The 65,547-nt window shown below is 35.2% G+C and overlaps 5 protein-coding genes across 5 annotated transcripts; all 5 read left to right on the plus strand.

The window, feature by feature from the left end:
* Positions 1-5,177: 5,177 nt before the first annotated feature.
* LOC128553744 (uncharacterized) lies at positions 5,178-10,120 on the plus strand. The gene has a single exon (XM_053534919.1). The coding sequence runs from the start codon at positions 5,624-5,626 to the stop codon at positions 7,115-7,117; it is 1,494 nt and encodes a 497-aa protein (XP_053390894.1). The 5' UTR covers positions 5,178-5,623; the 3' UTR covers positions 7,118-10,120.
* An 11,358-nt stretch (positions 10,121-21,478) lies between these two features.
* On the plus strand, positions 21,479-27,097 carry LOC128553742 (uncharacterized). Its single transcript, XM_053534918.1, has one exon. It carries the CDS (start codon positions 21,724-21,726, stop codon positions 23,440-23,442), a length of 1,719 nt encoding a protein of 572 aa, XP_053390893.1. The 5' UTR covers positions 21,479-21,723; the 3' UTR covers positions 23,443-27,097.
* A 10,380-nt stretch (positions 27,098-37,477) lies between these two features.
* On the plus strand, positions 37,478-38,998 carry LOC128553745 (uncharacterized). Its single transcript, XM_053534920.1, has one exon. The coding sequence runs from the start codon at positions 37,478-37,480 to the stop codon at positions 38,996-38,998; it is 1,521 nt and encodes a 506-aa protein (XP_053390895.1).
* A 4,724-nt stretch (positions 38,999-43,722) lies between these two features.
* Positions 43,723-45,033, plus strand: LOC128553746 (uncharacterized). Its single transcript, XM_053534921.1, has one exon. It carries the CDS (start codon positions 43,723-43,725, stop codon positions 45,031-45,033), a length of 1,311 nt encoding a protein of 436 aa, XP_053390896.1.
* An 18,553-nt stretch (positions 45,034-63,586) lies between these two features.
* Positions 63,587-65,541, plus strand: LOC128553741 (uncharacterized). Its single transcript, XM_053534917.1, has one exon. The coding sequence runs from the start codon at positions 63,798-63,800 to the stop codon at positions 65,517-65,519; it is 1,722 nt and encodes a 573-aa protein (XP_053390892.1). The 5' UTR covers positions 63,587-63,797; the 3' UTR covers positions 65,520-65,541.
* The last annotated feature ends 6 nt before the right edge of the window (positions 65,542-65,547 follow it).

Here is a 65,547-nt window from a genome sequence, read left to right on the forward strand (position 1 = left end):
ACTCATTGTATGAGTGAGAAATAAAAAAAGAAGTATGTTTTCGTTGTTCACAAGCTGAACTATTATTCTACATTATAGTCTTACACAGACTGGAATAAAAGTCGTCGAAATGGATGCATACAGTTATATGATTATTCAATTTTAAGTTTATTGAAAACGTAAAGTTAATGCTCTACTAAAGAAACAATTGTCTTCAGGTGTTCTCTATAAAATACTTTAATTTTGAATACTATGTAATGCTGCAAACATTCACGGTTGGTAACTCCTACACGATAGTGTTTTTCAGCTAAAACATAATTTATACATTCAGTTTTTAAAATGTGTATACATGTCACGTATTTCAATGTTTACATTTTACGTTACAAAGCGGGTAGGTACCTTGTGAAACCTGTTTAAGCTTAACAACAACTTTTTAATCAATTTGTGTGCTGTTTCATAATTATTTTATTGAATTTTGAATTATTTCGTTTTCAGGCTTGAAAATTTCTGTAACATTTTCATTTTTGCCGTGTTCATTTTAATTAATCTGTTAAATTTTCACAGTTGATATTCATGTTACATTTAATACATTTACTATAAGAGGTTAACTATACAAATGTCACAATTTTTTAATTTAATCAATATGGTTGTTTAAGGAGACATGCTGAGTAAGGCTTTAAATTATCTTATATTATCTTTGCACAATTCACTAAGTCGTTGCCGCGGAGATAAACAGTATTATGACACGAAATGTAAGGTGTAGTGTCAAATAACCCTGTGCTGTGTCAGATGTGAGGGGCTGGAGGACTATCCAGGCCTAATTTCTCGTGCATCTACTCTATCGAAAACCTTATACTGTCTCGTTCATCTTGGAAAGACTGCGGAATGGCTAATAACTGCAAACCCCGTGTATCACATACTCGAGGCACCAAACGAAACTTTGCAATAGAATTAATTCACACGTTTATTTCATACCCTTAATGTTTAAGGCGAGGAATATTAAAACACCTTGACTGTGCAGTAGTGCAAATACTTAATATTCATAATCTCTTGTTCTCTAATTTTCGAACTTCAATTCATAAGAAAACTCACACAATTACTTAAACGTCTGACACTTACGTAGTTTACGGCGTTTCTGTCTTTTCTTTTTTTCAAACTGCAGTTCCTTTTCGTTTCTTCAAATGTTTGAACTATTGTATATACTTAAATCTTTGATACTTTTTACCTTACTACATTTCTTTCTCTCTCTCTCATCCTTATTTTAAGAAAAACATGCGCAATTACTGAAATATTTTGCTATTTCGCGTTTTATTTCGTCTTCTACATGTAGTTGCCCTTTTAAGACGGACATTCACGAAACTTGTACATTGCTAAGATCCGCCATACTTCTACAGCTGATTGCATCCTTTTTACTATTCTTTTAGTGAACGCCAAGAAGAAGAAGATGAAGAATGTTCTTTTTCAAATTCAATTCATGTAAGTCATGCAGTACCTCTTATCTCTTAACTTTATCATTACTTTTTTCTTTCTTTATCAATAAGCTAAAATTCATGAAAAGATAAGCATTTCTTCTAATCTCTGACAATTTTGCATTTTAACGCGTACCCTTCTCTAAAACAAAATAAACTTTTTATATTTGTATTACTCCAACTTTTCTTCTATCTCATTCATTTATTTTACATTTATTTTCTCCAATCTACTTTTGCAGTTGACTCATATATTTATTCGTGATAATGCCTTTATTTTACTGTATCTGCTTCTTCCCTCATTTCTTGAAACTTGCAATTCATTGAATCGCATGAATTTACCTAAATCCCATACAGTTTTGAATTTTTCCTCCTTACTTCTTGCGAAAAGTTTTCTTTGGATGCACTAGATATGCTTCAAAAAGATCTTTTTAAGACTTTTAGAGTTAATATATGATTCACAACATCTGTAATAGGAATTTTTGTAAATTTTACAGAAAATCATCTAAAAGGGCATTTCATAGATGTCATTCGCATGCATTATTAAGTTCTTACCCGAAAGGCCTCCGTGGCCGAGTAGTAAAGGTCGCTGACTTCGAATCACTTGCCGCTCCCAACCGTGTGCTTTAAATTCGCTTTTGTTGTAGAATTCTGTCATGTGAGAAAGCCGTCCAATTGGCTTGCAGAAGGTCGTTTGCGCTACTCAGGTGCGCGTCCGTACATAAAATAATGTTCAGTGGGGTACCTAGGGTCTTCCGTCACCATGAAAAGCTGAAAAGTCACCTTATGATTTATAATTGAGTTGGAGTGATGTTAAACCAAACACAAATTTACCAAGCGGCCACATTATAGAGCTAATATGTGAGCACGTAATGTACGCAATAGTAAGCCAGTAATCAACATTGCATGGATAATCCAGATCGTGAAGCATTACTCCTTCAATGTACAGAACTGTGCACTTAAATTAGCTATTTTGTACATATGCTTTTGTTATCATGTGCATGGTTATTACTCATTTCGTCCGCATGTAATTTATTACGTGTGAATATATTTGCAAGTACGTGTATAAGCTTTTACTTGCTCACTTTATGTTGCTTGATTGGGCTCTATGCTGCCAAAGGATCTTTTCACATATTTTCATTATAATTAAGACGTACGCATGCATAAGTCAACTTTGTGCCACTGTACGTGTTGCTGTTGTTTTGGTATTATCATCAACTTACGGCGAACATGTGTAATAGAAAAACAAGATCAAAATAAACTATTACACATCTTGAACAGAACCTGAATTTTCAGCATAATTCTTTCCAATCACATTTAGACTTGCTGGTATGTTAAACTCAAATATAAATAACTTGTTTAGCCGCAGTGATCCGATGAGAGTTTGTATGCTTACCTGTGTCTTCGTACAGAGTTTGTAACATCATCGGTCAGAGTGTGGAACATAATATGGAAATATTGAGTGTTCTTTTGAGAAAGCAGTTGTAAGAACACATTTCTGAGGTTAGAACTGGCAATGCATTTAATTTATCATGACTGTCTATGCATATTGTTTTTGAAAAGTTGTTATGTATACTTTTAATTTGGAAAAATAGCAAAATGCTTCTGTTTGCTCAATAACAGATGAATACTTTTTTAAAATATTTATGATTTAACTAATTTGTACGGTTACTTTTAGAATCTGAATACATGTTAATGCAAAGATATAAATAAATGTAATTAATGTAATTATTATATATGTAACTTATCTCAGCTGAATCATACTGAGCGATAGGTAACCAGTTGTCGTCGAGATGTTGTAACATGTTGTCATTGAGACATGACGTACGTCTCCAGCAGTGGTAGTAGTACAACTTTACTGGCGTTGATAGTCATCATGTTGCACATTCACTTTGAGTGAAAAAGTAGATAAAAGAAGAATAAAAATAAAATAAAATAAAAATGAATAAACTGATAAAATCATAATAATACTATGCATTTATTATATTTAAATCGTTTTCGAATATAGCAGCACTGTAGGTATTTATTTATGTTTTGAACGAGTTAATTCAATTCCACATTGGCGGGGTTGCATCGCGAAAAACAAATCATAACATTCGTTCAGAATTTTTTGGGGATAAATATTTGCAATTTATTGTGGCAGGGAAACATTCTGCCGATCGGAGGGTGACCAGAAGAATTATAATTTAGTGACGACATCAGGCCCCAATTTCACAAAAAAAAAACTTAAGTAATTGCTTAGCTAAGCCTGTTATTTTAAATGCTTGTATTCGGCCTTTATGCGTCTTCAGTGTTGACTTTTTCTTCCATAACCGAACCGTATACGTCTATTTCATAGATCAAAACACAATACTTTTGAATTTTATAGAAAACGCAGTATTGAAATAAGAAAAATACATAAGCAAATACTTAAGTTCGTTATATCGTGCTTAAAGTAAAATGTCAAATTTGAGTGACAGAAATAAGTACTGCAGACAAATACTACTAACCAGAGTGTATTTTAGCTATAAATGCATTGTTATAGAAAAAATCAACTTTACATAACAATTACTTAAGTAATAACACGATTTTAAAATAACAGACTTAACTAAGTAATTACTTAAGTTTATTTTTTTTTTTTCGTGAAATTTGGGCTATTGTAATTTTCAAGCTAGTCAGTATATATATATAAATCTTGTTCTGGTTTCCGGCTCATGCGAGTTATCAGCATTGATTCGTTTTAGCTTAGACCAGTTAGATATATGGCATCTGCTAGTAATCAAGACTTGTTATGAATGTATTGCCCAAGTACTTTAGACATATCTTCATAGCTTTGCGTCAATTAGACATAGCTTTGAGTCAGTTATACATAGCTTTGCTTCAGTTACACATAGCTTTGCATCAGTTAGACATAGCTTTGCGTCAGTTAGACATAGCTTTGCGTCAGTTAGACATAGCTTTGCGTCACTTAAACATTGCTTTGCGTCAGTTTTACATAGCTTTTCGTCAGTTATACATAGTTTTGCGTCAGTTAGTCAAAGCTTTGAGTCAGATATACATAACTTATTACGATAAGCGCATAGAGAATGCCGAAAAATCATCCGAATGTAGTTGCGGGATCACTATATTGAAGCATAATAACCTATTAATATTTATTGCATTTGTACATATGCATCCTATCTTGCTTTGACTGGTCGAATGATGAACTTTTTACTCTAAATGGCGATCAAATTACATTTTATATCCACGATTTAAGCTATCAATTAACATTCATTTTTTTTTTTGCTTTACTGAGACAAAACGTTTGTTTTCACAGTTCAGTTTTTCTAAACAGATCGTATTTTCTAAATCATTACTTTACGATAAACACACGAGTCAAACAGGACACCAGGGCCTTCCAGAATAATTAAAAATTTGTTTCATGTATTTCAATGAGCATAAATTAACCACAAATTGGACAATAACTTTTTTTTAAAAGAAATCTGTGTAGTAAGGCTACTCTCACAGGTTGTGTTGCAAAGTCAAATAAATACACTACATGTAGTCTGTCGGACCACTATGTTGCTGGATTAAAAACTTTCAGAGTAATAAAAAGAAATTTGATTGTTTTTTTCCGATTGATGATTGCAACAAAATACAGAAGGGAGATAACTTATTAAAGTTTTTGGGTAGACATGTGTTTTATTTGCCCTTGACTACTGTAACAATAAAGTTCAATTTATTTGGGACATGATATTTATAGACTCGTTCTTGGGAAGGAAGTAAAATTAGTTTAATGCTTACCGCAGCTACAGAAATAGTTGTTTTAATATTTCTTTTCATTTTACACACATTTATTTTCGGTGTTTCTTTCAACGGGAAATTATTTGTCGTGTTGCGGACTACTTAGCAACAATTATTTGAGCAAAATAAACAGAGACATTTTTCAATCTGAAATTCAACACTAGGTCAGTTTGACCTTTAAATATCAGCTAAATATGGCAGTATCAGGTAGAAAGGTTGCCGATTTTCAAAGTTCCATATCCAAAGGCTCAGCAGAGGACTTTGATCATAGATGTGAACCATGTTTGGCGATTGGTCAGCAAATAGAAGCTCATGGATTTTGTGTGGACTGTCAAGAATAGCTGTGTAAGAACTGCTTTGCTTATCATCAAAGGTTAAAGGCGAACAAATATCACCACCTTGTAAACAAAGATAAAATGGATAAACATGCTGTTAGCAAGGAGTCAGACGAATGCACTGAGAAGTGTCAAATGCACAAAAAGGAAGTAATTAAATTTTTCTGCCCAAAACACGAAGCTCTCGGCTGCAACGATTGTATCGTCTTGAATCACAGAGCATGTGATATTGACTATATACCTGATAAATGTGCAAGTATTGGGGACAGTGCAGAGTTCAGAGAGTTACTAAGCGAGCTTGATCAAAAAGTAAATGAGGCTGATAATATTATAAAGCAGGCTTCAGATAGAGAAAAAGAATTATATTCTTGCTATGATAAGCTACTCAAAGAAATTACAATGTTTCGCAAAGAGATAAATGATCGCTTAGACCAACTACAGAAGCAAATCCAGACAGATGCTGACAAAATGAAGTTCACAGATAAACAAGCAGTAAAGAAAATGCTTGAAACATGTACAAACATTTCTTCAGATACCAAACAACTACAGTCAAGACTACAAGATTACAAAGCCTCAAAGCAGAATGGACAACTTTACATTACAATGAAACAAGCTAAATCCAAACTAAAGTCAGACGAAATTAAGGAGGCAGACAGAAGCTTAGAAAAGACAAACATGCAATACACATTTGTGCAAAACCAAGACCTGACAAACGTGCTTTCAAGACAAGATGCATTTGGAGAGCTCATTCTCTCTTCTTCTGTTGTACCTTTAAAGGAGAGGAAACCAATTAACAAATTAACCCACAAAGAACATATAAATATAAAGACAAAATCAAATCAGACTCATTGTTGGACCACAGGATGTGTTGTCCTGTCCTCTAACAAAATTGTGCCTGCTGACTATAACAATGAGAAACTGAAAGTTGTTGACATAAAAGATAAAACTGTAATAAAAGAGACAACTCTTTCTTCAAGCCCACGGGACATTGCAGTAATGCCCCAGGACCATATTGCTGTGACGATGCCAATCAAGAAAAAAATCCTTATAATGACAACAGCTGGTAAACTGTCAACTGTCCGTAGGTGTCCAGTCAAAGGAGACTGTAGAGGAATAGCTTTTCATGAGGGTCATCTCTATCTTGTTTGCCGTGATCCGGAGTGTTTATTTATTACAGATACACAAGGTAACGTCCAAAGCACAATTAAACTGGATAAGAAGATATTTTTTGATCCATACTACTTACTGCTGGGTAAGGATCTGAGACATATCTTCATCAGTGACGAGTATAACCACAGTGTCGTCAGTATAACATTACAAGGTGATATATCAGCTGAATACAAAACCAAAGACATTAGATACCCTTGGGGAATGGTGATGCTAGACGATGGATCCTTGCTGGTGAGCTGCAGTGCAAGAAATGGCAGCATACATCGTATCTCAGGGGATTTGAAGCAAGGTCAGACAATGATAGATAATCTGTGTTTACCACAGTCTATGTGCTATAATTGTGATCAACATGAGGTCTATGTCGGATGTTCGGGTGATCAGATAATTGTGTTGAGTGCAAAATAATAAGGGGGTTTTTTGGACACAGAAAACATTTTGGATAATGCAAAAGTATAATATTGTGTCAAACAGTAGTGATAAACAAAAACAATTTATAAATGACATTTTAAGCGGTTGAACCCTGACTGAAATATTAATAATTCTGGTCTGCATTAAAATATTCTAACCTCTTTTAATACAACCGTTAATTATCAATGTTGTACATATATTACAAATAATTGTTTTCAGGGGTCAACCCAGGATTTGGTTTGGGTGCGTGAAGGTTTTAGGGTGTCCGAGGGTATCTACCTTGGTAATTTTCTGTCAAGTAAACCTCAGATGGTGCAATTTGAGATATACTTGACATAGTTTGAGTATGAATAGTTTACTCCTTTTATTGAGATTTTATTCAACAAAATTATTAAAAGGGGTAATTTGTCCGCCTTTGTGTGGTCTGCAATAGGGACTTTATCCGTAGTGATTTTGTCCTACCTACCTTAATTTTAGGTTGTCTAAAACGTATGCTCGTCGGATTTTCGGGTCGCACTTCAGTTGATCCAGCCTTTTCTATTACAGTCAAGCTTAGGTTTAGCCTTTGACGGCTTATTTAATGATATATTCATCTTTAAAGTTTTCACCATTTAAACAGATAATTTCATTGAGTTATTGACATTCCTCCTACTATCAATTTGTACAGGATTTCACACATCAAAGGTCAAGTTTAAATATTTACACTTAGAGACATTTTCTTAATTTGCTGTCATTTTAAGGAAAAAGTATTATTGATCAAATATCATTTATAACTTCTCTAAAAAACTGTATTTGTTGGCTTTGTAAAACACATTTGCAACACTTATATGTAGATTTTCAAGATTTTTATACTCACTAATGCGGCTAGTTATAAAGATAAAGTTTACTTATCAATCATCCTGTTTATATACTGTATTTCATTAGCTGAAGGGTCATAATAACTTATAAAGTAAAATAATCGTTCGAAATTTTCATAATAACACGTTGCTGTGATGTATGTTGTAAATATTTGACTGAGTATAATATAGTGTAATGTCCATTTTCAGACAAGTCCTTGTTAATATCTAATTTATCAAGATTGATAAGTTAAGTATATTTAATCATAAAAGTACACAATTAAATCTCTAACATAAATTGGCGTTAATTGCATGGTTGTAAAATGGGATCTATTTCAAAATTACAGAAGCACATGACCATTTAACGCTTCAAGTTATTTGATCCACTCTTGAGTTCGCTTACTGGGAAAAAAAAACAGTACTGTTGTCAATGAAGGTGTGTTTATGAAGCCAGTGGTGCTCGAAATCACGACACGTAGGTTGAGTTGACGGCACATTAACCGCTAGATGGCCGCTCCCGTTTAATATGTCATATGGAAACTTTTCAATTTTTCACGGTAGAAGAAGACCACAGGTGCCTCTCCGTGCATTAATTTAGGCAAGGTGGCCTTCTAAGTAGAAGCCAACTGGGTGAAAGAAAGAATTCTACACCCTACCACCATAGCGGTGAGGAATGGCCGTAATAAACACCTTATCATTATAGCGAAGTACGCTGAAAATTTAAGCAGATTTATAGTCCTTGATTAATAAATGTTTTACTTGTCTGAAGATTTTTAATAGGACTGGTCGAATTCGACAGCCAATTTTGCAATGAATAATTGCTGATAAAATATTGAATGACCGGAATAGTTTAAACAATAATGAGCATTTAACACAAAAGCTATTTTTTTTTAATTTACAATTTGAGAGAACACTATAAAGGAAGTTTATGGCTCTTTAACTAACAGAACAAACCTCTCAAACAATAAGAAGGGAATTTCTCATTGAAGGTTAATTAAAGTGCTGAATGATATTCGTAAGAAATTCGTATAATGGTTTACATGATATTTGTGTACATTGATAAAAAAGACAATGGAGACTTAAAAGCTTCTAAATTGCTTAATATACTAACAACTGAATACAAAACACTATGATCAACCACCGATTTTTGATAATAGGTCAATATTTTTTCAATTGTTCTTTTTGTAAAACTATACCCGTGTATGTGACAAATCTAGGATTGAATAACGTTATACATTATATTGTTAAACATGATTTATTTATAGACTTGCATGTGTTCTAAAAAAAGTAGGTGAATCCCCTATCGGAAATATATTTCGTCTATAATGACATGCATATGGACGGTGATATTCGTCGTAATATTGCTAAATTGTATAATTATTTGCTATAAAAGATTTAATTCACCGAGTTTTAAAGCACTTTCATTCTATCTCGGTTATTACTTAATTGATTTCATCTAAACTTCTATCAGTTGCCCCATACCATCACCCGTATCATATTATGCAAAATTAATAACCCTGGTTAACTTCAGGTTAAAGTTTTGATTCATTTTAAATCTACTGAAAACTGAATTATTTGATTAAACGCCTATTTTTATACGATGGTATATGCAATGGCATTGTACATAATAATAATAATAATTATTATTATCATAACTATATTAATAATGAAAATAATACTAACAGCATTATTGTAACAAACAGTCATGACCGCACCATTGAGGTCATTTAAAACCCCATTTTGCGAATACCAGTGCTTATAGCATCACATGGTACGCCCAGACGAGTTTCATATAGAGGTTCAAACTCCCCGGTTAATGGTGCCATCATATACTATTTAAGAAAGATATACAAACTACCCTACCCATAGAGCCTTACCAATAAGTGTGTTTAATTAATCAAACCTTGGAAATATAAATGCTGAAATGTAAATTCTTTTACGAAAATTTTAATTTAAAATAAACAGTTATCAAAAAAATTAAAACAATGCCGCGAAATCTCTGAAATACAGTGTTTTAAGATTTTTCTGAAGGGGTCAAGTGATTTACTTTGGCGTAGTTCTAACGGCAGTTCATTCCAAAGTGTTCGACCAATAGTACAGAAACTTTTATTATTGAATGTTTTTCACTTGTTGTATGGAACAGTATAACGACATTCAAAATCTATTTTATTATTATATATTATATTATTAGTTTCAAACTGACACTAGCTGCTCCACATCAGATGACAAGACCCATGAAGTGTACATGTGCATGACATTTTTCCTGGAATCATGGGAATGAATACGTCTGACCGCTCTTGTTATTTGTCATGTCAAATTTTTAATACATTTCCGCAAAATTAAATAACAGTGAAAATATAATTTCCCATTTCTATGCATGAATCTATATTCCTTGGAAATTCGTGAAAGTCAATTATTATTTTCCTTATGTATGTATTATATTTCATTTCGACAAGGCTTGAATTGAAGGGTCATGATAATCTCTTGCAAAATAGGAATTATCTTCGGAATTTCGCATTATTGCATATGTTGTAAATGTTATGCCCCCTGCAATCAATAAAGGCATTTTAAAATAACTTGGCATAAATGTTCACCATAATGAGACAACGTGTCATGCGAGTGACCCAGACCTCTAGCTCTAAGGTCAAGGTCACATTTAGAAGTCAAACGACTACATGGTCTGTTTCTTGTCCGGTCCATAACTCTGCCATTTATCTATGGATTTTAAAATTGCTTGGCATAAATGTAAACCGTATTGGGAAGGTGTGTCGCGCTTATGACGTTGATAGGTCAAGGTAACAAAATGATTCATACCTTAACTTTTCTGGCATTTTTTTGCGTAGACATCTGTAGCATTCTTGGGCACGGTTCTGGGGCATTTGTCACTAATAGTGACAACTCTTGTTTCGTATGAGAAACTGTTTTTATGTAGTTACTGTGTTTTCTCATAATATCCATTTTCATCATCTATACATTTGAAGTCTTGTTGTAAAATGAGTTGGTAATACCTCGTTAATAAGTAATTTCGCAAGAGTATATAAAGTAAAGTATATCCACTCAAAAAAGTGTACACAAAAATTATAAGACAATTGACATTATATTACATAGTTTTAAAAGGAGACTGATTTGTTTAAGAATCACTGAAGAATTTTTCACATCATATTATACAGCTTGAAAAACGTATGTATATATTTAGTGACTTCCTCTCACAAGAAAACAATCACACCCAAAGCGAGGTTTCGAGCCTACAGCGATGAGGGGCGATTGCAATAATACTTCATCACTGGCATCCAAGCAGGTTTACTCTTATTGAACAATACATTTTTACTGGTCTGAAGATTTTTTGAAAATATGACTCGTCAAAATTAAAAGCTTTTTTACAACAAAGAAGTGCTGATAAAAAGTTTAATGACCAGAATAGTTTTAATAGTAATGAGCATTTAATGTAAAATTAATATTCTAACATGGCTCGATTTGACTAACCACGGTTGACCTGTGGATCGTTAAGAGAGCATTTTATCATTTGGTGTTCAATTAATACTCTGTTTACTGTAGCAAGTGTCATTTTGGTACCATTTTCCCCCTGATTTCTCTTGAAGTTTTAAGACTGTTCTTTTTATATTATACATCATTCTTAAGAACTCTGAGGGTGGCGATAGGATTTTTAGGATATTTTTATATGATATACAAAATATCTCGAACAATCTGAATGTTAAGAGTTTTGTGTGCGTGTGGTGGGGTGGGTTGTATTATCCATAGTAAATGTCCCTTTATATCTCCCTTGCATCTGTGATGCGGAATGACACACAAACTGCCTGAAACATATTAACATTATATAAAACAAGGGAAGAATAGTATGTAGTAAGTTCACAAACTGTAACAGAAAACACTAACTTTTCTTACTGTGTGAGATAATCAGAAATTCTTTATTGACAGAGAATGAATGTGACATGATAGGAGTATGTGAGTTTTTTCTATAAAATATATCTGAAATGAATTAATAATCTTATTATAGACACTGGAAGAAAAATACTCATTATTCTGGTAATAGATGTATGTGTAGTTAACTGCATCAAAAGTCACAAGCTGAAAAACAAATGACCTTTTTGAAAAGAGATATTTAAGCCGAAAAAATGATTCTTGGAAAAATATTTGGGAAACAATTGAGACTACTCCGCTAAAATTTTATTGCAGGCTAAGGTGATTAGGTACATTTTATTTTGTGCACTATGTAGCTTTATTTGTAGCAACTTCGGATAAATAATTTGTTGTTTACAGTACGAATTATTTCTATCCTAGTTTGCAGGTCACGGTTTAAAATCCGATATTTATACAAGTTTTATCTTCTATTTACAGATAACATGTTCCACATATTTAACCATACGCAAGGGAAATGAGATAAATGTTTGCGATGTTCAATACTTGATTTGTCTCCTTCAAGGCGTCAAATTATTACGATAATGAAATGTTTTTACTTGTTTTATGGAGAGACCCTTTTTAAAAAACAGAAGTCACAAAACAACAATAAATGCATTGCAGTTATTATCGTGATTAATGTTGTAGGTTATGGATCTGCCATATATAATTTTGTCATAGCTGTCTTTGTCTAAGACAGTGGTTGAAATGTGGATTGAGCAGTGTAACATAATTATTTGAGTAAGCGCAACACCGTTATGTGAAATCAATTTGATTCTGAAATACCTTTGAACAAATATGGTAGCATGCTTTCTCGGCACCTGTTTGGTGACGTCAATATTGCCGTGTTTTGACGATACTAATTATGTTTCATACTAGAATATTTGTTATGTTGCTGTATATTACACTGAAAATGTATTCCGAAAATATTGTAATGCTAGATACTTTCCGGGATCAACTTCGAAAGAATATCTTTCTATTTGATTGTTCGTGAAATTAAAGAAAAAGGTCGCGTTTCAATTTAACGATTCTGTTCAGACACTGTTGGTTCGTTGTGTTAATTTATGCGATCACAGTTGTTACATTTAGCGAGAAAAATATTTTGGCCAGAATCGGTCCGTGGTATATATACAAGCTGAACGTGAAACTTGTTATACTTCATGAACTATAATAAATCATTAATGTAGAAAAAAAGACTATGAAAAGTGTGTCTGCTACGCTGGGTACAGTTGTTACAGAAAATATGTAAACAAGTTACTTTAAGCAATTACATAAAGGTAAACAATGAAGGCTTTGTTAGTATATTTGTGGGCAGGAAACACAGCAGTAATATATTCAGTGAATATTTAGGTGATCGTCATACCCAACCTTTGAATGATGTGTCATAACCTGACAGGACAAAGGTAATAAATTACATAATGCCAAATGGCATCTAAATATGACAGTCGTACTGTAACGGATATGCTTATTTTAGAAACAATTACTTACTATTTATTGTTACCATTTTATTAAGGTTTAGGAGTATATCATCAAAACACAGAAATATTTTATAAACGAACAACATCGTTACCAATATTTTACCTGACCATTACATGTTCTGCCGTACTGTCCCGTACTGAAAATATTCTGAAAAAGTTGTCCCCCTTTGAAAATGAATGCCATTTGTAAAGAAATAAAAATAAACAATCGTTGAAAACTGTGTTCCACCTAGTTATGTGAGATTTCAACACTCGCACGCTATTACAAATGCATCAAAACAAACATGTGTAACAGTTCCTTGAAAATGGTGAGTTTTTAAAAGCGCTTGACTGTCTGGAAGTGGGGCCTGTTTAAACAGTTCTTTTTTCGGAATTCAAAGCTTATATCAGTATACTGACACTTGTTTTGTAGAGTAATATAAGTAATATACACGCTATCATTACAAAAACAACAAAACAAGTGTCAGTATACTAATATAAACATTGAATTCCGAAAAAAGGACTGCCTAAATGGGACCCACTTCCGGGCAGTCAAACGCCTTCAAAAACTCACCATTTTCAAAGAACTGTTACACATGTTAGTTTTGATTCATTTGCAATCGCACGCGAGTGTTGAAATTTCACATAATTCAGTGGAACACAGTTTTCAGCAATTGTTTATTTTTATTTCTTTACAAATGGCATTCATTTTCAAAGGGGGACAACTTTTTCAGAATATTTTCAGTACGGGACAGTACGGCAGAACATGTAATAGTTAAGTAAAATATTGGTAACGATGTTATTCGTTTATTGAATATTTCTGTGTTTTGGTGATATACTCCTAAACCTTAAATAATCATATTAGGCAGTTTTAAGGCCTAAAACATAGATATTTTAAGTCTGGCCTAATTCATGTTCAGTCAACTGGGACTTTTCTACCTATTTGGTATTTTTACAGTGAAAAGCGCATGCATTTCTTGTTTTTATCATTTTCTTCATTTTATTTGAATTAGTAAATACAAGAAGGGCAGTTCAATATGCTCTCAAACAGTTATTTTATTCTTTGGCATTTTGAAACTTATGTCATTTTATACGGTATAAAGATATTTTTGTATCATCCCTTTTTCAGATAATTTTATCAGTAGGTTGTATTTCATGCAAAGTATGATTTTTCTAATTTTGGCGGGAATATTTTGCTATATTTACTGAATTTTCTGCATGTACTTTGGCCAGATCTACAGACGCTCAAGGTAACGTTGTCGCCAGGCTGGTCATTTCTTCGTTTATCCTTCTTTCCTCTCACTGAATTTATAACTCAGATTTTATTTTCTGGTGTATTTCAGATAATTAACATTGATAAAATGTTACAATACAGTAGTAAAACCTTAGAAGTAATATAAAGTATTTGTGTACTCTGAACTGGTTTTTCTTTTAGTTACCAAACAAAATAGATTTCAATTTAATACAATAATGAACCTGGGGTAGTTTAAATTAGGAATTGTGACCACTCTTCGTCCGTCTGTCCGTCTAATTAAATCCTGTTCAAGTTGATACGTTGGTCAGTCCTGTTACAGTACTTTAAACGAACAAAGGTATCTCAAGCATAGTGTTAACTCAAGGTAAAACCTCGTTTGTACCAAGTTATGAGGAAAACAACCTGTGAAGATTTAATTATGTTACCTCATAAAAAGTGTGAGATATTTCTTTTATCTATTCTCTTTCATTTGTCATAATTTGCTCGACCCATGTAATTAGGTATGCAAAGAAGATGAAAATGCCATTCTACATCAGTGAATTCCGCCACCTTCAAAAACGCTTTCCGGGTCGCCATTCTCACGGATGATCTTGAAAAGTAATGATTTTCCAAAGTATCTACTAAATGTCGACTGGAAGACAATGTCCTCTCAGCCGTAGGCGCATATTCAGTCGTTTCTACACTTTTCTGTTTATGATACTGGCCGGTGAGTTCCTTCAGCACAGATTTGCGCCATTTATTTTCGCATTTTAGTGTTACATTTCACAAAAATGATCTGTTATTTGCGCATGTTGATGTTACTGGATATATAAACGATGGGAGTGAGACAAGCTATGTGACCGATATTTTATTTGAATTACGCACACAATAATAAATGAATATGACAATTTTGCTAACTTTTTAATGGCAACCTAGCGGCTTCAAAAACATTTGATAGTCTTTTAAATAGCTCTGAAAAATTCCTATGAGGCGGCCTGGCTGTCTAACAGCATTGCTGCCTATTGGTCCTGCAGACTTATGCATTTATTTTAAAACATTCTTATGTACTGTCGTTCACCTCTTTTAGTTATTGTCTGCTAAAATGCACATTCGTGTATCTTATATGACGATGTTAATGCATAGCCATAAAAGCATTGAGCCCTCTGGAATATTCCGCTTTAACAAAGCTTCATAATCATATTGTCGAATTTTCGTGTTCGCGAGTATGAATATGTTATGTGTTTTTCGTTTCTATGCCCGCCGACTTGTTAGCACGACAAATGCCTTACGAGTATTACTATAAATTTATGCATGCAGGTGCCGAAGCAGTTAAATAACATGTTCATGAATGTATGGGGGTCTGTTTTGAATGCATTAATGACCAAGCGAGACTATCTATATCTTGTTCTTTATTCATGTATAGTTACAATAGTTTTGCGCTTAGTCTTTGGTATAACTCCTCATGACAGATGTATCCCGTAGAAAGTACACGTGAAGCCTTCTTAGTATGACTTATCACAACAGATGTTGCAATTAGAAAGTACATGTGATGCCTCCTTGGTATGACTCATTCCAATAGATGTTGCCAATAGAAAGTACACGTGATGCTTCCTTGGTTTGACTCATCAAAACAGATGTTGCCAATAGAAAGTACACGTGATGCCTCCTTGGTTTGACTCATCTAAACGGATGTTGCCAATAGAAAGTACACGTGATGCCTCCTTGGAATTACTCATCACAACAGATGCTGTAATTAGAAAGTACACGGATGCCTCCTTGGTATGACTCATCAAAACAGATGTTGCCAATAGAAAGAACACGTGATGCCTCCTTGGTATGACCCATCACAACAGATGTTGCCAATAGAAAGAACTCGTGATGCCTCCTTTGTAATACTCATTACAACAGATGTTGTCAATAGAAAGTACACGTGATACCCCCTTGATATGACTTATCAAAACAGATGTTGCAATAAAAATGTACACGTGATGCTTCCTTGGTATGACTCATCACAACAGATGTTGCAAATAGAAAGTACACGTGATGCCTCCTTGGTATGATTCATTACAATAGATGTTGCCAATAGAAAGTACACGTGATGCCTCCTTGGTATGATTCATTAAAATAGATGTTGCCAATAGAAAGTACACGTGATGCCTCCTTGGTATGACTCATCACAACTGATGTTGCCAATAGAAAGAACACGTGATGCCTCCTTGGTATGACTCATCATAACAGATGTTGTCAATAGAAAGAACACGCGATGCCTCCTTGGTATGACTCATCAAAACAGATGTTGCCAATAGAAAGGACATATGATGCCTCCTTGGTATGACTCATCAAAACAGATGTTGCCAATAGAAAGAACACGTGATGCCTCCTTGGTATGACTCATCACAACAGATGTTGCCAATAGAAAGAACACGTGATGCATCCTTGGTATGACTCATCACAACAGATGCTGCCAATAGAAAGAACACGTGATGCCTCCTTGGTATGACTCATCAAAACAGATGTTGTCAAAAGAAAGAACACGCGATGCGTCCTTGGTATTACTCATCAAAACAGATGTTGCCAATAGAAAGAACACGCGATGCCTCCTTGGTATGACCCATCACAACAGATGTTGCCAATAGAAAGAACAAGTGATGCCTCCTTTGTAATACTCATTACAACAGATGTTGCAATTGAAAGTACACGCGATGCCTCCTTGGCATGACTCATCACAACAAATGTTGCAAACAGGAAGTACACGTGATGCCTCTTTTGTATGACTCATTACAACAGATGTTGCCAATAGAAAGTACCCGTGATGCCTCCTTGGTATGACCCATCACAACAGATGTTGCCAATAGAAAGAACAAGTGATGCCTCCTTTGTAATACTCATTACAACAGATGTTGCAATTGAAAGTACACGCGATGCCTCCTTGGCATGACTCATCACAACAAATGTTGCAAACAGGAAGTACACGTGATGCCTCTTTTGTATGACTCATTACAACAGATGTTGCCAATAGAAAGTACCCGTGATGCCTCCTTGGTATGACCCATCACAACAGATGTTGCCAATAGAAAGAACAAGTGATGCCTCCTTTGTAATACTCATTACAACAGATGTTGCAATTGAAAGTACACGCGATGCCTCCTTGGCATGACTCATCACAACAAATGTTGCAAACAGGAAGTACACGTGATGCCTCTTTTGTATGACTCATCATAACAGATGTTGCCCATAGAAGGTTCATAAGATGCAGTGTACCGTTCCCTCTGCCTGCACTTAGAAATCTGTCTTTTTTTGTTATGTATACCCAAAAATTGAAAGTTTTAGCTTTCTGTCTTTTATTATAATAGTTTGGAAATGTTTTGTTGTTTTTGGCACATTATTTTAGAATACAAAAGGCATTTTAAAACTTTATTTTTCTTGTTGTTATATGTTTCATGCTTGTGTTAGGATGAATTGTGATAGACTGTCTATGGTCACTTGTGATACAATGTAGATGTATTTTTCTGAAATGTAATAATTAAAATATGACTATAATAAAATCAAAATAAAATAAATATTGTTGTTTCCATAATGGAATTATAAGTGCAATAGCATTGAGATAATACATGTATGTTTCTTGTTGATAAACTTTAACGTAACACATGCCTAGGAGCAGGGGAAAGGCGGGACAAGGTTTCCTCAGTTTTGAGTTTTGAGCTGCGTTCTTGGAGGCTGCGGCGATTCCTATTTGATCTTTGTCACTGTTTATTCCTTATGTTCGCCACTTGGAAAGATAAGGGAAGTATAACATTTCTCGACCCCAACCTCCCAGTGAACACAAAAAGAAGGAGATGTACCCAAACCCCTCAGTCACCAATATCCCCTTAGCACTAGTTCATGATAAATATACCCAGATTCAGTCATGAGAATTAAATTACATTCATCAAATCTTGGTGTTGATTGTGTGTCTGAAGCATTGATCAACGCCTTGTGCGAAATGCTAAGAGGACACTCATTCTTAGGCCATCAAAACAACATTCTTCCTGACTACTTTGAAGCTTTGTACCTTAAAATGTGAAAATTGTAATGAGTACTGCTAGTAAAACTATATGATATAAAATCATACCTGTTCCAAAACAAAAAAAAAAAACCCAAAAAATACAGAATATCAAATACTATAAAATGTCATGTATAGTTCGCTTCTTCGTGCCATATGACCCAACACAACCTAGTCACATAGTTCCCCTCCCCTCGAACCCTCACATTAACTTTGTAAAAACAGGTAAAAAACTAGTACAGCAATTAAGTTGACAGTTCTACAAAATTATAAATTATCTGTTGAAGAAAATCAGCTAAGATCCAAAACAAAACACTTTCGTAATAAACAGTATCAAAACACATTATTAACATTGTCAAACCGTTTTTATGGTGTTTCTTAGTGCGATTCATTAGTGGTCTATTGGAACAATCAAGGAATAAATGCAATGGATCGCTAAATGAACGAGTTGCATTCAGTGGATTGCAATTTTGAAGCGAGAATTTAGCATTCACAGCATATCTTATAGTCTTTTCTTCATGTTCTTTTGAGTTTGATTCAGCATTGACAGTATTCTTCAAGAAAATGTATATTACAGACATTTAAAATGGGTCCTGCATCAATATGTGTTCTGCGGCCATTCGAAATATGTCAGTTTTATACAGAATAAAGAAGAACTGCTATTTAATGTGTTGTAACCTTATATGGAGAATATTGTCAGTGCTGAATAGAAATTAAAAGAAAATTGAGGGTATTGTTTGATGCCAAAAAATCAGTCAAGCACACAAATTGCAAAATCAGCTAAAATGAGACCCCAGATTGTAGTGGTGGTGTATGATCTAAATTTCCATGGCATATTCTGTCATGGTACTATTCCATTATGAAAATACTACCTGCATGTCAAGCATCATCTGAAATATGTCATGTGATTTTAGCAAACAAAATGCAAAAGAGAATAAGAAAAATAGCTCTATTGAACAAAACATCTGAGGAGTATTTGAATTCGCCATTATGCGACTACCATTTTTTCACGCTTTTTTCTATTTAATGTCTGTATGCCTATAAAAAAATCTCTAAGATTGTGGCTTTTCATTTGAAATTAGCCTGGGAAGCCGTTAATAATATTCGTGTTTTTCCAGAAGCAACCATACCTAATATCTATGCATTAAAGATCCCACTTAATTTGCGCTTATTAGTGTTAATTGCATTCATCGAGTTTCTGCTATTATCAATTTCCAATAGAAATGTTCAGGCTGGATTCCCAGTTTAGTTTTGAAATGTACAAGCAACCTAATTGTATGAAACAATGCAACAGTTTCTAAGGCGACGCGTCAGATTTTGCCAAAAATAGCTGTCGCAACATTATTATCAAGCAGTTATCCTAACTGTAGCCTAGTTTTGCACTGTTTTTGGCATTTTCTACTCTGATCTGCTTACAAATTACACATTTAAACTGTCAACTATGTTCAATTTTCCCTCTGATTGCCAAAAATACGCAATCTTTAGACTATAAATGTGCAGGTTTTTAATAAAATACACACAAAACAGTGCAAATGTGATATTTGTACGTTTTATCCTCATTTACAGCAAAATTGCAATAAATTTGTGATTTTGTATCACATTCTAATCAAAGTAGCCCATTTCCACCATAATCCGGCCAGATTTCAATTTTTACTAATGTCTCTTTATATGTGTTCCATGATTAGCGATCCATTAGCTAATTTGCATATAGGCTACGTTGCAAAATTTCAAAGCAACATTCTTTTTTTTCTCTATTGAGTTTCAACTTTTGTGTTTACAGTCTTTTTTATATTTCTCAATAAGTACACGAGTCTGCCAGGCTACCAGGCAAGCTAGACCGCTGGTCTGCCAGGACGCTAATTTCATGACACTAGAATGCTAGGCTGCCAACTTAAGCTATAGTGGACGCAACTTGACCCCGATGGTTGACCTTTGTATTATAATACATAATGAGGCACAACCTATTATTGAAAAGGAGTGTACTATGTAAAACACGAGCTGCACGAGAAAAAGGAAATATAAATTTGCGTAAATATAAATTAGTGTATTGGAAAGTATTAACTGATCAAAGTATATATATGATTTGATACTTCAATATATACAAACTAACTCCGTAGAAATATACACGGCTACGATAAGCACCATTGATTTCTATAATGAAATAATCGATATGAATAATCAGCCTAAGGTCAACCATCGCGGTCAAGTTGCGACTACTACAGTCGACATTGCATTAAGAGACCATCCAAGGGACTGCTAAGAAGTGGTCTCTTAATGGAATGGTCTCTTAATGAATTTCAGTAAGATGAAAAAAGAAAGTTATTTTTAACTGTTAATGTAACTCTATTTATTATGAACGTATGGTTTAAAAATCTGTTTTAACATTGTGAACAATTTTCCAAGTCCACAAACCGTGAAAATTATGGATAGATTGTTTGTCAGTTTGACTGATTCAAAGGTTAATTGCATTCAGTCACGTGCAAAACGTACTCGCTCATTACACAGACGAAGAAATGCCCGGTAGAATTTTGGTACCCGGTCACTTAATAGATAATTTTGTCGAATATTTTATCTGTCGGGATTACATTAATGTGGTCGCTAGTCGTTTAATAAAGAAGTCGTTTAATGGAATGAATTTATATACTGAAAACGTTTGGGAGGGATTTTGACTGGTCGTTTAATACAAAAATCGCTTAATAGAGGTGGTCGCAAGTACGATGTCGACTGTATATATATAGCCGTATCGTTTACGCATATTTACCAAAGTTTGCAACAAAATATAGAGGGGAGGTAACTTATTACAGTTTATTTCGGGCAGACATGTGTTTTATTTTCCCTTGACTACAATAAAGTTCAATTTGGAACATGTTATTTATAGACTCGTTCTCGGAAAGGAAGTAAAACAAGTTTAATATTTACCGTAACTACAGAGTGTTTTTTTTTCTCTAAAATTCTTTATATTTTACACATATTTATCTTTGGTTTTTCTTCCAACGGAAAATTATTTGTCGCGTTGTGGACTACTTAGTAACAGTTATTTGAGAGAGAAAAAAGAAAAAAGAAAAACAAAACAGAATCTGAAATTCAACACTAGTTTGACCTTTAAATATCCTCTAAATATGGCAGTATCGGGTAGAAAGGTTGCTGATTTTCAAAGTTCCATATCCAAAGGTTCGACAGAGGACTTTGATCATAGATGTGAACCATGTTTGGCGATTGGTCAGCAAATAGAAGCTCATGGATTTTGTGTGGACTGTCAAGAATACCTGTGTAAGAACTGCTTTGCTTATCATCAAAGAACGAAGGCTTCAAAACATCATCAGCTGGTGAACAAAGATAGTATGGCTAAACATGCTGTTATCAAGAAGGAGCCAAACGAATGCAAGGAGAAGTGTCAAGTGCACAAAAAGGAAGTGATTAAATTTTTCTGCTCTAAACATGAAGCTCTCGGCTGTAACGATTGTATCGTCTTGAATCACAGAGCATGTGACATTGACTATATACCTGATAAATGTGCAGGTATTGGGGACAGTACAGAGTTCAGAGAGTTACTAAGGGAGCTTGATAAAAAAGTAAATGAGGCTGATATTATTATAAAGCAGGCCTCATGTAGAGAAAAAGAATTAGATTCCTGTTATGATAAGCTACTAAAAGAAATAACAATGTTTCGTAAAGAGATAAATGATCGCTTAGACGAGCTTCAAAAGGAAATCCAAACAGATGCTGACAGAAAGAAGTTCACGGATAAACAAACGGTAAATAAGGTGCTTAAAACGTGTACAAGCATTTCTTCAGATTTCAAACAACTACAGTCGAGACTACAAGACTACAACGCCTCGCAGCAGAATGGACAGCTTTACATTACAATGAAACAAGCAAAGTCCAAAATAAAGTCAAACGAATTAAAAGAGGCAGACAGATGTTTAGGAAAAACAAACTTGAAGTACTCATTTGAGCAAAACCAAAACCTGGAAAATATGCTTTCAAGACAAAATGCGCTTGGAAAACTCACTGTTTCTCTTTCTCATGTAACCTCAGAGAGGAGGAAATCAATTGATGAATTAAAGAACAAAGAAGAAATGGAGATAAAGACAAAATCAGACCAGTATTCAAGCTGTATAACAGGATGTGTTGTTTTGTCTTCTAACAAACTATTGGCGGCTGACTTTAGCAACGAGAAACTGAAAGTTGTTGACATGAAAAATAAAACTGTAATAGAAGAGACAACACTTTCTTCTAAACCGTGGGACATCGCAGTGGTGCCCCAGGACCAAATTGCTGTGACAATGCCCTGGGAGAAAGAGATCCTTATAATGACAACAGCTTGTAAAATGTCAGTTGTCCATAAGTTTCTAGTTAAAGGAGAATGTAGAGGTATAGTTTATCATCAAGGTCAACTTTATACAGTTTGCTTGGATCCGACTTGTGTATTTATTACAGATACCCAAGGTAATGTACAGAACACAATTTTATTGGGTAATAAGAATGTTTATGAACCATACGACTTACTGCTAAGTAAGGATCTGAAACGCATTTTCATCAGTTTCTTAGGTAGCAACAATGTCGTCAGTGTAACATTACAAGGTAATATTTCTGCTAAATACAAAAACAAAGACTTAAAAGAGCCACGTGGAATGATATTGCTAGAAGATGGATCATTGCTGGTATGTTATGGTGGGGTAAATGGCAGCATACATCGTATCTCAGGTGATTTGAAGCAATGTTACACACTGATAGATGCTGTGTCGTCCCCACGTTGTATGTGCTATAATCGTGATCAAAATGAGGTCTATGTCGGATGTTTGAGTGATCAGATGATTGTGCTTAGTGCAAAATAATATGACACTGCAAACATTTTGTATCATGCAAAAGTACAATATTGCGATGTTCCGTTTGGACAATTGAGATTTTTATTTCTGAACCTCATACCTCGAAAGTTGAAACTACATAACTACGATGATGAAAGTCGAAATCGCGGAACAAGATGATGAAAACGCGATATCATTTCGCATTTTCGCCATAGTTGTTTCATTTCTTCATTATCGTAGTTTCGACTTTCACCATCGAACTTTAGACTTTTATCATCGTAGTTTCGACTTTCATCAACGTGATTTTGTCTCTCGATTACGACTATTGAAAGTCGAAACCACGATGAAGAAAGTCGAAACTACGATGATGAAAGCCGAAACTACGATGGAGAAAGTCCAAAGCACGCTGGTGAAGACATGAAACCATAACGGCGTAAATGAAATGCGAAATGATAGCACGTCTTCATCAGCTTGGTCCGTGATTTCGACATTTACCAGGTTTCGACTTTCATAACGATAAACAAGAAAGTTTATGTAGTTTAATCCCTGACCAAGATATTGATAGTATCATCAGGTTCTAGCCTGTTTTATTAAATCCACACTAAATGCTGTACACATATAAAAAATGATCGTTTTCATGGGCGGATCCAGGATTTTGTTAAGCACACGTGGAGGTTTTAGGGCGCCTTGATAATTGCTTCTCAGGTATACCTGAACTGGTGCAATCTGAGGTATATTTGACATAGTTTGAGCATGAATAATTTACACAATACCACCTTTTTAATTTTAGTGTCCCAACACTTCAGAAATTATGAAAACTACCAAATTAAATGACATTTCTTTTAAATAAATTACTGAAGTCTCAATTTTAAAATATAGAAATAATAGCCGGGCAAAATTCACCCTATTCAACTTGACCAAAGCGGATAAAATTCCCTCTTTGTTTTTAGTTATATCCAGATTTTCACTTCATGCCGTTTAAAAACAATTACCCTCTTAATTTTTTAATTTATGTTCTTTTTCAAATTTTACATTTTTCATTCAACAAAATCAAAGTGGGCATTTTGTCTGCCTTGGTCAAGTTGAGCAGGGACTGTTTTGTCCGTTGGGATTTATTTCTACATTCGTCAATTTTAGTCTGTCAAAAAGTATGCACGTCAGATTTTAGTGGAATGGTGCAGCTGTCGGAAACCCCTTAATTGAAATAATATTTTTTTTTAAATGATGTTTTTAAATGACTCCTTTATGTTGATCAAAGCCTTTCCACAATATGATTGTTCTAAAATCTAATTGTTTTTCATACTTAAATTGCAATAACGTTAATGTCACTTGAACTTTCACCTGTAAATAGTTACAATTTTTTTGCGCATGCAGCAACCCTATATTAGGTTACATGCAACTACCAGTTACTTATAAATATACAATTATTGTTATATTTCCATATAATTTCTAGACGGCAATTAAACAAAAAATTGCGATAATTATGTCTGTCTTTGATGGCTTGTTATATTTTCCACGAGTTAAAAAGTTAGTTTTATTGAGTTATTTTTCCTTGACATTTTTTTGTACAAGATCTTCTGCATCCAAACAATCATCAAAGACATTTCTTTGAACAGACATAATAACTGATGTATTTTATGTGTTTGATAAACCGTGTCTGTTGGCTTTGTGACGGTATATGCTGTAACACTACTGTATGGAATCGTTAATATTTTGTGTTATCTATTCAATTTAAGGTACCTATTTATGAATTTTATTTCGTTTCGGTAAGGCATGAATTGAGGGTCATGAAAGCAGGAATAATCGTTTGAATTTCTCATTATTACATATATTTTAAATACTTGACTAAGATACTGTATTTGTATATAGTTACTGTGCTATTTTCAATTTCTGTACATATTAAGTCCTAGTTAATATCTAGTTTAGCAAGACAATATAGATTTAGTATACTTAAGAAATAATAAGTTCCCAAACGTGGTTTATCGTAGAATAACCAGAGTTTTGAGTATCTTATGCGTAAGAATATATGTGGAAGGCGTGAAAATAATGTGGAAGGTGTATGATCTGTTTTTGAATGACTGATAAAGCTGTCAAATAATATACAGCTTGAAAAACAAATGTATATATTAAATGTAAGGTTTGTTCCCTTGTATTTCCCGTTTTCTACCACTGATGCTGTATATATTCGTGGCCCAGTGGTTAAGGTCGCTGACTTGCACGATCAAGCCTCACTAGGGCGTTGGATTCTTCACGAGAGGAAGCTATCCATCTGGCCTACGAAATGTCGGTTGTTCTACCAAGGTGCCCGCTCGTGATTAAACAATGCAAAGAGGGGCACCTTGGGGGTCTTTTAGCTTCATCTACTATCAAAACTGGAAAGTTGCCTTATAACCTATACTTGTATCGTTGCGACGTTAAACCATTGTGTCTTTTTTGTTGTTATCCAAATAAGTCGTTTTTGATTTGTTGAGTTTCCAGGTCTTGAGATAAAAGATGAACAGGTTAGAAATCTGGTACTTTATTTTTGACTTTGACGTCGTTGCATTTGTCCCATTTACTAAGAAGAAAGCATTATGTATAGTCATGGAAAAGAAAAAGTCCATTATATATACACAAAAAATGTAATAGGAAATTTTTGAACTTCTTTGTAACATCGATATGATTTTCATGTGATTTTTGTGATGACATTGATTAATATGCACCTCAAGAGGAGGTTATCTCTGCTGATAATATGATTTACTTGCACTGTATTATTTTTGTCATTTTCATTTGCTATGAGATCTAGATCTCTATTCGTCGTGTTGCGCTCATGTTTGCGTGACTATATCTAATATCTAGTTTCCTAAGTTTTTATATGTATAGAAAGTTATAAGTCTGAATGGTCTGAAAAGATACGAACTGTTTCAAAACTGAGAACTTATGTACAGTTTAAATCTGAGTACATTACTGAAAAGTATCTTGAGAGTAATTTATCGAAAGTTGAAAAGTCACATTTAGCTCAATTTCGTTGTGGAATTTTACCCTTAAAAGTTGAAACTGGTAGATATATTGGTCTTAATCCAAACGATAGAATTTGTCAATTTTGTAACAATGGTTCTATAGAAGATGAAACGCATTTTTTTTACTGAACTGTCCTACTTATACAGATATCAGAGTAAATATGATGAACAGAGCGTTAGAAAGTAATAACATATTTCTAACACTGTCTTGTGAAAACAAGTTGAAATATTTGATAAATACTCATTATGTTCTTGTTGCTAAATTTATTGTAAATGGTATGAGTAGACTCAAATCTCTCTTGTTTAACTAATACTGCAAACTTGAATGCCCGCAAGTGATATTTCGCGTTACACTGGTTATAGAATTTAAAGAGAGTGACCATTCGATCACAGTTAATCACGCTTTGGTATACTTTGTTGAGCATTCGTATGTCGGCAGCATCATTAGTTTTATGTTCAAAACATCTATGTGCTTCTTTTATTCCCCAACAAAATATGTTCAGAATATATACTTTGCCACGCATAAGTTTAATTGTATGAATATTGCGATGATCAGTTGTATAAAAAGTTATATCTTTAGAGTGACTTATAGGCCCAACGTGGCCGGGTGTTGTAAAATGTTTCTATTGATTTTGTACTTTGTACATATGTTATACACAATGTATAATAAAATTTACTTTACTTTACTTTACTTTACTTTACTTTACTTTACTGTACTTTACAGTACTCTACTGTTCTGTACTTTACTTTACTTTACTTTACTTTACTTTACTGTACTGTACTGTACTGTACTGTACTGTACTGTACTGTACTGTACTGTACTATGTGCGAACTGAGAAAATGTTGAATAACTTGTAAAACATTATCCGAAGGAAGCCCCGAAGAATTGATAATACACAACATGTCACTTCTTCCAGACGTTAACATGCCAATAAATCAATAATTTCCGGTATACTTTGACAAAAACTTTAACGGAATATACCATAGCCACCGCAGATAATATTATCAACTAAATGAACAAAGTATCTTAATCTGTTTTATTTTTAAAAAATAGCATCACATCCAACAGAGCTAGTTTACGCGCTACGCATCGCTAGATTCTACTTTTATCTCCTCGATATTAGCATTATCGGTTGCTACGGAATTGACGTTATGCCGACCTGAGAAAGCATATTTGAGTATAACTGAGTTTTGCTTAAACCAAACAAGTATAATATAATTTAAACGTTTTTATCGGTGATATAACTGTAAAAATGGGCGCTTAACTGTAGATATATATCGTCATAAATTAACTGCCTTTATTCATTTGGTACGATGCTACGTAACTTAAACATATTTAGGTCATGCCAAATTGATCTGTAGGTCTTCGGAACGATTTTCATCAAAAATTACATATTTGAGAAAAAATAATGTATGTGTCCTTCGGAGAAAAATAAAAAAATACACTATTAGTTGTATGGCTGATCAATAGCTGCAAACTGATCTGTAAACGGATTTTAATTAAAATGACTCAACCAGTTAAAAAATGATCCTCTACTACGGTTGGGTCAATTTCTATATTATCAGATTTTGAAGCAGTTACCTTAGACTTAAAAAAATTAAGATGCCCTACGTATCTTTAACATACTTAGATCATGCCAAATTAATTTGTAGTTCTTCGGAACGATTTCATCATAAAGTCACTCGAAAAATAGTGGTGTGGCTGATCAATAGCTGCAAATGATCTATAAACGGATATCAAACACTGCTTTAACATAAAATGACCAAACCAGTTAAAAGTTTGATCCTCTACTAGGGTTTGGTCTATCTCTATTCTTCCAAAAGTCAAAATTATCAGATTTTAAAGCAATTATCTTAGACTTAAAAATTAAGATGCCTTTAAAATTTACATTCCTTTTACATTCTTTCAGAACACATTTCTCAGTAGAACAAATAGTTAGATATTGTCATAATATTACAGAAAATGATCACTTTGTTACGTGTCACCTAAGAGGTATAAAATGCATACAGTCTGGAAATATGATTACACTGGAGAATGTCAAGACTTTTTATGTCCAAGTAATTATGAAGTTGACTTTGATTCAGTTGCCTACCCCTTGTTCAAAAAGAAAAGAAACTTTTCAAATTTTGTCAGTCTGAGATTTTATGTAGACGTTCCTGAAAACGAAGCATTATGAAATTAGTTGTTAAGAAACAGTATGTGCCCCTTTCATATTCAGTTTAAGATTCCAGCAGTAAGAGAATTATTGTAGACTTTAATTCTAGCGAAATAGGTTATTGAAACTCTATGTTGTATGTATCTAAAACGGTATACATAATAAGGATATGAAGTTGTATTGAAATAAAGTTGTGCAACTGGATTCAATCAGTAAAAGTAGACTCATTGCTCTTGTATTTGATAAAATTCATCCATCATATTCTAAAAGTACCAAAGTATTCCATAGTGATTGTTATTAAGTATTTGTGAGTTTCAGGCATTTACATTTTACAAACTCAAAGTCAACAAAAATGACTGAAAGTAGCAAATATCTTTATTCATACATACCATAGGAAAGCCAATAACTTCCAAACTGGGATTTTCATGACAAATATGTTTTGGCAGATAACATACAATCTGTAAATTTATATAAATTTGAAGATTTATTCAGACTTTCTGTAAATACATATACACTACTTTCGTAGACCTGATTATGCTACACAATGGTATTATTTGGAAATGTGTCATTAATATAGTTAAAATTAGTATTGAAAAATTATGAAAAACATTCGGCTCGTTTCATGAAAATTGTACCAGACTCCCAAACAAAAAGTTAAAATAAAAAAAAAACACACTAGAATGAAAATTTCTTTCACCCACTCCATCTTGATTTGAAAAGTTTCGAATAACTCGGAGTGGCCTAAAGCAGATACTTGAAATAATTTTTACAAACAATTAGTATTATGGTGTTCCTTATTCATTTGTAGTACTAATTCAATGCACAGATACCTCATGCAGCTTTTCAACTATATTGTTAAAGCTTGTGTTAGTTAACAGTCTGAGGCAGAATTTATTTGTATATCGAAAGAGTCATATCCATGGGCAATAGTCTCAAAATGTACATCATTTTAATCAGGTAAATGGCCACTTTGTTTGGGTGACGGAAACTGATAATTATACAACTTCATTGATTTAAAGACCCTCTACGACTTAGGGACTTACTTTTTTCGCCCACAAAACCTTCATGAAAATCGTTCTTATGTACAGCTATATTACAAGTTTTCAGGTGGATAATCTAGGCCGTTCCAGAATAAATGTGTTTTCACAATTTTATCTGCAAACTTATTCAGTCAATCTCTTTTCTGCATAGTTTTAACAATATAGAAGAATAACTTGACTTACACTGTAGAAACAAAATGAGATTGAAATTTAACTAAATACACTGATTTATGTACATATTTCTACATTAATCCAATAAATGTTAAGACATTAAACAGTGTTTTGGCCTAATATATGTCACTATCAATTTGAAACTAAATTCTTGTATATCTCATATATTTCATGCAAAATCATGTATAATTACCATCATGGAAATACAAAAGAATAAAGTTATTTTGTGTTGCCTCTTTAAAACAGAAAGCTGTCATGGTTATGTTTCTTCTTTCCATGTTATCCATTAACTAAACAAAAACTGCACCGGTAACCTTGTGGTAGAGCTCTCGCTTCGAGTGCGGAAGGTCAAGGGTTCGATCCCTGGCCGCATCATACCAAAAGACGTAAAAAATGGTACTAGTAGCTTCCTCGCTTGGCGATAAGCATTAAGAGGAGGATAGTGCTAGGCTAGGACTGGTCAGCCCGGTGTCAGTATAATTTGACTGGGTGGGGTATCATGCCTACGACGTAATATTCCAGTGAGGCATCACTATAAAGTTGGGCATTGAGCTCACTGCTACAAGTAGACACCGTCGTTTATATGACTGAAAAATTGCTGAAAAAGACGTTAAACCAGAACACATACACAGATAAACAAATGGAATAACTGTAGACGTGCTAAAACAGAAACACACAAGTGCTGTGTCAATTTAGATTTAATGTAAACACTACACATTACGATATATGTAGGTATTCACTTGAAATGTCAGTACGCGTCTTATTTATTGCACAATAAAATTCCTCTGAGATTTACAGTAGCCATTCAACAGACAATTTCGTCATGCATGTTATCATGTTCCAGATAATTTTATTAATAACTTAAGTACACAAATACCACAAATATTACGTATATCTTAATGTAGTTTATAATTAAAATATATAGTTAGACATCAGGAAATACACACTGGCAGATTCAAATACTTTATCTTTTTTGTAGCTTGGGTTAACGTCGCATCAACACAATTAACTTACCAGACACTGTCTTTTACTGTTCAATGCTGTCTTGTGAATAATAAGAAGAAAACGATATGCCAATTTCAAAACATTTAGATCATGCTGTCAAGAGATGTACGTGTCTACATAGATATTTTGTTTACATATTTTTCAATGTATGTATAAACTATAACTACAGAAAAAAATACTAAAATGTTATTGTCTTAGACAAAAAATACATTGGTTGGAAACTTGTAGACTAATTTATATCTGGCTATGGAGCATGTCTACATATAAAAACCTCAACATAAAAATCAAATCAGAAAGCATTGTCTATGATATACCAAATATCATAAATCAGTATTAGTATTATTGAAGTAAATATGTCGGGAGTTAGTTTACCTTAGTTACAGAGCTATATCATTTAATTCACAGCTCTTGATTACTGTGTCATTAACACTGCAGAGAGCTTTTCTGTTTGTATTATTTTACAGAATACACAAGTCACATAATACACGAAATAGTTTTGTCTCGCTTTGTATCAAAATACTTTCTTGATTTCTAAACTGAAAGTCTGTCCCCTTATAAAAGTTCTTTTCTTTAGTAAAAGACTACACTTAAATATATCTAAAGTCCTTGTTGTAAGAAAAAAAATCACATCACAAAACAGAAGGGAAATAACTTATTAATGACGAGTTTCGGGAAGACTTGTTGTTTACTTCCTACGACTACAACAAAGTTCAGTTGACAAGATAATTTAGCCAAACAGAAGATACGAATAAAAATAAAAAGTCTAATCAGCCTAAATGCCTTACCAGTCAGTGAATGTGTATTGGCTGATTGCGGCAACAAAAACTTTTAAAATTGTGGACATGAAAATATAAGCCTGTTTGCTAAAAGACACAAGACGGACATAATGACTCTAGATCGCTCACCTGAGTAATATGAGCTACATGTATCAAAATGATGCTAAGATATTAAGAAAGTAGGCCAGTAGGTCACATTCATGGTCACTGAAAGTCAGTTTTAAGATTGGTGAGCAAAGCTGTACATGTCATCCAAATTTCAAAGCTATATCTTAAAAAACAAAACAAGAAAGTAGGTCGGTAGGTCACATTCATGGTCACTGAAAGTCAGTTTTAAGATTGGTGTGCAAAACTGTACATTTCATCAAAATTTCAAAGCTGTATCTTATAAAACAAGAAAGCAGGTCAGTAGGTCACATTCATGGTCACTGAAAGTCAGATCGGTGTGCAAAACTGTAAATGTCATCCAAATTTCAAGGCTGTATCTTTAAAATGAAGGAAGTAGGTCAATAGGTCAAGGTCACAGTCAAGTGACTCCTAATTACTTGGGATCATCAGGTAATTATAATTAAACAGTCTAGAAAATATGCTCTGATGATTTTTGAAGTATCTTTTTCCTATATAACTCATATAACAAGTGACCCGCGGGGCGGGGCCTCTTTTCATCCCAGGGGCATAATTCGAATAATCTTGTTAGAAATCAACTAGGCAATGATACATACCAAATATCAAAGGCTTTGGCCTTGAACTTTCAGACAAGAAGATTTTTTAATTTTCTTCCTATATAAGTTTATGTAAAACTTGGGACATCCTGGGTGGGCCTCTTTTGAACTAAGGGGCAATATTTGAATAATTTTGGTAGAGAACCACTAGGCAATGCAGCATACTAAATATCAAAAGTCTAGGTCTTCCAGTTTCAGACAAGAACATTTTAAAGTTTTTCCTATACAAGTATATTCAAAACTATGGACCCCCAGGGCAGGGTCTCTTTTCACCCTAGGGTAAACAATCTTGGAAGAGGGCCATAAGGCAATGCTACATACAAAATATCAAAGGCCTAGATCTTAGACAAGAAGATTTTTAAAGTTTTTACCTATACAAGTCTATATAAACCATGTGACCCGGGCCTGGGTGGGGGCAATATTTGATACCAGGGGAATAATTTGAGAAAAACTTGGTAAAGGATCCATAGATGATGTTGCATACAAATATCAAAACCCTAAGCCGTGTGGTTTTGGATTTTCAAATTTTTCATTATTTAAGTCTATGTAAACCATTTGACCCCCAGGGCGGTGCCATATTTGACCCCAGGGGGATAATTTGAACTAACTTGGTAGAGGACCATTAGATGATGCCACATACCACATACCAATATCAAAGCCCTAGCTACTGTGGTTTTAGACATTCAAGAAGATTTTTATAGTTTTATCTCGGTTGCCATGGCAACCAGAGTTATGCATGAATTTCAATTCTTTAGGCAACTGAAATAGGGGACCACCCAAGGATAATTTCTGTGAAGTTTAGTGTAAATCTGCCCAGTGGTTTTGAAGACTTTTGAAATTTACAATATAGCCATATAGGGAAAATAAGCCTCGTCTTCTGGTGGTCATATATAAATTGTTGCTTCCAAAATGATTTAATAATAATAATATGAGGAGGAGAATGGAGTGGGGGACGGGGTGCGGGGGAAAGTGGTTTAGGTTGCTACCGTTTGCCCTTAACTTGCCCTACCTGGCTCTGCTCAGGTCATCATGTTAGGAAGCCATCCATCTGGCTGCAAAAGCTTATTATTCTACTATCTACACAGGTGCCAAGTTTAACGAGTTAAAGTGTTTTATACCACATTTACTTGTGCTGTATTTGTTTTGATATATAAAATGTTGCTTCCAAAATGATTTAATAATAATAATTTAGGGAGGAGAATGGGGTTGGGGAGTGGGGTGCAGGGGAAGGTGGTTAAGGTTGATAATGTTTCCCCTTCACTTGGCCTACCTGGCTCTGCTCAGGTCATCATATGAGGAAGCCATTCGTCTGGCTGCAAAAGGTTATCATTCTACACAGGTGCCTGCCCATACCAGAAACAGTGCTGAGAGAGACATTTGAGGGTTCTCTGTCTCCATTTAAGCTGGACAGTGACTGTATGACCAAATATTTTGTGACAGTGACTTAAAACCCAATAAAACAAACAAACATAATGATGTGATGCCTCTTTTCTAATTGTGGCTTCATGCCTGGTCGCTTTATGACTTTCAGTTCCGGACACTAAGGGAACAAGTCCTGATCCCTTGGGATCAGATGCATTCTGAATTTTGGATTTGGGCCACAGCCACCTCCCTCACATCTCAGCCCTTTCGTCAGTATCGCCGTTCCGGCGGCTCAAACACCAAATTCTCCCGTTACAGTTCCCACAGAAATAAACCATACAATAACGGAGAATTCCTCCCCAAAACATGCTGGCCCTTCAGTAGAAGAGGGTTCTGCTCCGCTGTCAAATGTTTCCCACACGTCTGCGGTTATTGTCGCGGTAACCACTCGGCAAAATCCTGCCCTATCGGATACAGACAAGACACTTTGCCCAGTCATCCACCCCAACAATCACAGTCAGGTTCAACACATGCTAAGCCAACACAAAAAACTAAACAGCCAGGAAGTGTCTAATGCAATTACTCCTATTAAGATAAGCCCCCTTTCGTTCTGGATTAAAGGCTATAAATTATCTATTGGAAGGTTTTAAAAATGGTTTCCGTTTAGGTTTTGTTGGCGATAGATACTCCTATACAACGAAAAATCTAAAATCTTGCTATGACTTACCGGAAGTTGTATCGACAAAATTAGAAAAAGAAATAGCTTTAAAGAGGATAGCGGGACCTTTCAGTAGCCCGCCTTTTCAACCTTCTTGGGTTAGTTCTATAAGAGTAGTCCCAAAAAAAGGAGGTAAACTCTTACAGGTTAATTCATCATTTAAGCTATCCACTTGGCAATTCTGTAAATGTTTTTATCGATCCAAACCTCGCCACAGTCCAGTACTCTACTTTTGACCAAGCAGTTACCATGGTTAGGGATTTAGGTCAGGGCTGTCTGATGGCTAAGACAGACATAGACTCGGCTTACCGTAACATACCCATTCATCCAACTGACTATCCACTGCTAGGTTTCAAATTCAATGACTTATACTTTTATGATCGTTTAGACTTAAACAGGAATATGAGTTTTTTCTATAAAATATATCTGAAATAGATTAATAATTTTATCACAGACACTGGAAGAAAAATGACCCCTTATTCTGAACATATGTGTAGTTAACTGCACAATCTGAAAGAATAAGGACCTTTTGAAAAGAGATTTTTGAGCCAAAAATATGACCCTTTGGAACATATTTGGGGGAAATGAAGACGACTCCGCTAAAATGTTATGACTGTGACTTACTGCAGACCTGAGGCGCCTGTATGAATTACAGACTCCGGTATATACCGGATTCAAGCAATTTGAATGAAAAGTATCTTAAATTTAATGTATATAAGTTGAAACCATGATAATACTAACCCTAACCTGTAGTCAGTATATTAAACATATTATACGCTAAATGCGTGCAGACATGCAATAATTTGCGTATTTTGGCCGTGCGCTACAATTGATAATCACCTCCGGACATGCGCAGAAGACCGCTCTAGGTCTGCAATGAGCAACATCGAAATTTTATTGTAAGCTAAGGTTACTAGGTAATTTCAGTTCCTGCACTATCTTTTACTTTAGGCATGGAAAAAGCATGCATAATTACTACAGCTTGATTTCAGCAAAGCCTTTAATTTGTCTGTGGTCAATGATTTGGAAAAAAAATGAAACAATGATATCAGGAAAATCAACGTCATTAAACTAACTCTGATTATAAATGGTACCTTCTCTAATGAAACAGTTTTATTGAAAATGTTTCTGTTTCAAAAAAGGTGAATTTATACACAGGTAAAGACTACCCTCGGGGAAATGTAGAAAAGTGGTCATTGTTGAAAGGTTGCCTCTCCACAGAGGTATATTTACACTATCCCTGGTTAATCGAAAAAGGAAAATAGTGCATGGTGGCCGTATATTCCCAGTACTTGGATTCAATGTTGCAAGTTTTATAGAAGGGTCGTTAGCACAGGTTTGTCTGTATTGTTTGAATCAAACCGTTGTGATAGTGAACAAAACATGAATTAAAAACAAATATGTAGCAGAACAGGGTTAGCTGCGAGATATTTGAACGGCGGCGGGCGTACATCAAAGTAGTCAAGGGGGCTCATCCAGTCGATATGCACTCGGTGACCCCTTCTTTATTCTATATAAAACCGCCATCTTGGATCGATAAGAAAATGAGTCGGTTTTTGAACCCACTCGGGCGTGAAATTATCGGGACTTCTGTAGCAGACGACAGTCAGTAGACGTAATTGGATAATATGGTAAACCTAGCAGACGACGCTAAAATTCAAGCAATAGTGTTCTTGATCGTCTATTTTTTGACTGAAAATTATCTACCGCTATTTTACTAAGTTAAACCTAACCCCTAGCAGACGACGGTAAACCATTCGCGTGAATCATCGGGACAGGTCTTGACACGATCAACAGTTTTTGGAAAACCAGTTTTATTTATAGCACCACTCGAAAAACCCATGTTATTTTTATCAATTTCTGCCAGACAAGTATAGACTTGTTCACAACGTACAAAAGCAAACGCTCTGCTCAATAATAATCATTTCACACGGAGCCTTCAAAGAGTACAGATATAACTACTATGAATTATAGACGTCAAAACAGTATCGCACAAAACGGTCCAACTCAGGTAAGCAGACGATAGCATTATCTCTCGTATAGCTATGCAGCAATACGAAATTCAAAGAAAGGAGAAATGTAAATAAATCTCTCTTTCTTGTATGCAATTTTTTTCGTAACTATATTTATATCTCGTCATTCTCGTATTTGTCTTCATTGGCCTCTTTCGCTCTTTTCCACAATTGTATAAAAGACTCATTGTCTTCCACTGAATCATCTTCACCATCACTGTCACTGATTTCATCATGATTTCGTTTCTTGTGTTCCCTACGTTCGGGGCACCAGCCACTCTTAACGTGTCTCTGCACGTCATGGCCAGACTCGAATAACTGTCCACAATCGTCACAAGACATATTATCCCTCCTTGTAAACTCACTACGACAATCTGGGCACTTGAACATGTTGACTCTCTGGTAGCGATCCAAAGTATCCTATTCCTAGTATCCAAATAGTGTTAACCAATCAAATCCACTGATTTTCGACCAATCATATTGTGTTTTTAACTTCGAATTCACCAATCACATTACAACTCGTTCGACCAATCAAAATGCATTTTAATGAACCAATCAGATGTATTTAACCAGGGCGTATGCCCAACAATCTGTTATAAAAGCGAACGTCGTGATTATATCTTTCATTTTCAGTTTGAGAGCAGTCTGCAGAGGACATACAATACAGATAGAAATACATTGGAGTTATTAAACTGTTAAAAAAGGTGAGTGTTTACAGTCTCGCCTGGCTTTTTGTAGTCTCGCCTGGCTTTTTTTCGTCTCGCCTTTTTGATGAATCTGTTGGTAAACAAGATCAAAACTTTCCAAACAGTAGTGTATTTTTGTTTTGTAGTTGACATATAAAAAACCCGAGACTAATATTATAATTTCATTCTACTTTCACGGATAGCTTATGGGTGGTTAGCATATTATGCTTATACCAGACGAATTCAACTTCAACACGGTAGGAATGGTGGTGAAAAGCAAATACAAAGACAATACAAAGTAGATGGTTTCTATGACATTGGTGGAGAAAAAGTGGTGTTGGAGTTTCATGGCTGTTTTTGGCATGGCTGTCCAAACTGTTTTTCAAAAACAACAATTAACCCGGTCAGTGACATGAAAATGGGTGACTTGTACATTAGAACTATGGAAAAGAAACAGTATATAGAGGCAAACGGCTACAAGTATGTGTGTAAATGGGAGTGGGACTTCAAACAGGAACTAGAGAATAATCCAACTATGAAACAATACATTCAAAGCTTGGAAATCGTCACTCCACTGGAACCTCGTGATGCCTTCTTTGGGGGTCGGACAGAAGCATTTAAGTTATACGAGGAAGGAACAGAGACGAGTCAAATCAAGTATTATGACGTGACTTCGCTATATCCTTGGGTAAACAAAATGGGAAAAATACCCATTGGTCATCCTGAAGTTATCACAGAAAACTTTAAAGACATAAGCCAGTATGAAGGATTGATCAAATGTAAAGTGTTGGCACCTAAAGGTTTACATTTACCTGTCCTGCCAATGAAGTGCAATAACAAATTGATGTTCAGCCTTTGTCGCGTGTGTACGGAAAACTATCAACAGACGCCATGCGAACATAGCAACAACGAGAGGGCAATGGTTGGAACATGGGTGACAGATGAGCTGAAAATGGCATTAAAGCAGGGTTATACACTGTTACAAATATATGAAGTTTGGCATTTTGACAATATATCCCAGTATGACCCTGAGACGAAAACAGGGGGCGTGTTTACCGATTATGTTAACACCTTCTTAAAAATTAAACAAGAGGCGAGCGGTTGGCCAGACTGGTGTGTTGATGAAAACTCTAAACAAAAGTACATACAAGACTATTACAACACAGAGGGTATCTTATTAGACTACGTCAAAATAGAGAAGAATCCCGGTCTAAGATCATTGGCTAAATTGATGCTGAATAGCTTCTGGGGGAAATTTGGGCAACGAACAAACCTGACTCAAACTTCCTACATTACAGACCCTTGTGAGTTTTTCGACATGATGACCTCAGACCAGCAAAATGTAAAAAACATACAATTCGTCAACAACGAGTCTGTCAAGTTAGAATGGGTGTATAATGACGACTTCATTGAGACATCAGGCAAAACTAATGTCATCATTGCGGCCTATACTACTGCTCAAGCCCGCCTTAAGCTCTACAGTTACCTGCAGCCATTAGGCAGAAGGGTTCTATATTGTGATACAGATTCCGTGGTGTTTACAACAGATGTGGGTCAGTGGGAACCGCCATTGGGTGATTACTTAGGAGATCTTACAGACGAAGTGCCGAATAACAGCATCACATCATTTGTCACAGGGGGTCCTAAAAATTATGCTTACGGACTTGCTATTCCAAATAAAATGGGTCAAATGTCAATTTGTAAAGTGCGTGGTATTACACTGAATTTCAAAAACTCACTTGATATTAATTTTCAAACTGTCAAGGATATGGTTACCGGAAAGGTTGACGAGTGTGTTACTGTTGTAGACGAAAATAAAATTGTCAGGAATCCCTCAACTGGACATGTAATTACCAAACGCGAAACGAAGGATTACAAAATCGTCTTCGATAAACGAGTTATCAGTAAAGAATATACTACATATCCGTATGGATATTAATAGTATAAACGTTGTTATTATTGTTGCCATGACAAGAAGACAAAGCTTGATTATTAAAGGTTTTCACATGTTCTTAGATAGTGATTGTCTATAAAAACATGATGTAACGTTTTTTATTACACTAGCTATTATTATTATGTTCAATAAATTGTATTATAGTACAAACTATCAATAAATTTGTATAAAAAAATCTTTATTGTTTTACTTATTTTTCTTAGTTAGAAACAAAGTATTTCGTCATCTCAAACAGATACAAAACCTGGAGGTAAAGTTTCTTACCAACACACAGTAAAATTGGTAATAAAACATATAGTAACTATTAAAAATAGTTCGTCTCACGCAAAGATGGCCGCACTCATCAAATGGCATGCTACCGGAAATTGTCGTCTGCTACAGAGAATATGATCCGCTAATATGGAGGGTCCATTGTTCTTAGGTATATAATGGTGCAGTATCAGAAAAAACGTCGTCTGTTACGGGATAAGCATAAAATCGTCTGCTACAGAAGTTCCGATAATTTCACGGCCGAGTGGGTTCAAAAAACGACTCATTTTCTAATCGATCCAAGATGGCGGTTTTATATAGAATAAAGAAGGGGTCACCGAGTGCATATCGACTGGATGAGCCCCCCTGACTACTCATCAACATTAATAACGATAGCTTTATTTATCGCAAAGTCGGATACTAGTATCTAATTTGTACATGTTGTTTATAGTACGTATTATATCTATCATAGTTAGCAAATTACGGTGTAAAGTCCATTATTTATACCAGTTTTTATCTTCTAATTACAGATAACATGTTCCAAATATTTAACTTCTCCATAAGATTAAACCACACGCAGGGGCAATAAAAGATGTTTGCGATATTCAGTACTAGAACTTGATTTGTCTCCCTCAAGGCCTCAAAATCATTAAATAACAAAACGAATATACTTGTATGTTACGGAGACATTTGCTGTTTTTACTACTTATTACGATGATAATCGAAAAGCGTTTTGTCACGCTTTTACTCCAGGTAAACTGTCTCGATTATAAATATCTACATTTTAGAGTCATTATACACTAGGTCTACCTCAGCTATAGCGCTATTTGTTACGACGACGGGAAAATGTCTTTATTGCGCGGCGGTCCGGGGTTCGATTCCCGACGCGGTCATCCTTTTTTCTTCATTTGGATTTTTTTTAAATATTTTAGAAACAAAAATTCATATTCTTAAGTTCATAATATGACTAAAACTTCAATTTGAAAGAAAGATTATTTTTTAGCCAAATCTGGAGGCATGCTGCTTTAACGCTGTTGGTCCGTTGTGTTAATATTTGCGATCACAGTTGTGACATTTATCGGGAAAAATGTTTTGACCATAATCGGTCCGTGGTATCTATACAAGTTGAATGTAAAACTTGTTATAACTTATGAAATATAATAAATCATTAATGAAGATGTTTCTTCTTCTTTTTCTGCCGCATTTTTTTCAAATTTGATTCACTGACTATTACACTCCCCACCATAATAAAAGCTTCAGTTTCAACGCAAGTCCATTTTTCGCGATTTTATTTCGGTGATAAATACGATCGTGTCATAGTTTTTCATTTTTGTGGTACAGAAAGAGAATGTTTCTTCTTTTCATCTCACTAGGGTGCAGTATCTGACCATAAAGGTTTTAATACAGGTTTTCAAGTTCTACTGTGTGTATGCAACCCATGATTACAATAGGTAACAGTTAACGGCCACGCGCCACACTTTAGCACGCAAAACCACAGGGATTTTATTAGAATTTTATATAAAATAGATTCTATTTTGACAGACGTCACTGTTCATAGTCAGGATTTTCATGCTTTTTCAGTGACAATTTAAGGTTAAAAGGTATGACTGGAGCAGGTCTTTAAAGTCATGCCCTAGATTTTGACATGTAACAATATGGTGGCTGATTTCTGCCATTTCGTATGTTCGTGTCGGAGATGCGAAATGTAGAAGACACAATAACACGAAAGGTCGAAAACTGTTTATTTATCGTGTGTTCACTTTTCGATGTTCGAGGTGAACACACGACGGTAGTAATTAGGATTAACAATGTAATGTATTCAGTGCCCGCCTAGTATATATCTTCAGCCAATCATGTACATCATTGTAGGCTCTGTTGTAAAGTATATATCAGAGAGAGAGAGAGAGAGAGAGAGAGAGATTCAGTACAGTAAACAGATTTAAGTGTATGATTAAAAGTGAATGAACAATATCTATTCTTGTTATACCATCCAAAATCAGGGTCCAGTCTAAAATCCAGTTATTACAACGACGATACGAAACATTAAAGGCGAAATAACGAAAATTCAAGGGCGAACACACGAACTTTTCTATCACTTTTCGTGTCGGCGGGTATCAAAACGCTGTCCTTATTCGTAGTAAAAGGGAACATGATATGGAACACTAGTTTTACATAAATTTAGAAATTTCGACCTTTAACTATTCATATTTTTTACGTAATCTGACAGTTGAAAGTGGACCTTTTCTGTATTCGTCATTTTCCACTTTGGTTAGATTAGGCAATTTTACAATAAGCATTCTACTGAGATTTCAGAAGTAAAATCACAACTTAGCAGAAATAAAACGCAATTTCCTAGCCTCGCATGTCCTCATTTATATGTTATTTTGACAAGAACACCAGGATAAAATCATAGAAAAAATGTTAAAATACAAGTTCGCAACGATTACCTTTGTCCATGCGTTATCATCTTATTAAGCTAAAGTGATTCGAGACTATAAAAATATATGTTGATCTGGCGTTATAAAGCAGTTCAAACAAACAAAGATAATTAAAACAATCACATGAACTTCTTTGGCATAATAACATGTATCATCAATGTCATCAAAGCATTATAACAATTTCTCAGAACAGATTGACCGCTCGCATAGCTCAGTAGAGACAGCGCCGATCTACGGATCGCGGGGTAGAGAGATCGATCATCGGGCGGGCCGTATGTTCTCCGTGACGATTTGATAAAAGACATCGTGTCTGAAATTAGTCGTCCTCCACCTCTGATTCATGTGGGGAAGTTGGCAGGTACGTGCGGAGAACAGGTTTGTACTGGTACAGAATCCAGAAGAAAAAAAATATTTGAATGGTAGAAAATACGTATATGCATTTTCTCTTTATGTCGACACCATTTCATGGACTCTTTCATAAATGGTTAAATGAGCGAGAAATAAAAAAGAAATTTGCATTCGTCGGTCACAAGATGAACTATTATTTTACATTATAATTTTTCACAGACTGGAATAAAAGTCGTCGAAATGGATGCATACAATTATATGATTATTCAATTTTAGGTTGATTTAAAACGTAAAGTTTATGCTCTACAATAGAAACAATTGTCTTCAGGTGTTCTCTATTAAATACTTAAATTTTAAAACCTATGTAATGCTACAAACATTCACGGTTGGTAATTCCTACAAGATAGTGTTTTTCAGCTAAAACATAACTTATACATTCAGTTTTTAAAAAATGTATGTACATGTCACGTATTTCAATGTTTACATTTTACGTTACAAAGCATGTATAGTGGACGCAACTTGACCCCGATGGTTGACCTTTGTATTATAATACATAATTAGGCACAACCTATTATTGAAAAAGAGTGTACGTTAAACACGAACTGCACGAAAAAAAGGAAATTTAAATTTTTGCAAATATAAATTAGTGTATTGGAAAGTTTTAACTGGTCAAATGTAAGTATATATACTTTGATACTTCACTGTTTACAAACTAATTCCATATAAATATACACGGCTACCCTAAGCACCCTTGATTTCTACAATGAAATTATCTATATGAATAATCAGCCTAAGGTCAACCATCGCGGTCAAGTTGCGACTACTATATAGTAGACGCAACTTGACCCCGATGGTTGAGCTTTGTATTATAATACATAATGAGGCACAACCTATTAGTGAAAAGGAATGTACGTAAAACGCTTGATCTCTTTGCATTAAAAAACACGAGCTGCACGAGAAAATGGAAATATAAATTTGTGTAAATAAGAATTAGTGTATTGGAAAGTTTTAACTGATCAAATGTAAGTATATATACTAATAAACTATGATAATGTGGCAGTTGACCTCAATACAGTCGACAATGTTTATTTTCCAAAACAGGTAAATCAAGATGGAGATGTCGGTTTATTTATCTAACATTTGCTATAATTAAGCACTAGACTCGATAGCACAGACGGCTAGCGCGCTTGTCTTATAGAATTTTAGTCTAGAGTTAGTAGGTTCGAGACTTATATTTTTCATGAATATTTTTAATTATATCTTTTTTTTCAGCAATAATGCCGTGCAATTATTTGGCGACCTTGCATTACGTTTTATGTGCATAATAGATTGTTTTTCTTTGGAAACGTATATTCAATAACCGGTTTTCTATATTGGTATGTAACTTGGTATATCTTGCGAAAAAAACGTGCACTTACTGTGTGTATATGTATGAGAATCGATTGCGAACATTAAATTGTATCAGTTGACAGTCGTTGCTTTGACTAAAATATGGCATCAGAAAATAATGCTTCTGCTTCTGAAACATCTGAAACTAGAAATTACTTAAACTATTCTGATGAAACAAAGTCAATTATACGGAATGTTATAAAGGTTATCTATAAATTGAGACTGAAAAAAAAAACAGTTGAAATATGAAATAATTTGTTTCACATTTTATTGCTGACCAGAAAAATGACCTGTCTGTTTTCATGTTCTTCTTTAATTTTGCAGATATGTAAGGAGGAAAAAGTTTCAGGACAGTTGAAGCTACCAGTAGGTAATGCTATGGAACGTGCGGCAAAGTACACTGGTGTATCTGAGCGCACCCTTTACAGGATACAAAAAGAAGAGCCGACACAGCAACGCAAAACAAGAACAGACAAAGTAACCATTGACGACTTTGACCGAGCTGTCGTCCGACGCACAGTGCACGAATTCCTAGTTTACCGGAAGCAATTACCAACTATAAAAAGTTTGAGAAAATCATTGAAAGAGAAGATTGGCTACATAGGAGGAAAGGAACATCTCCGCAGAACATTGCATGAATTGGGTTTCAGATGGAGAAAAACGACAAACAACAGAAGACTATTAATGGAAAGGACCGACATAGTTTTGGCTAGAATAAACTTCCTGAAGAAGATCAAGAAATTCCGAGAAGATGGGAGGACGATTGTATATACCGATGAGACTTTTGTCCATTCAAGCCATACATTTCACAGATCATGGCAGTCCGATGATGTTGGACTCCGCGTTCCTTTCAGTAAAGGGCAGCGGATGATAATAGTTCACGCTGGGACTGAGACTGGTTTCGTCAAGGGTGCCGAACTAGTTTTCAAGTCGCAATCGCACACAGGCGATTATCATGACGAAATGAACAGTACCAATTTTATGAAATGGCTACAAGAAAAATTACTACCAAACCTGCCTCAGAGATCTGTGCTGATCGTTGACAACGCACCTTATCACAATATTCAAACAGATAAATGCCCAACAACTGCAACACGCAAGAGCGACATTCAAGGTTGGTTGAGACGGCACAACATCGACTTTGACGAGAAGCTGTTGAAGGCGGAACTCCTTGACCTTTGCAAAAGGAACAAACCATCACCAGAATACTTGTTAGATAGGATATTAAAGGAACATGGTCATGACTGCTTACGACTTCCGGCCTACCATGCTGATCTCAATGCTATCGAATTTGTGTGGGCACAGCTAAAAGGAATCATTGGCAGACATAACGTTACCTTCAGGACGTCGGACTTGGAGCAACACATTTACGATGCCATCTCCACTATAACCGATGAGGATTGGCAGTCATGTTGTACTCATGTGCAGAAAGTAGAACAGGAATATTGGAAATCTGACATTGCTGTAGCAGAGGACATGGATGGTATAGTTATTGAAGTTTGTTCTAGCGACGAGGACACAGACACTGCATCTGAAGGATATGCATCAGACACAGATACTGCGGATGAAGATGAAGATAACATTTTGTTCAATTGAAATGTTGAAGTTATTTGTAAAATGCATTGTGATAAAGCATATTAAAAAAAAGATATAGCATAAATAAAAAAAGAAAAAAAATATAATATAAAATAATATACTTGAAAACGTATAACTGATATATAAAATATTAGTTATGTATAACAATTAAATCTAATCCTAAATTAAAATAATTCAGAAAAAAGTAAGGTTAATCGAGGTTTCGAACCTACACCATTCATGGTGATTAACGATACTTCCATCCATTTAATCCACTGGACTAATTCGCCTACAAATGACTAATCATAAATATTTTATGTAAATTACAAGATTTGATATTGCAAAGTGTCAATAGGCTAACTGTAAATATGATATGTTTCTGTCTGTGCAGATACTTTATAATCTTTAAACATTTATCATTATGAAAATTTTATATAAAATCAGTCACATAATGTATTTCTAGTATATCTAATTTATGACATATTTGAAGGGATTTCGTTGCGATTTTATACGTTACGTCGTTCCCGTTGTATACAGACAAAGGCATCGGAAACTAATAATTACTTTGCAATATAACCTCAAGATAATTTTAGGACGGATTATCTTTGAACACCCCTGGCCTTATTGGACTCAACTGCCACATTATCAAAGTTTATTAGTACTTTGATATTGCACTGTATACAAACTAATTCCATATAAATATATACGGCTACCCTAAGCACCCCCTTATTTCTACAATGAAATAATCGATATGAATAATCAGCCTAAGGTCAACCATCGCGGTCAAGTTGCGACTACTATATACTACGGTATAGTGCATTTTATATGACCGGGCGGGGCGTGGTTTCGCGACGGTCTACTACATGTTTGTGCAGGGTATGTAGTACATGTAACCATAGCGTTGAATTTTAGTCGTTGGTTACCGAAGGTTACGGAATTAAACAGTTATATTCAACCTATTTTGCTCAATTTTTTTTAGATTTCCATTATTTGGTTTAACTCCGCCCCGCCAGGTCGAATAAAACGGATTATACAGCTCGTTTAAATGGGTCAGCCGTGTTGTTGCACTTATAAAACAGTCTGGTCCGGATTATAGGTTGGTCAGGGCTACGGACATGTATTGTATTTTGCCATCAAAATATTTCTATAAAATGCTTCTTCCCCTTCCGTTTGGATCCGTCCATATTTATAAACACGTTTGTTTATTATATGGACTTGTAGGTATAGGTACTAATAAGCTTTGATAATGTGGCAGTTGAGTCCAGTAAGACCAGGGTGTTCAAAGATAATCCGTCATAGATCTATTGTAAAGCAATTATTGGATTTACCTGTATTAGAAAATAAACAGCGTCGATTGTATTGAGGTCAACTGCTACATTATCAAAGTTTATTAGTATCGCCCAGTAATAAGGCGCTTTGAAATGTAAACAAACAAAACAATAGCATAAATTCAATTCTAACACGATCCGATTCATTTTCTGATTAAACAAAGAAGGCAGAAAACAGTGAATTATAATACAATAAATCACTGTTCTGACGTCACAGTTTTAACGTCATGGCGTCAAACGGCATAGCGGTGCGCTAGAAAAGAAACCGTTCGAAAACGGGCAAATATTTAATGAATGTCGTCAAGGATGTACTTAAAAACATTTTTAACGTGTTAGAATCGAAATAATATATCTCATCCAGTGACTTGCTCTTGAATAAATCATTGTTGGTCGTTCAGATGCGTATTATTTTATCACTCTGGCTGCGCCCTCGTGATATAATTCATTCGCATCGGAACTCCAAACAATGATTTATTCAACGACAAATCACTGGATGAGATATATTATTTCTTAAGTCAATACACAACGTTTACGCTGACAACAGTAATTCCTCGTTGGCCGAGCGGTAACGGTACCCGTCTTATACTTTTTCCTCGAGAGTTCGATTCCCGGACCCGTAAAATAGTATTTTGAAAGTGTATTTAATTACAATTCAACGAAAACAACTCAAGTTTGTTAATCTAGTACTAACTTGTTCACTAACTTATATATATCTTTGTTAACACGTAATCATATTTAAATACACTTCATCTTTAATATGATCTAATGCTTTTGAGGCTTATTAAGTTCTTACGTGAAAGGCCTGCCGAGTAGTAAAGGTTGCTGACTTCGAATCACTTGCCGCTCCCAACCGCGTGCTTTAAATTCGCTTTTGTTGTAGAATTCTCTCACGTGAGAAAGCCGTCCGATTGGCTTGCAGAAGGTCATGAATTCTCTCACGTGAGAAAGCCGTCCGATTGGCTTGCAGAAGGTCGTTTGCTCTACTCAGGTGCGCGTCCGTACCTAGAATAATGTTCAGAGGGGTACCTAGGTCTTCTGTCACCATATAAAGCTGAAAAGTCACCTTATGATTTATAATTGTGTTGGAGTGATGTTAAACCAAACAAAAATTTACTAAGCAGCCACATTATAGAGCTAATATGTCGGAGCACGTAATGTACGCAGTAGAAAACCAATTATCAGCATAGCATAGATAATCCAGATCGTGAAGATTTACTTTACTCATTTCGTCCGCATGTAATTTATTACGTGTGAATATATTTGCAAGTACGTGTATAAGCTATTACTTGCTCACTTTATGTTGCTTGGTTGGGCTCAATGCTGCCAAAGGATCTTTTCACAGATTTTCATTATAATTAAGACGTACTCTGTGCCACTGTACATGTTGCTTTTGTTTTTGATGATTCGTAAAAATCCATCAGAAATTAAACAAAAAGTCGAAAGTACAAAAAGTGCGAGGTTGACAATACATCATTGTCATTTTTATGATAAATTCAGACTTTATTAATTTTATTAAGAAAATAAAGAAAAAAATCGAGTTCTTCAGCTTAATTAATGCAATAAATGGTATTATCATCAACTTACGATGAAAATGTGTAATGGAAAAACAGGATCAAAATAAACTATTACACTTCTTGAACAGAACCTGAATTTTCAGCATAATTCTTTCCAGTCACATTTAGACTTGCTGGTATGTAAACTCAAATATAAATAATATGTTTAGCCGCAATGATCCGATGAGAGTTGGTACGCTTACCTGTGTCTTCGTACAGAGTTTGTAACATTATCGGTCAAAGTGTTGAATATAATACGGAAATACTGAGTGTTCTTTTGAGAAAGCAGTTGTAAGAACACATTTCTGAGGTTAGAACTGGCAATGCATTTAATTCATCATTGGCTGTCTATGAACATTGTTTTTGAAAAGGTGTTATGTATACTTCTATCAAAGTTTGGGAAAATAGCAAAGTGCTCTTGTTTGCTCAATAACAGATGAATACATTTTTTTTTAAATATTTATGTTTTAGCTAATTCTTCCATAAAAACTACTTTTTCTCTGGATCCGCCCATGTATAAACGGGAGAAAAATCGTGTGCAAACAAAGCAATTCACGTGCTGTTAATACATAATTTTTATTTTTGAAATGCTTTGCCAGGGACATATGTATGTATTTTTGCACACACTGGTATTTGGCATCTGCATCTTGTTTCTTCCATAACACCCTCTTCTTCTAGCATTATAGATACAATGTAATCCATAGTATGTTTAGCTGTATCAGTTTCTAACCCCAAACGCACTGACCCCATCAATGTACGCACTAGCTTCTCTTAGAGTTCACTCCCTTTACAAAGCGCCTGTTCAGTTATTGTAAATAACTGTGAATAAATAAGTATCGCGTGTAACTTGTGCTATTGTTCGTTTTTAAGTATTATATTTATGATTTTTGTTAGTATCAGTCGGTATGTTTTTATCTGATTTTTCGCAGAATTCATATTATAAACCTTGAAAGCTAGTCACTACCCTCGTACTCATCCGTACTCTAAATGTGTTCGTACCCAAAATAATTCGAATGTTAATTTATTATTCTTAAAATTGTGTTCCTGTTAATCAACTTTTTCAATTATATGCAAAATTATGGGTAATATAACGTTTGTAATAACTAGAAATAAAAATAAGATGCTCAAAAACCTTCAAATCACGTTTTTGGTAGTGTTGTTGATATGTGTGCCCTGGTTATGGATATTTCAAACATGTTTACCGTTTCCAAGAACAACCGAATGGTAACTAAAAATGTACCGGAATCGTAAAGTCATCACATATGAAAACAATGCATTAATAAGTCGTCGTGTAACGTTTTTTTGTGCAAGAATAGCGACAATACACGTTTGTTTTATGTATTAACATCTGCAGAAGCTTTTGGGATGTGTTTGTGACCTCGACCTTCAGTCTCGGTCACAAACAATCCTGCGGGCTTCTGTTAATACACAAAAAAACGTGTATTATCCCTACATTTGTACGGTTACTTTTAGAATCTGAATACATGCTAATGCAAAGATACAAATAAATGTAATTAATGTAATTATTATATATGTTAATTATCTCAGCTGAATTATACTGAGCTTTACAGTAACCAATTGTCGTCGAGATGTTGTAACATGTTGTCGTTGAGACATGACTTACGTTGAAACGTACGTCTCCCGCAGTGTTAGTAGCACAACTTTACTGGCGTTGATATTCATCGTGTTGCACATTGACTTGGAGCAAAAATAAAAAATAAAAAAATAAAAATAATAATATAATAAAGTAAAAATGAATTTAAACTGATAAAATTATAACGATATAACGCATTTATTAAATTTAAACCATTTTCGAATATAGCAGTATTGCATGTATTTATGTATGTTTTGAACGAGTTAATTCAATCCAACATTGGTAGGGGGTGCATCGCGGAAAAAACAAAACAAATCATAACAGCATTCGTTCAGAATATTTTGGGGCTAAATATTTGCAATTTATTGTGGCCGGGGAAAAATTCTGCCGATCTGAGGGTGACCGGGCGAATTATACTTTAGTGACGACATCAGTGTTAATTTTAAGCTACTCAATATATATTTTGGTTCGTGTTACTTAAATCTTGTTCTGGTTTTCGGTTCGTGCGAGTTACCAGCATTGATTGTTTTAGCTTAGACCAGTTTTTGGTTAGTTATATGGCGTCTGCTAGTAATCAAGAGTTGTTATGAAATTGCAGTTCGGTGATGGTGTAAAAATGTATTGCGCAAGTACTATGAACTCATTTTTACAGCTTTGCGTCAATTAGAAATACCTTTGAGTCAGTTATACATAGTTTTGCGTCAATTATACATAGGTTTGTTTCATTTTTGAAGGGGGGGGGTTAGGTGGGGAGGGGGGGGAATTGGACACAAATATAGGTCATATGGCGACTTTCCAGCTTTGATGGTAGAGGAAGACCCAGGTGCCCCTCCGTGCATTATTTCATCACGAGCGGACACCTGGGTAGAACCACCGACCTTCCGTAAGCCAGCTGGATGGCTTCCTCACATGAAGAATTCAAAGCTCCGAGTGTAGCCCGAACCAACATCGATGAGGGGCAAGTGATTTGAAGTCAGCGACCTTAACCACTCGGCCATCTTATACATAGCTTTGCGTCAGTTACACATAGCGTTGCGTCAGTTAGACATAGCTTTGTGTCAGTTACACATAGCGTTGCGTCAGTTAGACATGGCTTTGCGTCAGTTATACATAGCTTTGCGTCAGTTATACATAGCTTTGCGACAGTTATAGATAACTTATTACGATAAGCGCGTAAAGAATACCGAAAGATCATTCGGATGTAGTTGCAGGTTCACTACCTTGAAGCATATATAATAACCTATCAATATTTATTGCATCTGTACATATGTCTCTTATCCTGCTTTGACTGGTCGGATGATGAACTTTTCACTATAAATGGCAATCAAATTACATTTTATATCCACAAGTTAAGCTTTCAATTAACATTCATTATTTGTGCTTTACTGAGATAAAAGCAAAGGGGTCCGACACGTGTATGTCACCTTAATATGGCATAATAAATAGTCCTAAGGCACTGGGGGCAAAAACATTGGTCACTAGATACATAAATGTGACCAGAGAAATTGTTCTCTATGGGCCCTTCAACTACCTCACTCTACAAAATCCCCAAATTTTTTAACACGAAAAACACACAACTTTAATCCATGCCTTAAACGATGTTCAATTGGTCAAGCTTTTTATGTCACAATAACGAATAAATTTCGATCCATTTACACGCGTTCGTACACACGGAATGTATCAGTAAAATGACCCTTGAACGAAAATTGTCGGTAAAAAATTGCTACAGTCCGATAAACAAACATATTTACTAACACTCACCACTAATGTTATATTTATATTTCACTTAACACAGACGAAAATCAGTTCCAAGTAAATTTTTAAAATACTCCCCCACCATCCTCCATCTTTACTGGCGCGTGCTATTTGACAGAACGGGTGATGTAACAAGTGATTTTAAAGCGCTTAGCCAATCAAATCATTTGTTACATCACCTGTTCTGTCAATAGCACGCTACATAGAAAATGGAGTATGTTGGCGAAAATGTTTCAACAGTGGTGAGTGTTAGTAAAATACGTTTGTTTATCGATCTGTAGCAATTACTCGCCGATAATTTGAATTTAAGATTCATTTTACTGATGAATTCCGTGTGTACGAGCGCGTGTAAAAGGATCGAAATTTATTCGTTATTGTGACATACAAAGCTTGACCAAATGAACATAGTTTAAGGCATGGATTAAAGTTTTGTGTTTTCATGAGTGGCAATGCATAGCCCTGTAATTCACAAAGAGAAACAATGGATGCAACGAAGCGTGTTAAAAATTTTGGGGGTTTTGCAGAGTGAGGTAGTTGAAGGGCCCATAGAGAGCAATTTCCCTGGTCACAGTTATGCATCTAGTGACCAATGATTTTGCCCCCAGTGCCTTAGGACTATTTATTATGCCATATTAAGGTGACTCACACGTGTCGGAACCCTTTGGATAAAACGTTTGTTTTCACAGTTCAGTTTTTTTTCTGAAAAATTCGTATTTTCTAAAACATTACTTCACGATAAGTACACGAGTCCACCTGGTCACCAGACCCTTCCAGAATAATAAAAAGAAGTTGTTTCATGTATTTCATTGAGCATAAATTAACCACAAATTGGACAATAACTGTTTTTAATTTCTGTGTAGTAAGTCTACTCTCACAGGTTGTGTTGCAAAGTCACAATAAATACACTACATGTAGTCTGTCGGGCCGCTATGCTGCTGGTTCTAAAACTTTCTTAGTAAGAAATTTGATGGGTATTTTTTCCATAAAATACAGAGGGGAGATAACTTATTAAAGTTTATTTGGGGTAGTCATGGTTTTATTTGCCCTTGACTACTGTAACAATAAAGTTCAATTTATTTAGGGCATGATATTTATAGACTCGTTCTTGAAAAGGAAGTAAAATTAGGTTAATGTTAACCGTAACTACAGAAATCGTTTTATTTTTCTAAATTTCTTTTCATTTCACACACATTTATCTTCAGTGTTTCTTTCAACGGGAAATTATTTGTTGTGTTGTGGATTACTTTGTTAAGTAACTATTATTTGAGCAAAATAAACAGATATTTTATCAATCTAAAATTCAACACTAGTTCAAATTTGACCTTTAAAGATCCACTAAATATGGCAGTATCGGGTAGAAAGGTTGCCGATTTTCAAGGTTCCATATTTATTTACCATCAAAGTCTACACCAGGAGAAACAATCCCCATAACTCTGTTTTTAATTTTGACAGAATTATGCCCCTTTTTAACTTAGAATTTTTTGTTAACATTTTTGATAAAGTCAAATATCTCTGTTACTATTAAAGCTTTTGACTTGTAACTCAAAATAGTTATTTACTATCAAAGTCTACACCAGGAGACACAATACTCATAACTCTGGTTTGAATTTTGACAGAGTTATGCCCCTTTTAACTTAGAAGTTTTGGTTTAAGGTTTTGATAAAGTCAAATATTTCTGTTACTATCAAAGCTTTTTATTTAAAACTTAAAATACTTATTTACCATCAAAGTCTACACTAGGAGAAACAATCCCCATAACTCTGATTGAATTTTAACAGAATTATGCCCCTTTTTAACTTAGAATTTTTTGTTAAAATTTTTGATAAAGTCAAATATCTCTGTTACTTTTAAAGCTTTTGACTTGAAACTCAAAATAGTTATTTACTATCAAAGTCTACACCAGGAGACACAATTCCCATAACTCTGATTTGAATTTTGACAGAGTTATATCCCTTTATAACTTGTTTTTTTTTTACTGGCAAAGCTCTAATTTAGAGTCAAGCACTGAGAAAAGTCGAGCGCGCTGTCTTACGGACAGCTCTTGTTTAAACAGCATCTCAAACCACCTTAGCCAGTTGTTATGAAACTTGGCAGGGATATTTCTTGCATGGAACTCTACCAAGTTTGTTCAAACAATTCCATTCCATGTCATGGCAACAAAGAAATATCTTTAAAAGTCTCTAAAACCACAAGACCCAGAGCTTATATATTTGACAATTTAGATACTTGGCATGTAGGGTTGCTTAGTGAACCTCTACCAAAATTGTCCCAAGTCATGCCACCTGGGCCAACAGACCATGCCGCAGGAGTTACTTGAATCTACATAGGTTCCAACAGGAAAAGCTTTTAAAAAATCTTAGAAATCAATAGGCCTAGTGTTAGATGTTTGGCATGTTACAGTGTCTAATAGAGCAGTTCAAAGATTATTGAAATTATGGCTCGCTGGTGAAAATTGACCCTGCCCCAGGGTTTACTTGAATATACATAGGCATATATAGGGAAAACAGAAACTGTGCAGTTTTAAGTTCACCGGAGCCTGAAGGCTCAAGGTTGTGATTGGTCAATGTCCGTCGTTCTTTAAACGACATCTCCTCCTAAACCACTGGGCCAAATTTAAAGAAACTTCACAGAAAAGATCCTTAGGTGGACCTCTACCAAAGTTGTTCAAATAATGGAATTCCATGTGGAACTCTGGTTGCCATGGCAACCAAGAGGAAAAACTTAAAAAATCTTCTCTGAAGCCACACGGCCTAGGCCTTTGATATTTGGTATAAAGCATTGCCTAGTGGTCCTCTACCAAGATTATTCAAATTATGTCCCTGGGATAAAAAATGGCCCCGCCCGGGGGTTTACAAGTTTTACATAGACTTATATAGGAAAAACTTTAAAAATCCTCCTCTGAAACCACAAGGCCTAGGCCTTTGATATTTGGTATGTAGCATTGTCTAGTGGTCCTCTACCAAGATTGTTCAAATAATGTCCTTGGGGTCAAAAATGGCCCCGCCCCGGGGGTCACAAGTTTTACATAGACTTATATAGGAAGAAACTTTAAAAATCTTCTTCTCTGAAACCACAAGGCCTAGGCTTTTGACATTTGATATGCAGCATTGCCTAGTGGTTCTCTACCAAGATTGTTCAAATTATATGCTCCTGGGGTCAAAACTGGCCCCGCCCTGGGGGTCACAAGTTCTACATAGACATATAGGAAAAAGCTTTATAAATCTTCTTTAAAACCACAAGGCCTAGACCTTTGATATTTGGTATGCAGCATTGCCTAGTTGTCCTCTACCAAGAATGTTCAAATTATGCCCCTGGGGTCCCGGAGTTCACACGTTTTCATAGACTTACATAGGAAAAAATCTTTAAAAATCTTCTTCTCTGAAACCACGCGGCCTAGGCCTTTGATATTTAGTATGCAGCATTGCCTCCTTGTCCTCTACCAAGATTGTTCAAATTATGACCCTGGGGGTCAAAAATGGCCACGCCCCGGGGGTCACAAGCATACATAGCCTTATATAGGAAAAGAACAGAAAAAATCTTTTTCTCCGAAGCCACTATGCCAAGGCCTTTTATATTTAGTATGTAGCATTGCCTAGTAGTCTTCTACTAAGAGTGTTCAAATTATGCCCTTGGGTTGAAATGAGGCCCCAACCGTGGGGTCACAAGTTTCACATAGACTTATATAGGAAAAAAAACTTTATAAAATCTTCTTATCTGAAACCACAAAGCCTAGGCCTTTGATATTTGGTATGCAGCACTGCCCACTGGTCCTCTACCAAGATTGTTCAAAGTATGCCCTGGGATGAAAGGAGGCCCCAACTGAGGGGGGTGGGGGAGTCACAAGTTTCAGATAGACTTGTATATGATTTTTTTGCAATATAGATCCATGATGATTTCGGGTGAACGATATAGGGCCATCATGGCCCTCTTGTTCATAGCCTACTAATTTCCAAAATTCTTAAGACTGACCTTGATTTTGAACTTTTGGCCCATTTTTCCTCTTCAGTGCAATGATATCAAGTGAGCGATATGGGGCCATCATGACCTTCTTGTTCAGTGTTTGGCATGTTAGTACTTCACTTCCGTATTTAAGAGTTACATATGAAATTAGAATTATCTCGACAATCCACATGGTTACGAGGACTGTGGACACTCCAGCAGACTGCATCAAATATGATAATGCAAGTCGAATGCTGCTAGAATTTTACATGCAGTCCAGTTGCCAAATTTTTCGCATGCATAAACTGAAAATCATTTGGGTTTGTTCTTACTGTTGTCCTTTGAACATAAACCTTTGCTGCAAATAAGTGATACCTAGGTCAAGCCGAACGCCTAGTGATTGCCAAGAAAAAATATGGGCCCCATATGTAATGCTAGCTGGGAGGTATTGACACATTTTGAAAAACTCGTCGCTTTACTAACGGAACCTGGTTGCAAGTAATCCGAACTTCTCTAATCTTGAATTCTGTCTTACATGAACGTTTCAGTCGGGACCTACAATACAATAAGGGCACAATAGAAACCCATCTCTCTAATTGGAATAATTTCTCCAGTATAAGCTGTTTGAATTAGACAGATTCCACTTAGTTTGACCCAGGTAGATTGCTTCTGAAAAAAAATCCATATTCCGGACTTTTGACTGTGTAACATATTATCAGGGCCTATCGGTTCACGAGTTTTCAAATTATTTCTCCTCATATGCAATCCGAGGACTTGTAGTTTATGGAGCCCTCAAAAAGACGCGCTCTCAAGATTATTCGCACTAAGCGTGCATTGAGTTTGTATATGTAACGTTGTGAGGCCTAAATTTTCTTAACAGACTAGGGTTGTGAGGGCCCCAGCTGTTTTTCGAGTCCTCGTTAAAACGTTGCACCGCATTAACTGTGTAGACTCGGAGAAGCTTTTTAAGAATCGACTACTAAGCCACTTAATTTTGCAATGACTCGCCTCCGTGGTCGAGTGGTTAATGTCGCTGACTTCAAATCACTGTAACCTTTCAATGATAGAGGGTCGCGGGTTCAAGCCCCCCGTTACTAACCATGTCTCTTTATATGAGAAAGTTGGTAGTTTCTTACGGACGATGGGAGTCTAGTACTGGTCCTTCCCAGGAACGATGGTTAGGTAAACTGCCCGCCTCATATGACTCTGACTGTTAAAAGGTGCGTTAAACTCCAGCTAAACCAAACCAAATAATTTTGCAATATTTGTAAACAGGTTGTTGTTATAGGTACATCATGGTATATAACGGTGAAACTGGTAAAAATGAGGTGCAACTGGCAACAATGTTACAGACTATTTTCACGAATTTGACAAAATGTCCACCCATGTGATTTTAGCTTTGACTTTTTTATCTTTCTTTATTCATATTATGAGGCAACACTACAATAGCATAGTTAAATTCTCGTACTCTTCTTTGAAAAACAAATTGTAAAATTCATCAGATTTTTGTCGCATACAGTTTAATATCGTAAAATTTTATGAAAATTACACATAATGCTTTTTATGGCGTATACATGTAGGTGTCTGCTTCAATTTAGATCAATTGATCCGCTGAAAACCGGTTTACGGATGTGGGATGGCGGTAAAACAATTCATTATATTATACAGGTAACTGATTTGGTCACGGGACGATTTGTATGATTACTAATAAGGTTGAGATTTTTTTATATTACAATAATTTTCGTCTTTAACAGCGGGCCGCTCGATCTCGCTGAATTTCTATTCTGAATAACTTGAAAAAGCAGAAGCATCGGGCTTAGGTACATTCTTTTCATCGTCTAAAGAGACAGAAATGCGCAGAGGTAGACAGTCATGTCGATTTTGAAGAACAGTTCGTATTTTACTTGGCGAAGTCGTGAGAAAACAGACATACACTTGTACGCAGTCACTAGGAATTAAAGATACTGAGCATGTTATCTTATTAACGGTTATCAGATAATTTATGTTTAAATATAACAAGAAATGGTGAAATTCACTGAGTCGCCAAACCGTCTATCCATTTTTACTTAATGGAACTGTGAACTGTTGTTGGACGCTTATATATATATATCTAATCGACCATTTTATACCTGTTACAAATACCAATTTATGGTAGAGATTGTGATATATTGAAATTTTGTTTTGAACTTGAGGTCAAATCGTATAAAATATTTATGCGTTGTGCTTAAATTTTGATACGCATGGGTCCTCATACCGTTCTCGGGTTGGAAGTGTGTATGCAAATTACGTCCTCGTCTATATATTTGGTGTTGATTTTGTGTAATTTACTGCAAATTCAGGTCCTCATGACTACGTTCTCAGAATGGTGCAAATACATGAAATGTCCTCAAAGCGTTTTACGGTGAATTAAGGAGAGTGTAAAGAAAAAACAAGTATCCCATGGTTCCTTTTACAAGGTCCCATGTTTCTGCTAAAAAGGTGGACCCTGTATACCCTTTATTTCTTATAGTCCTAAGAAAGGTACCAACTGTCAAAGTCCTCACAACTGTTGATATACAAACCTGCGAAGAGATAGACAGTCATGTCGAGTTTGAAGAACAGTTCGTATTTTACTTGGCGAAGTCGTGGGAAAACAGACATACACTTGTACGCAGTCACTAGGAATTAAAGATGCTGAGCATGTTGTTATCTTATTAACGGGTTTCAAAGAATTTCTGTTTAAATATAATAAGAAATGGCGAAATTCACTTAGTCTCCAAACCATTTATCCATTTTTACATATATATATATCTAATCGACTATTTGACACCTGTTACAAATACCAATTTATGGTAGAGATTGTGATATATTGAAATTTTGTTTAGAAATTGAAGTCAAATCCTATAAAATATGTATGCGTTGTGCTTAAATTTTGATACGCATGGGTCCTCATACCGTTCTCGGGTTGGAAGTGTGTATGCAAGTTACGTCCTCGTCTATATATTTGGTGTTGATTTTGTGTAATTTATGCAAATTCAGGTCCTCATGACTACATTCTCAGAATGATGCAAATACATGAAATGTCCTCGAAGCGTTTTACGGTGAATTAAGGAGAGTGGAAAGAAAAAAACAAGTATCCCATGGTTCCTTTTACAAGGTCCCGTGTTTCTGCTAAAAAGGTGGACCCTGTATACCCTTTATTTCTTATAGTCCTAAGAAAGGTACCAACTGTCAAAGTCCTCACAACTGTTGCTATACAAACCTGCGCAGAGGTAGACAGTCATGTCGATTTTGAAGAACAGTTCGTATCTTACTTGGCGAAGTCGTGGGAAAACAGACATACACTTGTACGCAGTCACTAGGAATTAAAGATGCTGAGCATGTTGTTATCTTATTAACGGGTTTCAAATAATTTCTGTTTAAATATAACAAGAATGCGAAATTCACTGAGTCGCCAAACCATTTATCCATTTTTACTTAATGGAACTGTGAACTGTTGTTGGACGCTTATATATATAAATATATACATACATATATCTAATCGACCATTTGACACCTAGCTGTTACTAACACCAATTTATGGTAGAGATTGTGATATATTGAAATTTTGTTTTGAAATTGAAGTCAAATCCTATAAAATATTTTTGCGTTGTGTTAAATTTTGATACGCATGCGTCCTCATACCGGGTTGGAAGTGTGTATACAAATTACGTCCTCGTCTATATATCTGGTGTTGATTTTGTGTAATTTATGCAAATTCAGGTCCTTATGACTACGTTCTCAGAATGATGCAAATACATGAAATGTCCTCGAAGCGTTTTACGGTGAATTAAGGAGAGTGTAAAGAAAAAACAAGTATCCCATGGTTCCTTTTACAAGATCCCGTGTTTCTGCTAAACAGCTGGACCCTGTATACCCTTTATTTTTTATAGTCCTCAGAAAGGGGCAAAATGTCAAAGTCCTCACAACTGTTGCTATACAAACCTGTGTGTGTGTGTATGTGTGTGTGTGTGTGTGCGTGTGCGTGTGCGTGTGCGTGTGCGTGCGTGCGTGTGCGTGTGCGTGTTTTGTTTTTGTTTTTGTTTTTGTTTTTTCAAGCTTGGGGTTCATTTCTAAACTAGTCATGATATTGCTCGAAGTAGTATCTTTTATTTAAATAAATGTACACATTCTCTCCCCCAAACATCTATATTGAATCGCATGTCATTTGCTCGTATATGCAGTTCCGTAAATTAACACCGTTTAAGTTATATCAGAACTTTAAGAAATCCAACAGTTTTTAATTTCTTGATATAATTTGACGTTAAATGAAAGCAAAAAGCTTTTAACTTATTACAATTATAAATATACTATTATATTATTTATAAAGTCAAGGACACATGCATTTGTGTTAATAAGTTGTCATGTTTTGGAAAATATAACTTATTTGCCTCTAAAGTAAAAGAAATTGAAAAGTTTAGTGATTTTCACCATATGCTCGGTATAAGCGATGGTGATACTTTTAAAACAAAATTGGAAGCAAGAAGATGTTCAGTTAGAATAAATATTTTCACACTAAATTTAAGAGGAGAAATTGATGTATACTGTCATATCTGCTAAAATATTCACAAACCAAAATACATATTTGAAATTAATCATTGAAAAAAAAGTGCCTATATAATCTATTGCTCAAAGTGATATCAGCAGGGAAACCAATATTGATTATCGGATTATTTTCAAGGGGACAACCATGATATGCCAATCAAATATAATAAAAGCTGGGGATCTTCAGTGCTTTCAGTGTAATGTATTTCTTGTCTGTATTGAAAGAACAGATCGTTCTTCTGATCACAGCACAATCGAACCCGTCCAGTTTCGTCCTTGCCGTTGGTCTGCATGAAACAACTTCTCCACTTTCCTACAACAAAGTAGATAATTTTACTCGAAACATTAATGTCTATTAAGTACACACAGGATGAAATCTAAGTATAAATTATTCTTTATATGAAACAAGTTTGGGATATTCTATAAATATGGACAACATGTAATCATTTTCAATGCTTGCACACGTTTCCGCCAAGAGATTCATACTTAAATTCAGCGTATATGTGAAAGCCAATTCCAAATACACAAAGGCATCGGTTCGATTTCGGCATGTGTACATGTGAAACAACTTTGACAAAGGAACGCTCTTTTATGTAAGTAATGTTTATAAATTACAATTTATGTGGGATAATTATCAATATCAGTAACGTAGAAATTTGTCCAGCCAGCCCGATTAGCTCAGTAGGGAGAGCATAGATCTACTGATCGAGGTGTCGTGAGTTCGATCCTCGGGCGAGGCTTATGTTCACCGTGATGGTGTTGGTTTCACCTTTTTGAATCCTTATATTCTTATTAGGGATACACAAGGATAAAATTATATTGTAAGGTTCTGAGTTTTGAAACAACGGACATATTAACAAGAGCAGGGATTTTAGCAGATACCGGGGACATTGCTCCCTCCCCGCCACACCATTCGGAAAAAAAACTCGTTCGCAAATATATCCTAAATAGTTTATTAATAAAAATTGTACCAAAAAGCTGACACAATGCTTTCTTTAAAACAAATAAAAGCAATTTCATAACATCCATTATACTGCCATCTTCGAATGAGGTTCTATGCCTCTTCTATAGCTGCTAGAAATACTACACATATATTGATATACCGTTTTTCAAGCGAAGCGAATCTGTTGAATGAAAAACAGATCTCTCAAATTATGACTATGAAAATATATACCATTCAGGTTTATAGAGTTGCGCGCGCTGTGCGCCCACTCTGGTAAGCCCTTGCAATGGGAGTTTGCTTTTCAGACCCTGTTCTAGAAATGTTTGGCTGGGAGTGGGGGCGGGGGATGGCCCCAGTCTAGAATGAATACGGGGCGCGTAGCTAGATAGCAAGGTATTTGAGGGGGTACCTTTGTCCATGTTTAAGGATTCGTGGGGGGTCTTCCCCTGGATTTTTTTATGTTGAAATACAGGTATGAAATAGTCTCATCAGGTGCATTTATTTTTTGGTGTACTCCCCTCATATTAGGGGTGTCAAGGGGCTCTCCTCCTGAAAATGTTTGAAATACAGGCATGAAATAGTGGCCTCTGGTGCATTTTTAGGTCACAATATTGAGGTAATGAAGGGGTACGTTACTCCTCTCTTAATTGGGAGGATGTCAGGGGAATCTCCCTCTGGAAAACTTTGAAGTACAAGTATGAAATGTTGGCCTCTAGTGCGTTTCTGGGACTAAATTTTGAGAAAAATTTTCCTTGGCCAAAATAGTAGGGTGAATTTTGTTTTGATGAGGATAGATCACTTCTCAGCCAACTGGCGGGGTGACAGGGGCCCCCTCGGTCCGGCCCTGGATCCGGGCCTGCTTTTTGTATAATGCCCATTATTACGGAGCTAATTAAGAGGAGTTTTTGCGAAAACCATTCAGGAACAAAACTTGTTAAAATTGAATTGCAGCGACTTCCAACTTAGTAACAGCAACTTTGCAAAAATACATATTTGCTATATTCTGTGACTGGCTGGTTGATCACTTCCCCTTTAATATATTCATGACAAGTTCTGTTACGAAAAATGATTGGTCGATTTCATGACGTATAAATAAGTTTGTGGGGTGATACTTTTAAATCGGACGCTGCTGAATTCAATTGTGTGTAAATCAGGAGTGTTTGTTTTTTTTTCTCAAAAAGCACTTTCTTTCATGGAGAAGTTGAATAAAAAAGGGATAGTGCTCTAGATTGATCCAAATGGAAACTTTAGCAAGGAATCTTTTAATGCAAATAAACACGACAGAATTAGGCTAATCAATGACAAAATGATATAAACAGGGCTAACAAACGTAATTTTAGTAAAATTCAGTACAGCACAGCTTTCATGTTTGAATTTTGGAATGAAGCCCGCCCGCTTAGCTCAGTAGGTAAGAGCGTTGGTCTACGGATCTCGGGGTCGCGAGTTCGATCCTCAGGCGGAGCTTATGTTCTCCGTGACTATTTGATAAACGACATTATGTCTGAAATCATTAGTCCTCCACCTCTGATTCATGTGGGGAAGTTGGCAGTTACTTGCGGAGAACAGGTTTGTACAGGTATAGAATCCAGGAATACTGGTTACTTAATAAGTTAACTGCCCGCCGTTACATGACTGAAATACTGTTGAAAAACGGCGTTAAACCCAAAGCAAACAAACAAAAATTTTGGTAAGTGTGTTCAGGGACCATTTTAAAAGTTTTTGGCACTTGCCATGAAATGCAAATTTTAGTTACTTCAAAAGTGATTGAAACATTTCTTTTGCATGTACTTCAAGGTTAGGCCCTTTTCAAGGCTAGCCTGATTAGCCTAAATATGGAAATCTATAGATCTATCTGTTACAAATATATATATCTGTTATATAAATTTAACCATATGAATGGAAAATGGTGTAAACAAAGCATTTTTCATATGTAGGACAATTGGTACCTGACTATCTTCGGCAGTTATTGTTCAATAAAGGATCGTTTATAAAATGAGTCGGATATATGTGATAGATTGGATAATTCGGGATACTATTGTGGATAGTTTGGAAATTGGATTTTGACCATATCAAGAATTTACACGTAAGTGAATTTAGTTTATTTACCTTCCATTGAATTATGGAAAAAACCGGTGGCTTCGGATAATCTTTTCGTCGCGTTGTTAAGATACCATGGTTTACCTGACCTCTTTTCCGTCTCAGACAAACGCCGCAGATTTATTAAAATGTCAGAAACACCGCTCATGTTTGATATTTCGGCAAATATACTGGACACGCAAAGCACGTGAACCCGTTCTTTTTTTATTTTTTATTCATCATAAATCTTATTCCGTAAACGAAAATCAATGTAATACATCATACGGACATATATGGAATTATAACGTGCTATTAATAATAAAAACAGTGGTATTTATTTTTAATTATGTTTTGAATTGCTCTCAATGAATTTTTACGCCAAATTTCGTGTTATTCTCCTTTTTAGAGAGTAATCGCCAATGGCAGCCGATTTTTCACTGCCGTTGGAAAAATTAATATGGTATCTGTTCAGCAAATAGCGTACTTAGAGGATTACCAATGAAAATTTGAGGGGCACTTTTTTTATAGATTATCTAAACCTATATACTTTGTGGCAGTTTAGTCAGTGTGCTTCAAAGTTGAAGTTAACCTTTGGAATGGGACAGACTTTAGGACTGCTGGATTTGAAACTTTTAGAGTAATAAAAAGAAATCTGATGTTTTCCATTGAGCTTAAAATCGCAACAAAATAAAGAGGGGAGATAATTTATCAAAGTTTATTTCGGGTAGATATGTGTTTTATTTTCCCTTGACCTACAATAAAGTTCAATTTAACTGGAACATGATATTTATAGACTCGTTCTTGGAAAGGAAGTAAAATTATTTTAAAATTTAACGTAACGATATAATTTGTTATATTTTTTAAGTTTCTTTTCATTTTACACACATTTATCTTCGCTTTTTCTTTCAACGGGAAATTATATGTCGTGTTGTGGACTACTTGGTAACAATTATTTGAACAAAATAAACAGAGAAATTTCATCAATCTAAACTACAGCACTAGTTCAAAGTTTACCCTTCAAATATCCGCTTACTATGGCAGTATCGGGTAGAAATGTTGCCGATTTTCAAAGTTCTATATCCAAAGGCTCAGCACAGGACTTTGACCATGGCTGTGAACCATGTTTGGCGATTGGTCAGCAAATAGAAGCTCATGGATTTTGTGTGGACTGTCAAGAATATCTGTGTAAGAACTGCTTTGCTTATCATCAAAGAACGAAGGCCTCAAAACATCATCAGTTGGTAAACAAAAATAATATGGATAAACATGCTGTTATCAAGATGGAGTCAAACGAATGCACCGAGAAGTGTCAAGTGCACAAAAAGGAAGTAATTAAATTTTTCTGCCCAAAACATGAAGCACTCTGCTGCAATGACTGTATCGTCCTGAATCACAGAGCATGTGACATTGACTATATACCTGATAAATGTGCAGGTAGCGGGGACAGTGCAGAGTTCAGAGAAGTACTGAGGGAGCTGGATCAAAAAGTAAATGAGGCTGATAATATTATAAAGCATGCCTCACGTAGAGAAAAAGAATTAGATTCTTGCTATGATAAGCTATTCAAAGTAATTTCAATGTTTCGCAAAGAGATAAATGATCGCTTAGACCAGCTACAAAAGCAAATCCAGACAGACGCTGACAAAAAGATATCCACACACAAACAAATGGTAAAGAAAGTGCTTGAAACATGCGAAACCACTTCTTCAGATATCAAACAACTACAGTCAAGACTACAAGATTACAAAGCCTCACAGCAGAATGGACAACTTTACATTACAATGAAACAAGCTAAATCCAAACTAAAGTCAGACGAAATAAAAGAGGCAGACAGAAGTTTAGAAAAGACAAACATACAATACACATTTGATCGAAACCAAGACCTGACAAACATGCTTTCAAGAGAAGATGCATTTGGAAAACTCACTCTCTCTTCTTCTGTTGTAACTTCAAATGAGATAAAACCAATTGACAAATTGACTCAAAAAGAAAACATAAATATAAAGACGAAATCCGATCGGCATCAATGCTGCATCACAGGATGTGTTGCCCTGTCCTCTAACAAAATTGTGGCGGCTGACTCTAACAATGTGAAACTGAAAGTTGTTGACATAAAAAATAAAACTATAATAGAAGAGACAACACTTCCTTCAGAACCATGGGACATTGCAGTAATGCCTCAGGACCATATTGCTGTGACAATGCCAGAGGAGAAAGAGATCCATATAATGACAACATCTGGTAAATTGTCGGCTGTCCGCAAGTTTCCAGTAAAAGGAGAATGTAGAGGTGTAGTTTATCATCAAGGTCATCTCTATTTAGTTTGCAGTTATCCGAAGTGTGTATTTATTACAGATACAGAAGGTAACGTACAGAACACAATTTTACTGCCCTGTAATAAGATGCATGTATTTAACAATCCATGGTATTTACTGCTGAGTAAGGATCTGAGACATATCTTCATCAGTGATTATGGTATCGACGGTGTCGTCAGTATAACATTACAAGGTGATATATCTGCTGAATACGAATACGTTGAAAACCCACGGGGAATGATGATGCTAGGCGATGGATCCTTGCTGATGTGCCGCTGTAGGAAAAGTGGCAGCCTATATCGTATCTCGGGTGATTTGAAGCGGAGTCGCACAGTGATAGATGATCTGTCGTACCCACGGTCTATGTGCTATAATCGTGATCAACATGAGGTCTATGTCGGATGTTTGGGTGATCAGATGATTGTGTTGAGTGCAAAATAATGAGTTTTATGACACTGCAAATATTTTG

Source organism: Mercenaria mercenaria, unplaced genomic scaffold (assembly GCF_021730395.1).
Source record: "Mercenaria mercenaria strain notata unplaced genomic scaffold, MADL_Memer_1 contig_4264, whole genome shotgun sequence".
Taxonomy (NCBI): domain Eukaryota; kingdom Metazoa; phylum Mollusca; class Bivalvia; order Venerida; family Veneridae; genus Mercenaria; species Mercenaria mercenaria.

Bases quoted from the DNA above. Each gene is read 5' to 3' on its own strand.
- LOC128553746 (XM_053534921.1), top strand. From the start codon at position 43,723: ATGACCTGTCTGTTTTCATGTTCTTCTTTAATTTTGCAGATATGTAAG.
- LOC128553745 (XM_053534920.1), top strand. From the start codon at position 37,478: ATGGGTGACTTGTACATTAGAACTATGGAAAAGAAACAGTATATAGAG.
- LOC128553741 (XM_053534917.1), top strand. From the start codon at position 63,798: ATGGCAGTATCGGGTAGAAATGTTGCCGATTTTCAAAGTTCTATATCC.
- LOC128553742 (XM_053534918.1), top strand. From the start codon at position 21,724: ATGGCAGTATCGGGTAGAAAGGTTGCTGATTTTCAAAGTTCCATATCC.
- LOC128553744 (XM_053534919.1), top strand. From the start codon at position 5,624: ATGGATAAACATGCTGTTAGCAAGGAGTCAGACGAATGCACTGAGAAG.